Here is a 72,089-nt window from a genome sequence, read left to right as displayed (position 1 = left end):
AGAGGCCACAGAAAAAGGGACTGGGACATTTGGAGGCCCAAGAATAAACGTAACTGGTTAATATTTACTTAAAATCAGGTCTGTCTGTTTTTAAGTTCTGCAGCTATCAAAAGAGCCAATGAAGTTTGGGGCTGCATAAATGGAGGTATAGTGTCAGGATCACAGAAACAGATGGTATAATGGACTCTATGTTGATCACCTTAACACAAAAACACCACTGAAGTATTGGAAGGAGTATAGAGAAGAGTGACAATAGCAACAGAATAGCACTTATATACTGCTTAAGTCATTTACTGAGTCAGCATATTTAAGAAAAAAGCTGTGGAAACCACTTGGAATTGTGAAAAGAATTAGATTCATATTAACAGAGCTGGAAGGTGCCTTGTAGTTCATCTAGTCCAACCCCCTGCCCAAGCAGGAGACCCTGCCCCATTTCTGATAGATGGCAGTCCAGTCTCTTCTTGAAAGTTTCCAGTGATGACGCTCTCACAACTTCCGAAGGCAACTTCTGTTCCATTGGTTGATTTCTCTCACTGTCGGAAAATTTCTCCTTATTTCCAAGTTGAATCTCTCCTTGTTCAGTTTCCATTCATTATTCTTTGCCTGGCCTTCAGGTGCTTTGGAAAATAGCTTGACCCCCTCCTCTCTGTGGCAGTTCCTCAAATATTGGAACACTGCTATCATGCCTCCCTGGTCCTTCTCTTCACTAGACTAGCCATGCCCATTTCCTGAAACCATTTATCGTATGTTTTAGCCTCCAGTCCCCTAATCATCTTGGTTGCTCTTCTCTGCACTCTTTCTAGAGTTTCAACATCTTTTTTGTAGTCTGGTGACCAAAACTGGATGTAGTATTCTAGATGTGGTCTTACTAAGGCTTTATAGAGTGGTATTAGTACCTCACCTGATGATTACATTATAAAGTGCCAAAAAGGCATAGAGAAACACTAATGGGGGATATTTATAAGAATGCTTCATATTTATAAGATGAAGTAAAAAAAAAGACTGAAAGTGAGAAAAAAAATTGTGTATAAGAAAGACAGCAAAGAGAGGGGAGGTTTAGCATTACCAAATTGGGATTTATACGCATCGGCAGTATCAATAACATGGGTGAAGGATTGGATAGAGCTAAAGAATAAAAGAATTTTGACTCTGGAAGCCCATGATTTGCAAGCAGGCTGCCACACATTCCTATGGGATGATAAAAATAAAACGCACAAATACTTTCAAAATCATTTAATTAGAAGAGCGTTATTGCAAAAATGGCTCAAAATAAAAAAAAAAACCACTATGTGAAAATTCCGAATTGGCTATCACCGACAGAAAGGACGACTCATCCAAATTTTATAGATTGGAACAAAATGCTAAGATATAGAGACTTAATTGATAGACAGGGAAACTTAAAAACAATTGAAGAATTGGCAGAACAGAACATGAAAGTTGACTGGTTAACTTACCTTCAAATCAAAACTAAATACAATAAAGATACCAAATTATATGACATTGAAACAGAACCACACGAATTGGATAAAATCATTCAAAGCCCAGATAGAAAAATGATAGGGAGAATATATAAATTTCTCCTGAAGTATAAAATGGAAGAGGAAATTGTGAAAGAACAAATGATAAAATGGGCACAGAACTTTGGATATAATATTGAATTAGACAAATGGGAAAAATTTTGGGGAACAAACTTAAAAATGACACTCTCAGTTGCATACATTACCCCCCCATCTAAGTCTAATGACTGGACTATTCTGTTTGCTGCAATTGTGTTCTTCAAATTTTTTATTGGATCATGACATCTTCAGCACAGACCCTAAGCCCCGACGACGAACTTTTTAACTTTTTATGTATTTAAGGTCAGACCTTATCCTACTGCGAGAGTCCCCCCTCTCGCAGGTGTGGCCCTCCGCCCTTTCGAGGGCCCACCTTGATGACGGATTTATTAATCCCGAGAGGTGGAGGAAGCGGAGACTTAGGGGGTTTTTAGTTAGTTGTTTTTTAAATATTTGTAGGGGTGGGGTTTCAGGGGTTGTGGGGCGGGTGGGTCAGATCAGGAGCGATGTGAGAGCCGGGCCCCCAGGTGTGGTCGCGAGCAGAAGGGGCGGAAGGGAGGAGGAGGGGGAGGACACCATTCCTATACAGGGCTCCTTAATTCCAACAGTCGCAGGGAGGGGCAGATACGAGGACAGTTTAAGAACTTACAGTCGGTTGGGAGACCGTGGTTGCTGGTTACACCCGGTCGCTTGTACCAACCCCCGCGTTCTAGGTGGTCAAGAGTTACAGACCCAAGGCCTGAGGCTGTTGTTATGCAATGCGAGGTCCGTTGTTAACAAGGCCCCCCTCATTCACGATCTAATTTTAGAGGGGGAGCCGGACCTCGCGGGAATAACGGAGACCTGGTTGGGCCACAAGGGAGGTCTTCCCCTCGTGGAAATGTGCCCACCAGGATACCGAGCATTTCACCAGCCCCGGGCCCAGGGAAGGGGCGGTGGGGTGGCAGCAATTATTCGGGAGGACTTAGAGCCGAGGGAGTCTACTGTGCCACAGACGTCCGGATGTGAAGCCCTTGTTGTGAAATGGGGGCCTGGGAGACAGTTGGGCCTGCTGATAGTATACCTGGCTCCTCGCTATACATCAGCGGCCCTGCCTGAACTCCTCGAGCTGATCGCATCGGTGGCGATTGAGACCCCCAAACTTTTAGTGATGGGGGATTTTAACCTGCCGTCGGTGGGAGAAGCATCAGAGGGGGTTCGGGAGTTCATGGCTTCCATGACAGCCATGGACCTGACTCAAATGATTCAGGGCCCTACACACGAGGGAGGACACACCCTGGACCTTGTTTTTGTCTCTGGCCAGTGGCTGAGTGATCTGGGAGGAGGGGACTTAACCATCACTCCCCTGTCATGGTCAGATCACTCACTCCTTCGTCTTGACTTCCCTGGTGCTACCCCCCGCTGCGGGGAGGCAGAACCGGAAAGTTCCAGATGGTTCCGCCCCAGGCGCCTGATGGAACCTGATAGGTTCCAGACGGAGCTTGGGCCACCTCCTGTAACCTTGACCCGCCCCCGGGTAGAGGACCTGGTGGTTGCGTGGAATAATGCAACTACCGGGGCCTTGAACCGGGTGGCGCCTTTGCGGCCTCTCCGGCGGCAACGATCCACCCTAGCCCCTTGGTTTACCGAGGAGCTGAGGGTGATGAAATGCCGCAAGAGACGTCTAGAGAGTCGTTGGAGATCCTCTCGCTCCGAATTTGATCGAACACAGGCACGAGCCCATTTAAGGACGTACCTTGTGGCATTGAGAGCGGCCAAACACCAATATTGTGCCACTCTCATTGCATCCGCGGAGAACCGCCCTGCCGCCCTGTTTCGGGTGTCCCGCTCTCTCTTGTTTCAGAGGCCGCAGGAGGCCCCTCTACAGGGCAGGGCAGAGGAATTTGGTAAATATCTGCAGGATAAAATCGCTCAAATCCGGAGAGACTGGGTTCCTGTCAGTGATCCAATGGAGACGCCCATGGCGAGTCTTGAGGTATCGATCTGGGAGGAGTTTGACTTGGTTGCCATCGAGGATTTGGACAGATTGCGTGGACGACTGCGACCCACCACATGTTTATTGGACCCGTGTCCCTCCTGGCTTGTACTGGCATCCTGGGAGGTTACACGAGACTGGCTCCTGGGCCTAGTGAATGCTTCGTTGGGCGAGGGGTCTCTCCCGGCCGCCTTGAAAGAGGCGGTGGTGAGACCCTTGCTCAAGAAGCCTTCCCTGGACCCTTTGGAGCTGGCCAATTATCGTCCTGTCTCCAACCTTCCCTTTTTGGCGAAGGTTGTAGAGAGTGTGGTGGCCTACCAGTTCCCACGACATCTGGAGGAAAATGATTATCTAGACCCGCGCCAGTCCGGCTTCCGCCCCGGTCACAGCACGGAGACGGCCTTGGTCGCGTTGGTGGATGATCTCTGGAGGGCCAGAGATAGAGGTTGTTCCTCTATCCTGGTCCTATTAGACCTCTCGGCGGCTTTTGATACCATCGACCATGGTATCCTGCTGCGCCGGCTGGAGGGGTTGGGGGTCCGGGGCACCGTCTTGCGGTGGTTCGGCTCCTACCTTTCTGACCGGACGCAGCGTGTGTTGGCAGGGGAGGAGAGGTCGACCCTACGCCCCCTTACTTGCGGGGTGCCACAGGGGTCGGTCCTCTCGCCACTCCTGTTCAACACATATATGAAGCCGCTGGGTGAGATCATCCGTGGTTTCGGGGTGGGAAACCATCTGTACGCTGATGATACTCAGCTGTACTTTTCCACCCCGAACCACCCCAACGAGACCATCGAAGTGATGTCCCGGTGTGTGGAAGCCGTACGGATCTGGATGGATGACAACCGACTCAAGCCCAACCCTTCCAAGACGGAGTGGCTGTGGGTACCAGCCCCCCGGTTCAGCCAATTAATTCCATCATTGGCCATTGGGGGCATTCATCTTGCCCCCGTGGAGCGGGCACGCAATTTGGGCGTCCTCCTGGATGCCCGGCTGTCCATGGATGACCATGTGACAGCCGTGGCAAGGGGGGCGTTCCACCAGGTTCGCCTGGTGCGCCAATTGCGCCCCCTACTGGACCGGGATGCCTTACGCACAGTCACTCATGCGCTGGTGACGTCTCGCTTGGACTACTGTAACGCTCTCTACATGGGGCTTCCCTTGAAATGCACCCGGAGGCTACAGTTGGTCCAGAACGCAGCCGCGTGGGTAATTATGGGGAGTACTAGGTACTCCCATGTGACACCGTTCCTGTGCGAGCTGCACTGGCTTCCTGTGGTTTATCGGGTGCGTTTCAAGGTTTTGATAACTATCTTTAAAGCGCTCCATGGCTTAGGACCTAGTTACTTGCGGGACCGTATTCTGCCCCATACATCCCTGCGACCAATTCGCTCGCACAGAGAGGGCCTCCTCCAGGTGCCGTCCACTAGACAATGTCGTGGGGCGGCGCCTAGGAGTAGAGCCTTCTCTGTGGCGGGCCCAGCCCTGTGGAATGACCTCCCTCCGGATATTAGGATTACCTCTGACCTCCGCTCCTTCCGTATTAAGCTTAAGACCCACCTATTCCAAGCAGCTGGCCTGGCTCAACTTTGATCTAACCATATCGCTCCTGACAGGTTTTTAACTGGGTATTTTAATTATATTTCTAGGGGTTTTAATACTGTATTTTAATTGTTTTTATTTTTAGCCGACCTCCTCCTTGTGTATGTCTCAGTATATGTCTTTGTTATATGTTTGTTTTGTCCACATATTTATTTCGTATGTTTCGTTGTACGCTGCCCCGAGTCCTTCGGGAGAGGGTGCGGCTAAGAAATAAATATATTATATTTATTATTATTATTACAAGGAAAACCAGTATAAAATGTTTTATAGATGGCACCAACAAGGCTAGCTAAAATATCATCAAATACCTCCCCAAAATGTTGGAAATGCGAATCGATACACGGAACGTATTACCATTTATGGTGGACCTGTGAGGAGGCTAAAAAGTTTTGGAAAAAGATCAAAAATTGGCTGGAGGCAATAACGGGAGCTAAAATAGAATGGAAACCAGAAATCTTCTTATTAGGAATAATGTCTGAAATACAAAAAAGAAATCCAGTATTTAATACTACATATAATAACGGCGGCAAGGATTGCCTATGCCCAGAAATGGAAAAACAAACTAACGCCAAGTGAAGACGATATAATAAGAAAGGTTATGGACTGTGCTGAAATGGACAAACTAACTAAAGAAATTCAGGGAAAAGAAGAATCAGAATTCTACCAGATATGGGATAAATGGTATAGGTGGATGGAGGAAAGAAATAAGAATCAATGAAGGAATGTAACAAAACTTAAAAATAATAGTTATGGGTAAAATTAGAAAGTTAAGAATGGTGAAACCCAAATAAACCATAATCGAATGGGAAAAATAAAAAATAAAAATAAAAAATTAGTTACCGTAATTCTAGGTGATAAATAAGTAGAACGTTGTAGCTGCTTATAGAATGTTTTCGTTTTTAAAATGTTTATTTGTTAACAGATAACCCATCATGACATTTATTATAATATAAATATAAATGATTCTAGACAAAAGTACTTTCAAACAAATATAGTTAAATGAGAATGTTGGTATATTGATGGTATAAAGATTTTTGATTTTAAATGTACAATTCAATTTGAATGAAATATAAAGAATGATTGTAGTAACGCACGAAATGTAATTGTAACCAATCGACATGCTTTCTGGAAGATGTAATGAAGAGTGTTTTTGTGTGTGTTTTCTGTTTAATTAAAACAATTAAAAAAAAGAAAGTGCTGCAAAAACAATGAGCACAAGAGAACAATATTGTATAATATTTACCTAGAGAAAAAATAGTGCAGTGTAGTCAAAGACATCAGGTAATCTTCATTCTTTTTCAAAGGAGTCGGAAAACTCTGGGAACAAGAACAAGAGTGGAATAAAGTAAGATGCCAATTTAACAAATTTAAACCCCCTTTTTAATTAGCTGATTAATTTGACCAGGAGTACCTCTAGCCAACTAGCACATTTTTGCATTAGGAAATCAATATATTTTATTTGTGGACAATTCAAGAGGGCAGACATACCTAATGTTCCAACTTCTATTTTCCCCTCCACAACAAGTTCAGCTGAGAGAAAGTGATTGGCCCAAAGTCACCCAGCTGCCTTTATGCCTAAGGGGGGGATTAAAACTCATGGTTTCCTGGTTTCTAGCCTGGTGTCTTTAACTGCAACACCAAACTGGCATTATCACCAATTGGTGATCCTTACTGTGGCATGTATAACTCTGTTCAAGTTGCCACCATTTTTATAACATCTCAATTAAAAATACAGTCCAATACTTGCTTTTTTAAAAAAATGTAATTGGGAAACTGTAAAGAAATCATACTGCAAGTTTTCCTTTCCCAACCTGGCAACCTAAAACAATATTGCTAACTGGCAGGAGTTCCACTAATGGCAAGCATCCCGGCCATTGCTTTCTCCGAAATGCTACATCTGAGACCAAGGGCAAATTTTAAAAATTAAGCCAGAGGTTCCAGGAAGGCAACTAGAAAAGCAATCAAAACGTTGGTCAAAAAGAGAGAAAATTAAAACAAGAACCAAATGGCAAATAGAAGGTGAGGAAATGGAAGCAGTGGCAGATGTTATTTTCTTGAGCTGAAGATGATGGTGATTGTCAGGGAGCTGACGGAGACTACAAAGGTAAAGGAGTCCCTGCAGATTTCCCTCCACTAATTGTAGTTGATTATAGGGGGAGGAGCTTATAATTATATTTTTTTTATGATTACAGTCTTAGTCCAGAGATCAGAAGAAATAAAAACACTCAGCATATATACAATTAAAAATTCTAGTATAAAATAATAAATGACAACTAAAATCTAGAACAAAATCCAGTCTGTCAATTATACATGGTCTGACTCAGTGGTGGGTACTGGATCCTGTTCCAACCGGTGCGGTTGGAACAAGCCCGGCGGCATCCACATCATGCACATGTGTCTTAGTGCTTTCGCGAGCCTCCGCAACGCTCCAGTTGCTGTATGCGCCATGCACGTGCGCGGAAGCGCCAAAGACTTGAAAGACCAGTAAGAACTTCGGGCGGGAGGGTAGGCCCTCCGGAGCACCATACCAAAACAGTATCCGGTGCTCCTGGCAGGCTCTGGTCCCACCACTGGTCTGACTATACTGCAGTTGCAATCCATAGACTGTGTGGCCCGTTGTAGATTCAACGCTAAAAGGGAAAGGACTAAGCAGTGCAAAAGGTTTGCCACAATTGTTATATCACATCGCTATGGTAGAGAAGACGAATCCCCAGTGCTGCTGCGCAGAATCTGGCCGCCTGCACTGTAGTTATAGACAGTTCATCCATAAGCCACTGAAGATAGGTAGTGTCGGAAGGGCCAGGATACCTAGCAGTTATTGGCAGAATATGTTTTTTTCCTAATCTCCATATAAAAGGAACATCTAAGGAGCATGTGACCCACAGTCTCCACCTGAGAGTCTTTTCATGAATGGTATCCTTTTATACTTGCCATACAGGACGGCCGCTGGAAGCGCATGGCACCGTGCGAGCAAAAATGCTTCCCGGTGGTTTGCCGTCTCCAGCTGACTAAGATAGCTGGCAGGAGCAACAACGCGTCTAATGGCATCTGGAGCCAGAAACAGTGGAGCTTTCCCTAAGTCCGCCTGCCTCTCAATGTCTCGGGGAGAAGCTCATCTCCGTTTCAAGGCCATTGAACCAGCACTGTCCGAAGACATTTCCACATCTGCAGCCACAAAATTAAAAGATGCTTGCTTCTTGGGAAGAAAGCTATGGCAAACCTAGATGACATATTACAAAGCAGAGACATCACCTTGCCAACAAAAGTCCGTAGAGTCAAAGCTGTGGTTTTCCCAGTAAGAATGTGTGTAGGGCTGTGAGAACTGGACCGTACGGAAGGCTGAGCACACCAAAGTATTGATGCTTTCGAATGGTGCTGTCGGGGGAGACTTTTGAGAGTCCCCTGGACTGCAAGGAGATCAAATCAGGCAATCCTAAAGGAAATCAACCTTGATTGGGTGTTTTTGAAGGACAGCTATTAAAGCGGAAGCTCAAAGACTTTGGCCATCAAATGAGAAGAGAAGGACTCATTGGAAAAAGACCCTGGTGCAGGAAAGATTGAAGGCAATAGGACAAGAGGAGGAGATGGTGAGATAGGGTCATTGACCTGATGAACATGAATTTGGGCAGGAGTCGCACTGGCTTGCTATGGTCCATGGGGTTGTGAAGAAGTGGACACAATTTAGTGACTGAACAACAATAACAACAAATAGCAAAACCAACAAAATAAAGAAAAAATTAATGAGATGAGAGAAAAGAGAAGTCTGAGAACATTTTGGTTGGATGGAGTTAATCAGAGGCTTAAGGAGCCTTCTCTGGATCTCCAAACTATTGGGTTCCAGAACAGAACAGAATTTAGAGACCAAACTCCCAGGCGCTAGAGACATGGATGGAAGGAGACGCTAAACAGACAATTTTTATCTTTTCTTCTTCCTCCTCCTTCTGCTGCTGCTACGTGAAATTAGGAGAAGAGCAAATTATAGTCATTAACATGAACTGGGGAAGCCATCAGGCTCCCTAATGCACACAAGTAACTGTGGAGAAAATAATGGTGCACAACCTGGAATTTTTTTTAAAAGGGGAGAAAGCACTTTTCCTAATTTATTCCTAACCACATCCTTATTTTATGTTGTGAGTGAGCATGTGATTGCTTAAGAAAATAAAATTTAAAGAGAGGGCAAACACTGCAAACTAATATTCTCTCTTTAGAGCTTTCTAGGGTTGGCAACACCTCTCGGCTGAGAAGCAAGGTGAGGCGAGAGCTACTTTCAAGAGGGAAACAAGACTGATATCATTTCTACGGTGTTGCAACATTTCAAGGCGTTACAAAAGAGAATCGAAGCTCTGATGCTATTTCAACTGCAGCTGAACAAAAACAAATTGGCTTTAATCTCCAAAGTGCCAGTGTTGTAACATCAGAACAATTTGGAATTCCTTTCACAGGGCTGTAGAATTCTCTTGTGGGCTTATTGATGGTTTGTGGAATAAACCACAGTAATTTGAATTAACATAAATTAAGAAGCATGGTTTACCAAGCACAGTGGATGGGTTCACTTTAACACAGGCTCATAATGTGGTTTATTTGCTCATCATGTAGTGTAACAGGTAAAACTAGATAATACAGGACGTAATACGACGTGACCCACATTTGGGTAACATACAGAAATGCTACCTATTAGAGGTTTATCTGCAGAGTGGCTAACTTTGCTGATTTGATCCTTCTGACTGGAAGGAAACAAGACCTGGAGTTAAACTGCTGCACTTTGCATTTGGCAAGGTTCAATGATCCAATCACAAATACCGTTGTGGGTCCCGTAAAATGAACAGAATCACCGTTAGCTTCAGTGGGAGTTGAAGCACCAGAAAACCAGAGTGTTGCATCATTCAAAATTGTTGAAAAGTTGGAAGTCCTTAACACAGAGCTGCACATGTCCTTAACATGTGAGTAATAATAATAATAATAATAATAATAATAATAATAATAATAATAATAATAATAATAATAATAATAATAATATATTTCTTAGCCGCACCCTCTCCCGAAGGACTCGGGGCGGCGTACAACGAAACATACGAAATAAATATGTAAACAAAACAAACATATAGCAAAGACATACACTGAAACATACACTGTGAGTGAGTTAAGGAATGCTTCAATCAATATTGCAACAATAGATAACTACTTCTGTGTCAAAGGTTCCACCAACCCCCCCCAGCAGCTCCATTTAATATGGCCATGGATGATGTAGACTGGGAGTTCAGATATCTGGAGGCCACAGATGTTAGCTACTGCTTTACATTTTTAAGGCAGAGTAATATGTAAAGCCAATTAGGTGTGGTGCTTATAGACTGGAATGCTATGAGTTCAGGTCCAAGATGGGAGAACTGGATATGAATGCTATCTTGAATTGACCAACTAACAAGGTGGATAAATAATAATAAATCTTCTCTTCCAGAACCAAACTGAGAATGTAAGTTTTGATTCAAGTTCTTAGGCTTAGCTCTCTTCTTATTTGTGAGGGGTCTTCTATAAGTCTCCCTTCTCTTTTACAAAGGATTCATGGCACCTTGGTATTCAGAAGAATTGCAAACAGGGTCTAATTGAGCTGAATAAACCTTTTGAAGAAAGTAGTTTGGTATGTGCAGGAGCAGATGTGAAACGCCTCCCCCCCTCCAAGGATTAAAACAGACATGTCTTTTTTCAGGCTCATATGTTCCCAGCTAGCTCCGCATGCCTATTCCCACAGACTCATAAAGAGGCTGTTTGGACCATCAGACAGACAGTCAGACAGACAGGTGGGAAGAGTTTCCAAAATAGAAACGTGAACTTTAAAAAACAAACAAACATGGCTGCTTTAATGATTCCAAAAGAAATCAGTGGGGGATTCAAAATTTTTTACTACTGGTTCTGTGGGTGCGGTTTGGTGGGTGTGGCTTGGAGGGCATGGCTTGATTTGTGGGCATGGCATGGTTTGGCGGGCGTGGCAGGGGAAGGATACTGTAAAATCTCCATTCCCTGCCCACTCCAGGGGAAGGTTATTGAAAATCCCCATTTCCTCCCAATCAGCTGGGACTCAGGAGGCAGAGAATAGATGGGGGCGGGGCCAGTCAGAAGTGGTATTTACCAGTTCTCCAAACTACTCAAAATTTCCACTACTGGTTCTCCAGAACTGGTCAGAACCTGCTGAATATGACCACTGGTGCTCTGCATTTCTCCCACATGTTCTAAAGCATTTATGTCAAAGAACTGCATAGCCCTTGTAAGTGGAGTGCAATATTATGGAGAAGTCATCGTGAAAACAACCAAACATATGCTGGAGCATCTGGTTATGGCAATTGCATAGTAATCCAGGCAATGGAAAAGCTTGTTTTGTTTCCTTCCACTGAATCTTCAAGCATCTATCCCAAAAAAATTATATGTTTCGATACATGCTAACATCTGCCCAATATGGTTGCCGAAGCTTAGAATACTCTGTTATGACAAGTTTGCTGACTATTTTGAGGGTAAAATTGCTTGCCTTCATATTGACGAAGACAACCTTATGGTTTAGTGGTTCAGATATGAAGTTTTGCATTCAAAATTTCTGTTCAGCTATGAAATACATGGAGAATCTTTGCCACAATCTCTGCTGCTGGTTTGTAATTTTAAAAATATGATATTAATGTTAGAGTTGCTATAAAGGAGATTTGCTGTTTCACAAATAGGCTACCCTAGTGTCAGGGCCACTCACAAAACCAAAAGGTTTGTGTGAGTAGAGAGATGCTGTTGTTTCAAAACTTTATTATTATTTTTCAAAGTATGAAATATTGCACACAAAAAAACAAAGAAAAAAGAATTTTAAAAAGAGGAAGGAGTAGGGAAAAAGCAAAATTGGGAAATGCAAACAAAAAGGGGGAGAAAGCTATCACAAGAAGTAACTTCTTATTTTCCTTGATACAAATAAAAGCCTAAAAATCAATGACCCTTTGAATTAGAATAACTTGTAACCAACAATACTTTTTTTTCATTATAAACAAGTCTAATCATCAAAACTCAAGCTTAACTTTCATTTCTTTCCATTTCAGAGAAACGACAACAATCAAGAGTGGTTTCCAAGGAGAAACTAAACTAAAGTTTTTCCTTTAATCAAAGCAGAGAATTTCTTCATCTCTGCCAACTCACCATCCATTCTTTCATTGGATGCATGTGAGTCCTTCCATCTCTGCGCATAGATAAGAACAAGGTTCCATGCTGTTGTTTTTCAATCTATTTGTCCATCAAACCTAAAAAAAAAAAGTCTGTGGCTTAAATTGTTACATTCAGTTATTAGAAACTAATCAAGGAGAGAAGCAACCTGGAAACTTCCTAACAGTGAGAACAATTAACCAGTGGAATGGCTTGCCTTCAGAGGCTTCATCCCTGGAGGATTACAAGAAGAGATTGAACAGTCACTTGTCTGAAATAGTATAGATTCTCCCGCTTTAGCAGGAGGCTGGACTAGAAGACCTCCAAGGTCCCTTCCAGCTCTGTTATTCAGCTCAAGAATTCTCTGAATTAAATAATACATATAATAAGACTGAGCTTTCTTACATCTACACCAGAGGAAAGGAGTGGAGAATTGCTTGGGGTGATTGAGATATGGAGATCTCATATGTGCACTGGTACCTTCAGGCAAGCATATTGTGGGTCAGGACTCCAACTTAACCTATTGGATAGCCAAGTAATACCTGCCTGAGCATTACAATATAGGTAGTCCTCAACTTACAACCACAATTGAGCCCAAAATGTATGTTGCTAAATGAGACATTTGTTAAGTGAGTTTTGCCTCATTTTACAACCTTTCTTGCCACAGTTGTTAAGTGAATCACTGCAATTGTTACCATAGTAACATGGTTGTTAAGTGAATCTGGCTTCTCCTTTGACTTTGCTTATCAAAAGAGGATCAGATGATCCTGGGACATCGCAACCATCATAAATATGAGTCAGTTGCCAAGCATCTGAATTTTGATTACATGGTCATAAGCATGAACATTTGTCATAAGTCAGCTTTCCCTGTGCTGTTGTAACTTTTAACAGTCACTAAATGAACTGTTGTAAATTAAGAACTACCTGTAATAATATGGGAAGAGAAATGACAGCTAAAAGGTAGGATATAAGCTTTCTCAAAGCCAAAGGCTTTGAGGGAGGCTGGAGCGGGAGGTTCCCCGGAGGTGAAATGGCAGGCGCCCCGCCGGCAGAGCCTCCCGGTGGAAGGCGAGTGAAGGGCGCCGTGACAGGAGAGGCTGGCCGTCCCTGAAGCCAGCTCTCGAGGAAGGAGGCAGAGATGAGGCCCAGGGCTCGCTTCCCTGCCTCCTTCCTCTGAGAGCTCCAGGCAGCAGGGGAAACGAGGCTTCTTCGCCAGCTTCCCAGCTGGCAAAACAGAAATTTTCGCCAACTGGAAGGTATGTGTGTGAGAGAGAGAGGGGGGGAGAGAGAGAGAGAAAAAAAAGAGTAAGAGAGAATAAAAGGAAAGGAAGAGGGAGAGAGAGAGAGAAAGAGAGAGACAAAGAGAGAAAGAGAGAGAGAGAGAGAGAGAAAGAAAGAAAGAAAGAAAGAAAGAAAGAAAGAAAGAAAGAAAGAAAGAAAGAGAAAGTAAGTGGGGGAGAGAGAGACAAGAAAAAAAGAAAGAACCAAGGAAGGAAGGAAGAGAAAGGAAGGAAAGAAAGAAAGAAAGAGGGAGAGAGAGATATAAGAAAGAAAGAAGGAACGAAGAAAGAAAGAAAAAGAAAGAGAACTTATGATCACAATTGAGCCCAAAAGTTTGGTTGCTAAGCAAGAATGTTGTTAAATGTGTTCCACCACATTTTACAAGTTGGTCGCCCCACCCGGTCACATGACCACCAAGCCACGCCCACAAAATAGGCCACACCTACAGAATAGGTTCTAAAAAAAATTGAAACCCACCACTGTCACTGATACTACATATGTTCAGAGTAATCTGAGCTTCAGCTACAGAAGCAAGTAGATCTTTAGGGGAAGAAGAACAGCAAGCCTAGAGGAGTTAATGGGTGGAAAGGGTGTAGCACCGGCGCCCCCTGATGGTCGCTGTACAAATAACAGTGACAGAGATAGGGTTCATTTTATACTTGGGTACACCCCATTAATTGGATTTAAATTACTGATTATTACTGTTTAGTGCAATCAAGGTACAGCTGTTGCCAGTTTGTTGCACACAACCAAGATGATTCCCTCAAGGCTGTACTTCTGTTGTTAGGTTGCGGCATTTCACTGCATCGGACAAGCTGCAGTTTGCACCTGGCAAAATTAGTTTTTAGTTCCATCTGGTAGCATTCTTCCATTGTTGTTAGGGTTGCTACTTTTGTTTTGCTTTTTTAATTAAGAAGTGACTTTTAAATTGGATGGGTAAAAAAAATATCAGTGTAGATCGAGAAGAGAAGTAACTTAGAACTAAGAGGAAATTTCCGATTTGTTCTGATAGAACAATTAATCAGGGGAACAACTTGTTTCCAGAAATTCAGAGAAGAGCAACTAAGATGGTCAAAGGCCTGGTGACTAAAACATATGAAGAATGGCTGCAGGATTTGGGTTTGGCTAGTCCAGGACTATCAAAATGCCAGGCCAGATGTGTCACACGCTGGCCACACCCACACCTGGTTTAGGGAAGGGGGGAAAGTTGCACTACATCATGTGATGATGCCATGACAACGTGAGTTTGACAACCTTGGGCTAGTCTAAAGAAAAGAAGAATTAGGGGCAATATGACAGCAGCATTCCAGGATTTGAGGGGCTACCACAAACAAGAGGGGATCAAATTATTGTACAAAGCACCAGAAGGCGGGACAAGAAACAATGGTAGGAAACTAACCAAAGAGGGAAGCAACCTGGAATTAAGGAAAAACTTCCTAACAGTGAGGACAATTACCGTATTTTTCGCCCTATAAGACGCTCCGGAATATAAGACGCACCCAATTTTAAAGGAGGAAAATCTAGAAAAAAAAGATTCTGAACCAAATACTATAGTAAAATATTTTATATCAACTGTATAAAGTTAACAGCAGTTTAAGAACAATTTTATGTCAACCATGTAACACAGGGGTGTCCAAACTTTTTTCAAAGAGGGCCAGATTGGATGAAGTGAACATGCTGGAGGGCCGAACATTTTTCCGAACATTCTTTGAACAATAACAATTAAATGCAAATGAATTATTTTATGCCAAGTTAATTGCAAATGGCATACTTTTCATTTCATAACATTAAGATCAACTGACAGCTGAGTTTTCACAATGTATCCATCTTTTCCCGGAAGACTTGTGTTTAGTACATTCAGATGCTTTCTTTCCTCTTTCCCTCTTACTTGTCTATCCTTCCTTCCACCCTCCCTTCCTCCTTCCCTTCCTTCCTGCCTCCCTTCCAGTTCCCTCCTTCCTCTTTCCTCCTGCCTGCCTGCCTTCTTTCCCTCCTGCTTATATATGCTTCCTTCCTTCCTTGCACCTCCCTCCCTTCTGCCTGCCTGCCTTCTTTCCTCTTTCCCTATCCTCCTATCCTTCCTTTCTCCCTCCCTCCTTCCCTGCCTCCCTTCCAGTTCCATCCTTCCCTCCTTCCTTCTGCCTCCTGCCTGCCTGCCTGCCTGCTTGCCTTCTAGAACGCTAGATGGGACACAATCAAACTTGATTCAAAGGCTTTCGCTCCTGAGATCGGTGCACTGCCATCCAAAATGCTATTACTACGATCTCTGCCACCTGGAACTGCCCGAGCATCCTGGGAGGTGACACGAGGCTGGCTTCTGGGCCTGGTGAACGCTTCATTGGGTGAGGGATCCTTACCAACTGCCTTGAAAGAGGCGGTGGTGAGGCCCTTACTCAAGAGGCCTTCACTGGACCCAATGGAGCTGGCTAATTATCGTCCAGTCTCCAACCTTCCTTTTTTAGCGAAGGTTGTTGAGAATGTGGTGGCGCAGCAATTTCCGCGACACCTTGACGAATCCGAATATCTAGACCCACGCCAGTCTGGCTTCCGACCCGGACACAGCACAGAGACAGCCTTGGTCGCGCTGGTCGATGATCTCTGGAGGGCCAGAGATAAAGGTTGCTCCTCTATCCTGGTCCTATTAGATCTCTCAGCGGCTTTTGATACCATCGACCATGGTATCCTATTGCGCCGGCTGGAGGGGATGGGAGTCGGAGGCACCGTTTTACGGTGGTTCGGCTCCTACCTCTCCGACCGGTCGCAATGTGTGTTGACGGGGGGGCAGAGGTCGACCCTGAGGTCACTCACCTGTGGGGTGCCACAGGGGTCGGTCCTCTCGCCTCTCCTGTTCAACACATATGTGAAGCCGCTGGGTGAGATCATCCGTGGTTTTGGGGTTGAGTACCACCTCTACGCTGATGATACTCAGCTGTACGTTTCAACCCCAAACCACCCCAGTGAGGCTGTCGAAGTGATGTCCCGGTGTTTGGAAGCCGTCGGGGTCTGGATGGGGGACAACAGACTCAAACTCAACCCCTCCAAGACTGAGTGGCTGTGGCTACCGGCACCTCGGTTCAGTCAGCTAATTCCAACGCTGGCCATAGGGGGCGAGCAGCTGCCCCCTGTGGAACGGGCGCGCAATTTGGGCGTCCTCCTAGATGCCCGGCTGTCAATGGATGATCATGTGGCAGCCGTGGCAAGGGGGGCGTTCCACCAGGTTCGCCTGGTGCGCCAATTGCGCCCCCTCCTGGACCGGGATGCCCTACGCACGGTCACTCATGCACTGGTGACGTCTCGCCTGGACTACTGTAACGCTCTCTACATGGGGCTTCCCTTGGGACGCGCCCGAAGACTGCAGCTAGTCCAGAACGCAGCCGCGCGGGCGGTCATGGGGAGTACCAGGTACTCCCATGTGACACCGCTCCTGCGTGAGCTGCACTGGCTGCCTGTGGTCTTTCAGGTGCGTTTCAAGGTTTTGACCACCATCTTTAAAGCGCTCCATGGCATAGGGCCCAGTTACCTGCGGGATCGCGTCCTCCCACATACATCCCTGCGGCCAATTCGCTCTCACAGAGAGGGGCTTCTCCTGGTGCCGTCCGCTAGGCAATGCCAGCGGGCGACGCCAAGGGGTAGGGCCTTCTCTGTGATGGGCCCAACCCTCTGGAATGACCTCCCACCCGACATTAGAACCACCACCGACTTCCACTCCTTCCGGCAGAAACTAAAGACTCACCTGTTTCGACTGGCTGGCCTGGCATAATTTCAATGCCTATCTCCTGGCATTTATATTTTACTGGTTTTTAAGGGTATTATTCTATAGTCTTAATTTTATTGGGTATTGGGATCTTAATGTCTGTTTATTTTAATTATTTATTAGCAATACAGTCCTGCACATCTTTTATCCTCCTCTTATCCATCCATCCATTTTATATTTGTATATTTATATCCCCCATGTAGTAATTTTAACTGTTTTTAATTTTGTTCTTTGACATGGACTGTACACCGCCCCGAGTCCCTTTCGGGAGAGGGGGCGGTCTATAAGCGCTAATAAATTCTTTCCTCTTTCCCTCCAGCGTGTCTGCTTTTCTTTCCTTCCTTCCACCTCCCTTCTGCCCTCCTGCTTTGTTTCCTCTTTCCCTCTTACTTGTCTATCCTTCCTTCCACCCTCCCTTCCTCCTTCCCTTCCTTCCTGCCTCCCTTCCAGTTCCCTCCTTCCTCTTTCCTCCTGCCTGCCTGCCTTCTTTCCCTCCTGCTTATATATGCTTCCTTCCTTCCTTGCACCTCCCTCCCTTCTGCCTGCCTGCCTTCTTTCCTCTTTCCCTATCCTCCTATCCTTCCTTTTTCCCTCCCTCCTTCCCTGCCTCCCTTCCAGTTCCATCCTTCCCTCCTTCCTTCTGCCTCCTTCCTGCCTGCTTGCCTTCTTTCCTCTTTCCCTCCAGCATGTCTGCTTTTCTTTCCTTCCTTCCACCTCCCTTCTGCCCTCCTGCTTTCTTTCCTCTTTCCCTCTTACTTGTCTTTCCTCACTCCCTCCTCCCCTCCTTCCCTCCTTCCCTGCCTGAGCGGGCTTCTTGCATGGCCCCAGCCCACCAGCCGGTGGCTCATCTAAAACTTTTAACTTCCCAATCTAGCGTTCTCCACCCACCCACCCCCAATCCGCCCAGATCTGTCATGCAGCAAAGAGATACAGTAGCTGGGCGCAATAGCAGCAATAGCAATAAGCAGATCCGGAGAGATTTGGGGTTGGGGGTGGAGAACGCTAGATGGGACACAATCAAACTTGATTCAAAGGCTTTCGCTCCTGAGATCGAAGCCTTTGAATCAAGTTTGATTGTGTCCCATCTAGCGTTCTCCACCCCCAACCCCAAATCTCTCCGGATCCGGAGAGATTTGGGGTTGGGGTGGAGAACGCTAGATGGGACACAATCAAACTTGATTCAAAGGCTTTCGCTCCTGAGATCGGTGCGCTGCCATCCAAAATGCTATTACTACGATCTCTGCTGCCTGGAACTGCCCGAGAAGTGGCAGGTAAAGCGGGCGCTGCAGCGATCGTGGTACCAGCATTTTGGATGGCAGCGCACCGGTCTCAGGAGCCTAAGCCTTGAGGCACCTTTCGTTTGCAGGAGGAGGGCAGCTTAAAGCAGCGCCCCAGCAATGTGAGGAGCCGCTGCCACTGCCACCACCGCCTAAGCCCTCTCGGGAGCCCAGCCGAGCGGGAGCTCTGAAAGCGAAACCTTTCTCCTTTCCAGCCATCACGATCTCTGCAGCCCCCTCTTTGCCTGCCCCATTTTCAGATGACCCAGTGGCTACATTCGGCTTACAAGATGCACTCAGATTTTTACCCTCTTTTTTGGAGTAAAAAAGTGCGTCTTATAAGGCGAAAAATACGGTAACCAGTGGAATAGCTTGCCTTCAAAAGTTGTAGGGACTTCATCACTGGAGGTTTTTAAGAAGAGACTAGACAACCACTTATCTGAAATAGAATATTTTCTCCTGCTTGAGCAGGGAGCTGGACTAGAAGACCTCCAAGGTCCCTTCCAGCTCTATTCTAAGTTGTGAATATTCCAATGCTGGAAGTTCTTAAGAAGAGATTGGACAACCGTCTTAAATGAAATAGAGTTTCCTACCTGAGCAGGGGGTTGGATTAGAAGACCTCCAAGATCCCTTCCAACTCTGTTATTCTGTTCTGTTTAGATGTTTTTTAAAAATTAACTGTAGCATCAAGTTCTTCAAACATGCACTAGAGAGAGTACGGAAGCATCAGGAGGAAAAGCATAATAAGCACTGATATATCCAAATGGAAAGTCATAAAATACAGTATGACTAAAATGTAACAGTTCATCTAACATGCCACAATAGAATTTGCCTTAAGTGTTTAAGATACAGCACAGATCAGGAAGAAATATCCATATACTGAAATATAATATCAGTATTATGTTTGCTATTATGTTAAACACAGTGGCATGCCAAACAAATCTTGAAGTAGTGTGTCTTAGCTTAAAAATATTTATATCACTTGGCCTGGTCAAAATTACTTCATCCCTAAAAAGTCTACAAATATAACACTCCTTAAAGTAAAAAAGCATATTTGTTTACATTATTTCACTTTATTACTTGATCAGCGTTAACTCTCTATGCCACAGAACTTCCCCCTTCACCAAGCCAGGAAGGATTCTTCTTTTCCAAGGGGACAACTTTCTTACTGATTGAGGTCAGTCCTGATTTTGTGGCACATCTGAAACTTAGAAGATCCTGTTGTGACCGGGGTGTCAAACTCACGACAACATGTTGTCTTCACTTGACGTATCGCTCTGCCTGCTCTTCTCCTACATAATTACTGTTAAAGAAAGCGCTCCCAATCCCTAAGGGCTCCAGACGCGGAAGACACCAAAAGTGGAGGCCAGACTTGTTAAACCACTCCCAAATATTCTGTCTGGCAAACCCAACCTGAATCAAACTTCAGGCTCCAATGGACTCTGCGAGGCTGGCCCTTTCTAAGAGACTTCCATTGCGTACAAAATTCACTATTCCACACCCCTGTCTTGGAAATAAACAGTGGTCAGCTCCTGCCTTCACTTCCTGTCACCTAGCATACAAAACCTTTGCAATTCACCATAGCAATTACAGAGAATCCGTCTCTATTGAGTTTCCCCCTTTGTTTTTCCTGGAAAGAATGAACTCGGGTCAGGCTCACAAATCTGATTATTTACAGGGACTATGATGGATGCAACACTCATAGCTTGCAAGGGTCAGCTCTTTGTCAATCAATGCTTCACAGAAGGATGGATCTCAACCTTGCCCCTCCAAATATTATGGTGTTTATGAGGGGAAAACAGGCTTTGCTTCTGGAAGATATATTGGGAAGTGGAGCTTGATTCATTCCCTTGTACTCATTTCTCTTGTACTATTTCTTGCTGTATATATACCGTACTCTGTTGCCTTCACAAACACACACACACACACACACACACACACACACACACACCAGCCTCTTTGAACTAGTTTCAAAATGGCTTTTTTATTACTACAATGTCTCTGTATAACTAAGTCCCAATCTAACTGTTGAATACATCATCTCTGTCCACCAAATTGTTTCTTTCATGGTCCAAAACAGAGTACTAGATCACTTGGTGTCCTCCTTTTCATGTCCATCCTGTTACTATTATATGCGTAAAAGGGTTAAAACTAGAATAGCCCAAGGCCACTCCTTCTGGGACTCTTCATGCTAATTTCCCACAGAATCTTTTCCAGTGGCTCTGGAAAGTTTCATGCAAGATATAGACATATACAGGAGTTAATGCAGTTAGTTATTCAATCAATTAAAAACAAATTATGGTAGAAGACAAACACGATTTAAAAAAAACATATGATACCATCTCTCTCTGTGTGTGTGTGTGTGTGTGTGTGTGTGTGTGTGTGTGTGTGTCTTTTATCTGATTTTGACAGTTAACTGTATTTTTTTTTGACATTTGCTGATGTCTAATAACTCAACAAGCAATTCATTTTGCTAGTTATATTGAGAGATCTGTGCTCAATTGCTTTGAACTGGATACAGGGACTGACGGGGAGCTGCATGAAGATTACCCACAATAATTTCCAAACATCAACTGAATTTACGCATGATAAGTAACTCTTCACTAGGAGAAGTTTTTAAACTCCAGAACCTGTTTTGCAACCTTTCTCTCTCTTTTTTTTTTTAAAAGATTGCTGGCGGGTGGGGACTGGGGAGACATTTCAAAAGAGAAAAACCCTGGTTTTTTTTTCCCCTTTCTTTCCCCAGACATTTTTCACCCTACATCTACACCTCTGCGTATCTATGAAGAACCCTACAATTATTTTTAAATAGAGATGTGCAATGTTCTGTGCCAAAGTAAGTGAGGCTGATTCTGATCGAGTGAGGGCATTTGCTCTCGCTCTCTCCCTCCCTCTACTTTAGAAGAGCCCCATTTCCTAGGTTGGGTGGTGGCCACATAGGCTCAACCCAGTTGTTGCCTCCTGAACTCATGTTTGAGTTCAAAAGGCAACAACTGGGTGCAGTCAGGCTCCCACCCACTTTTTAATGTCTCCTATATTTAAACACATATTTTCTTTGGCTGACTATCACTTGGGCCCAAGAAGAAGTCCTGCTTCTTTAAGAAGCAACCTATTGCATGCTTTGCTCCCCACCACCCACTCCTCTAAATTGGGCTCAAGGGTTTATGCAAACCTAATCCTGTGGTCAACCAAAAACAATGATTTGCAAGGGAACAATTCCCTTTTACAGCCATCCCTTATGCACTAAAGGAATTTGGCAAGTATAAGTACTCGGAAGGAAGATACCAGTTTAAAGCAAATCTAAGATTGCACAAGGGATTTCCCCCTGCCCTAGATTTCCCTATCTGCTTTACTGATAATGGGGTCTTGCTCAAACAATAACAGATGTTGCAGAAGGATGTCTCCCTAGCATGATGCTGTCAGAGCCCTGAACACATCTGGGGCCTTTTCTTAATCTGAGCAATAAGCATAAGCTTGTTAGTGACTAAATCAGCTGCTCTTTCTTGGACCCATATACTGAAGGAATTTGGGAACGTTGTTTATGACTTTGAACCCTTGCCAACTCTTCTGTTCAAACCAGGAGCAACCCAGTCACATGGTTCTACTTTTTCCCCTCTTGGTCTTGATGAAGGAGATGTCCTTCTGAGTTCTGCTCCAAGTGGGGGAAAAGACACTGGAGATATGGAGGCTGCTTGGAAAGATGGTTTTAATGGTGGACAGGACCACATGGCTTGAGTCCTGAACAGAAAAGGTGATCACATGCTTCAATGTTGGGTGGAGAAGAAGAGAGGGCCAAGGAAGGGGCTTGCTGATCTTTTTATAATCTGTTCCGCCCCACCTCCCTGTTTCCTGTTCCTGTGTAAAAAATGTATTCTGATTGGTAGTCAGACTCCCATGGGGCCATGCAGGGGTAACTCTCTAGTCTAGGCTGTGTTTTGAATCCAGGTATGGTTGAGTTCTCAGATGCCATGTGGTGAGTGGGTGAAGGCTAATCATGCATTAATCCCATCACTCTGGAGCTGAAGGGGAGGACTCTTTATTATGTAAAGGGACTGGCTTGGCCTTCTTAATGGCCCATTGATAAAGGGGGATGGGCAGGAATCTACAGGGAGCTATTCTCTCTTTAAAACATGGTTCTTCCTTTTCACATCCAGGGAAATATTCTGCTTTTTCCATATTTCCTAGGATATTTCATTTTTCAGGGAGAAGGCTAGGTGATAACTTCCTACAGTCTCTTTTGGAATGTCCTTTGTTAGTCTTCCAGACCTTCTAACTCCCGTTTTTCTACCTGGATTACTGATACTTTTGCTTCAAAGTAGAATCTCTTATCAAACAAGAAGGAAAGTTCCACTATCTTCTTTCTCTGGCTCCGATGAGATACAATCGGATGAGCTCTGAGCATTTTTGCTCATCCCAGATTGAAGTTCTTGGAGGCTTCAGATTCAGAAGCCAGACTCCCATACCCAAGCTGGACTTGAGGCAAGCCAGTGCGATTATCATGCAAGCAAGATCCTTCACTAAGTTATACAGACTCCCTGGATCTCTGAAGCAACTCATCTGACTTGAATTCCATAGCTTGGAAGGGTCAGCTGGTTTCAGCTCGTCAGTTGATATCAATCCCCATTCCTTGATCTGGATTGAGTCCCCATCCTCAGGGGAACAGTGGTTTGCAGAAGGACCATACTAAGCCCACTTAGTCAAAGAGGGACCTTCCTTCCCTTCCAACGGTTTGTGGATGCATCTAACATTGGTCTTCAAGGACAAAGTGCACAAGCTACAAAGAAAATCTGCTCCTTTCCTGCCCCATCCTTATTCAATACAGAAACATTTATTCTACTTTATTCCCATTTCTATCTGTGCAAAAAGCGCTTCTCCTTAGCCAGGTGTATGAATGCCGCATCTTATAAATTTCCCTCCCTCCTCGCTGTGGCTGGATGCCTCCAAAATTCTGGATTTTAGTTAGTTTATTTTTTTATGGCCATAAGAATCTCTGTTTTTTGCTTGCTCCTATCACTGCATGTTGTGTAAAGTGGATCACTTAACAAGTTCTCCCAGTTCCTCCCATTCTTTGATTATCTGCCATTCCTTTATCTTCTGTGGAATCTAATGCTGAATCCAGTATAATTGAATTCACTCTCTGGAATTTGGTTTTTCCTTATTGAATAGAATTTGCAACTCTCCAAAAACCTAGCCTTTCTCTTATTGTAACAAAAATGCTATTTATGAACTCCTGTCTTTCTCTCATTTAACCATGTGCTTCATTCATATATTTTTAAAATTATGTTGGTGCTTTATGTTTAGTCTGGATTCCTGGCAAATAGCAGAACTAGCCTACAGTTTTCTTGGCAAGATTGTGAGAAGGGACTGATGTCCCCTGGGTCAAGGTCAACCAGTTGGCTTTGTGATGAAGGAGTATATGAATCAATATGAATTAAAATTGGCTATTTGCTTTTATTATGAATTGCTTATGTTACTATAACTGATTAAACCAATATTTGCTGTTTGTTTCTGATATGATATACTGCTAGAAATCATTTATTAAGAATTAAGCTTTGTTATTGGCTTCTGCTTATATGATTGTATACTGTCAGAAATTAGTTGTTTTCTAGCCTAGCAAATTGTAACCTTAATACTGGATGGCATTACTGCAAATGTTATCTCACTGTTGCGTCTAGCTTCTATTCTTGGCATCAAAGCTAGGCACATTCTTGAAAGCTAGTAGAATAAATTGTTACACGGGAATATCAGTCCCCCTAGATAAAGGAACCAAACTAGGGAGTTTTCCTGGCTCATAAATCCTTAAAGCATTCTGCTGAAAAACAACTTGGCAAAGGGGGGCTGCCACCCCCTACCCAAGGCTATAGGAATACTCCATAGATAAGGGAGACAGAGACAGGAGCTTGAACAAAAGACCGCTTTAAAGATCACGTTGGTAACTATTCTTGGTCTCTGATTGGATAAACTTTGTTTCTATCTGCCAAAAATGTATATAATACTCTGAGCCATTCTTGCAGGGGTGTGGCTGTTCCTTACATGCATTTGTTTGTGTGTTTTGGATATAGTTTTGCAACCCAGCTTTTGCTATGGCCATACATAAAAGCTGACACTTTTGCAAGCCTCGTCTCGAGTCTCACTCTCTTTGGCATTTCAGTGGCTTGGGAAAGCTACTGGAAACTTACTTGTGCCTAAGGCAGGATTAGAACCACAGTCTCAAAGTTTTTATCTGGTGCCTTAACCACTATCAAACTAGCACACTCAAACATATTTTTGTGCCTATTACATATTTGATTGCCTGAAGGAATATTCAGAACTAATGAAGTAAATAAATTGTTTGGTTAATAAGTATAATTTCATTTTTGGACTTCTGGAATGCATAAGCCTGATTTGTGAGCAACAGTGTAAAAAGATCCTCACAGAATTGGCCCTGTGGGAAGCCACAGTAATAAGCTGACAAAAAAAAAGTGGGGAAATACCCACGTTGGCTGCAAAGCACACAGAAACACTTCAGATCCAAATACTGAACACTAATTTTTAAACCTGCATTCTAGTCAGAGGTGGTATTCAGCAGTTTCTGACCAGTTCTGGAGAACCGGTAATGGAAATTTTGAGTAGTTCAGAGAACCGGTAAATATTACCTCTGTTAGCCTTTTGTAAGCCCCTCCCTAAAATCTAGCTGTGTTCCCAAGCCTGAATGCATCCAGCACCCTGTTTTCTGGCTTGATTGCTAACTGGTCAAGTAAGCTGATCAGGAGGGAATGGAGATTTTACAGTATCCTTCCCCTGGAGTGGGGAGGGAATGAGGATTTTGCAGTATCCTTCCCCTTCTACGCCCACCAAGCCACGCACACAGAACCGCTAGTAAAAAAAATTGAATCCCATTCTAATGCTAGATATCTTTTTTTTTTAAAGTCACCTGTTTAATACAATCTGAGTCTTGAAACAACAGCACAGCTGGGGAAGAAACTACACTAAAATAAAATTTTAAAAGTGGGCCCCTTTAGGTTAATTAATGTCCTTATACCATAAACTTTCAAACCTCAAGCCCAGTTCTTCAGAGGGATTAATCCGTCATTCTCCACTGCAGGCAGAAATGACAGAAAAGTCATTTACATTCTGCACTGTTGTAAGGGCGTGTGGGCAACTGCCAGTGTGTCTTAAGTACCAATGTGCTCTCCTGTTTTCCTCAAATTACAGCACTGAGTTGTCTTGCGCCATGTGTTTAGGATGTAATTGCAAAGTAAAGAGTTTTCCAGAATAGATTCTGCCTAGAATAGGGCTTAAAATCTTCTGAGTTTAATTGGATCATCATGAAGTATCTTGTCACATGAGGCCTTTTCCCAATGAGGATTTGGTGATCTCCACTCATTCTCCTCTAGGCAAAAAAACCATATTCTCATTCAATCAGGTGTCCTGTTGTCAAACTCTGTTCTGCCTCTCTTTCCTCTGGTCCCAGTCTTTGCCAGCCATCTTGTTTCCTTTCAACATAGAAGATGAAATGGTATGCGAGGAAGACCTTGGGGCAGAGGTGGGTTGCTCCCGGTTCAGCCCAGTTCAGCCGAACTGATAATGGAATTCAGGCCTGGGTTGCAGAACCGGCAGCAACCCAGGCCTGCCACGCCCCCGAACTGGTTCCCTCGCCGCCGCCTTTTTGGTTTTTTGTGACTGCGCATGCGCAAAGTTCTAAGTTGTTCTGCGCATGTGCAAAGAACAATTTACATTGAACAGCGCACGTATGGGTTGTGAACCGGTAGTAAAACCGGCAGCAACCCACTCCTGCCTTGTGTTATTCGGTGAAGAGGTGTTGCCAAGCTGAACAATCAGATAAGGGACAGCATAGCCCACAGCTGAACATTGGGAAAGGCAAGAGACTCAAAAGTACTTTGTACTTTGCAAAATTCTGTGAACGTAGCTTTACACTAAAGTGGATTTAGCTCATCTGGTTGTTATTCTAGTTTCCCTGGCAAGACCAACAGCAAGTGATGAAGAGTAACAGGTTTCGTACACCTTGAAGCTATCTGTCAGTGTTCCAATGAACCTCTCTCTCAGCTGTGCAACTGATGGGCTGCAGCAGGTTGCTAGGTACGTCCACTCCTCCGGAGGTTCTTCCCACTCTGCTGCTCTCTTTTCTCTCCATCTTGGGCCCTGGGTGAACATTGCTCCAGGGGAAGTAGAGGGAACTTGTCTTCGGATGTCTTCTGCACCACACCCTGCCACAGTTCCTCGGTCGGCTGATGGAATCCCCTGGCTGCCACAACCTCTTCCTGCACAGCTATCTGCTCAGCTTTCTCTGGCTGTCCCTTTGAACAGGTCACCACCATTTGGGTGCCAAAATCCACCTGCACAGCAGCCAGGGCGTCTTTTGATGTGGCTGTCCTGGGCTTGGCCACCTGCTCCTCTTTCCGTTTCATTCAGGACCTCTTCTCCTGGGAGTTCACAGCTCTTCTGTAGAGAGACAGACAGGCTGCAGAAACCCAGGGCTCCTTGTAGATTTTAATTTTTGTAGATCTGGTTTAATGTCAACGTCCCGACTGATGAACCCAACCAAAGTAAGCATGGCTGAGACGATCCAATCTCTTAATGCAAAACTTTAATTAGTGCCCTCATCTTTGCCGAGATGATGTACTCATTAAAGTTTTGCAATAAGAGATTGGATCATCTCAGCTGTGCTTACTTTGGTTGGGATCATCAGTTGGGATGTTGACACTGTCCTTGGATGATATCAGAATAAGAGGAGAAACACTACTTTACTTCCAATACAAGTAACAGCTGCCTAAGCTTGTCACACTAATGGTCAGGAGATGGGATGGAAACCATACAGAGGACATAGCAGAAGTCAGATGTTTCCAGGACGTGTTTCTCCTTGGTAAAGTAGAAGTGAGGAAAACAGATTAAGGGTAAGCAGATCAGAAGATGTATTCAGTGCTGGGATTCAAATAATTTAACAACCAGTTCTTTGCCCTAATGACCAGCTGAGTAGGCAGGGCTTGGTGGTCATGTGACTGGGTGGGTGTGGCCAACTCAACGTCACTCACGTCGATGGGCGCTTTGCCTTAGCTGTTACAATGTAATAAGGGTTAACTGGAGAGGCAGTTTCTGTAATCAGGACAATAAAGTTTAGGCTGGAAGCAACACCAGAATGTTTCCTTCATGCCTTCCTTACAGGATTAGCCCTGTAAAGTGGGAAAAAAAACAAAAGGAGATTTCTTCCAACAACCGGTTCTCTGAACAGCTTAGAAAGTTAACAACCGGTTCTCCCGAATAGGTGCGAACTGGTTGAATCCTACCACTGGATGTATTATATACTTCTAAGACAACTTAGATCTTACTTCAGGATAAACATTTTGAAAAATTAGATATATGACTGTTGTGGACAGAAGGAAGTTCACAAAATGTTTTTTCCAGGTCTTAAGAAGTTACTATGTGAAATATCCTCTGCTCAATTTGCTAAGTGTGATGAAGACTTTCAGATTTGTCAAGCAGTAACAGAAATTGTTTAGGGGCAAGGTCATTTTAAAATACATTTAATGTCTTAGCACTTAGTTTAAGACAATGTAAAGGCCCCAAAGGAGGCTGAATCCCATGAACATTGATACTCTTTTCTCTTAATGTCCTCAGGAAATAAAATAGATTAGAGATAAATAGCAGGAAATAAGAAATGGCTGCATAGAAGGTTTATTCAATTTGTTCTGTTTGAATTAGTTTGGCTTTTTGGCTAACGGGTGGATCAAAACAAATCAGTATTTTTCAGGTTTTCTGTTGGGTCATTCTGTCCTTCAGAGTAATCAATTTGAAACAAAAAGCCCTGCATCAGGTCTGTTTGATGTTGGTGCAATGGGAAGAGGACTTTTGAGCTTATGTTATAATGATGATAGAAGGTTTTGCCTGAATTAGGGATTAGAGCTCCTTCATTACAAATGCTTTTTTATTCTAAGACACTTTGGAGTACATTAATGCTGTTGTAGGAATGTTTAAGGCTCAGGAATTTGCGGTATTTTATAGTTAAGCAGATTACCCAGTTTTGATCTGTAGGTAGTCTGCATTGCCCTTGCATTGCCATTTTAAACAAGGCAAAAAGAAGGAGAAGGAAAATTAAAACTATGGCAACCAGACGTAAGTGGCAGAAATCTCACCCCTAGATGGCAGCAAAGAAAAGTAAATATTTCTGCCAACTAGTGGTCATCCAGGTTATTGCAACTCAGAACTAACAGTGGTATGAAAATGGAAGTTTTCAAGGCATGATCTAGATCAGGGGTGTCAAACTCGATTTCATTGAGGGCCGCATAGGGTTGTGTTTGACCTTGGGGGGGGGGGCGGAATGGGCATGACCAGGGTGGGCGTGGCCAGCTTGACGTCACTTGTGTCAGGGGCGCCTATGGTGGGCTGGGCACTCTGCCAGAGACAACGGGCCTCTGAGCTCCATTTTCGCTGGCAGAGGCACCGCGGGCCAATCCTTCGCAGTTTCCAGGGTGGCCCCATGGGCCAGATCTAAGCACTCCATGGGCTGAATCCGGCCCCTAGGCCTTGGGTTTGACACCCCTGGTATAGAATATAATTGTATATTAATTGCTTTATGGCTGGGACCTGTTGATCTTAATTATTATCATACACCCATCTCATTTCCTGTGCAATAATACAATACAATAGCAGAGTTGGAAGGGACCTTGGAGGTCTTCTAATCCAACCCCCTGCCTAGGCAGGAAACCCTATACCGTTTCAGACAAATGGCTATCCAACATCTTCTTAAAGTCTTCCAGTGTTGGGGCATTCACAACTTCTGGAGGCAAGCTGTTTCCTTTATTAATTGTTATAACTGTCAGGAAGTTTCTCCTCAGTTCTAAGTTGCTTCTCTCCTTGGTTAGTTTCCATCCATTGCTTCCTGTTCTACCCTCAGGTGCCTTTCAAAATAGTTTGACTCCCTCTTCTTTGTGGCAACCCCTGAGATATTGGAACAATGCTATCATGTCTCCCCTAGTCCTTCTTTCTCTTAAGCTAAACATACCCAGTTCCTGCAACCGTTCTTCATATGTTTTAGTCTCCAGTCCCCTAATCATCTTTGTTGCTCTTCTCTGCACTCTTTCTAGAGTCTCCACATCTTTTTTACATCGTGGCGACCAGAACTGAATACAGGATTCCAAGTGTGGCCTTACCAAGGCATTATAAAGTGGTATTAACACTTCAGTGATCTTGATTCTATCCCTCTGTTGATGCAGCCTAGAACTGTGTTGGCTTTTTTGGCAGCTGCTGCACACTGCTGGCTCATATTTAAATGGTTGTCCACTAGGACTCCAAGATCCCTTTCACAGTTACTACTGTTGAGCATATTTTTCATACTTATGACCATTGCAGCATACTCATGGTCACGTGATTTATATTCAGATGCTTGATAGCTGACTCACATTTATGACGGTTGCAGTGTCCTGGAGTCATGTGATTCCCTGTTGCAACCTTTTAGCAAGCAAAATCAATGGGGAAATAAGATTCACTTAACAGCCGTGTTACTAATTTAACAACTGCAGCGATTCAGTTAACAAATGTGACAAGAAAGGTCATAAAATGGGAGCAAAACTCACTTAACAAATTTCTCGCTTAGCCACATACATTTTGGGCTCAATTGTGGTTGTACGTCAAGGACTGCCCGTATTAAGATAAGCTATAATAACAGATCTGGAAAACTTCGTAATATTTCTCATTCTCTCCCTCTTATACCAAAGAGAATCAAGTTCTTTCTCACCCTTTTCTGTTTCCCAAACTAAGCCCATCTTTTATATATTTTTATAATTTCTAAAACATTTATAGATTGTTATGTATACAGGTAGTCCTCGACTTACAACCACAATTTCTGTGGCTAAGCAAAACATTTGTTAAGTGAATTTTGCCTCCTTTTTATGACCTTCCTTGTCTCCGTTGTTAAGTGAATCCATGCAGGTGTTAAATTAGTAATGCGGCTGTTAAGCCTGGCTTCCCCGTTGACTTCGCTCAGAAGGACCCAAAACACGATCACATAATCCCAGGACACTGCAACCGTCATAAATATGAACCAGTTGCCAACCATCTGGATTTTGGTCACATGATCCTAGGGATGCTGCAATAGTTGTAAGTGTGAAAAACAGTCCTAAGTTATTTTTAAAGGAGAATCCTTGTAGCTCAAGGTTGAAATGAGGGGTCCTTGGTGCTCTCTGAGCTTGCTTGTTTTCTTGCAGAAGTTTCATTACCCTAACTCAGTGTTTCTGAATGCTGGCTGGGGAATTCTGGGAGTTGAAGTCCGGACATCTTCAAGTTGCCAAGGTTGAGAAACACTGCCCTAACTTACCCCTCATAATCATTGGTGGGATTCAACCGGTTTGCACCAGTTCGCTAACTTTTTGTGCAGTTTGACGAACCGGCTGAATAGCGTACCTCACTATTTTTTCCTTCTTCTTTTTTTTTTAATAGGACTGTTGACCTACCACCCTAATGATCGCAAGATGTCAACCAAGTCTTTGCCTCTCTAAATTGCAACGTAGCCCCAGATGTCGCCACTGTCTGAGAGAATATTCTTGGAGCTGCAGTTCAAGAAAGGAGTTTGAGTTTGCGCCAGGTAATATCTTGAAAACTATGGACAGATTAAAAAAAAAAAGCAGTGGAAAATTTGTCTCTCTTGGCTGCCATCTAGCGGTCTTGACTTGTGCAGCTTAGCTACAGCCGCTAGGTCAGGATTGAAGAGCTGGAGAAATTACTGTGATGATTTTTCTGCTAATCACAGAATAAATGAGCACTGATCACCAAAAAGCCTAGAAGGGGGAAGGCATGGCTGCAGGCTGACGTCCTACCTATACCAAATTATATTCTACGATGGTGTAAAACATGGGTGTAGGCTGAAACCATGTTTATATCGGGTGATATGGCCCTGCATTTTTCCAAAGGAAAATCTATGAGAAAGAAAAGTGCATCCCTGATAGCAGTAGTCCTATCAATTTAACTTACTATTATCTATATTAGTTCCAGAACAATCTAATCAATTTCAAGGCTTTCCAGGTCAACCAGCTGACCAAAGTTTTTTTTTCCACAACAAGTATCTCTAGAAGCTGCAATTTTGATCTCCATCATAGCCAAAATAGCATTGCAGGTGCACAGCCAAGGGGTTACACTGAAGAGGGCCACAATAGACCAGCTGATCCGAGTAAACTGAGCTGATTGCCCTTCCTGAGCCGTGGTGGAGGTGTAGTGGTTAGAATGCCATGTTGCAAGCTAACTTTGCCGACTGCCAGCAGTTCGATCCTGACCGTCTCAAGGTTGACTCAGCCTTCCATCCTTCCGAGGTGGGTAAACTGAGGACCCAAATTGTTGGGGGCGATAGGCTGACTCTGTAAACAGCTTAGAGAGGGCTGTAAAAGCACTATGAAGCGGTATATAAGTTTAAGAACTATTGGTATTGCTATTTGAGCTTCCTTTTCCACATGCCCTGAGATTGTTTGGACACTGTACAGGCCCAGATACCTTGGACTATCTTCAGCCTGGCTCTGTAGCAGGTAGCTAATGAGACAGAGGCTGCATTATGTGTCTTCAATAAACAATTAAATGGGACATTTTTGTATTTCAGGAACCCAGGTTGGGGGAGAGGGAGAGACCTTGCCCATAACATTGGCTGGAGTACATGGAAATGAGGGGCACCGTGGTGGCAGGGCCCAGACTATGGGAATCTCTCCCTTGGGGTGTTAGAAAGATTCAAACAGGGTTTTCTTTTTCTTTCTTTGAATCGGTGCTCACTCCTGGTGACTACTTTGCAAATCCATGCAATTCCCTTGGCAAGGTTTTTTGGTAGTGGTTTGTCATTGCCTCCTTCCTAGGGCTGAGATAGGGTGACAGGTCCAAGGTCACCTTGCTGGCTTTGTGCCTAAGGTGAGGCTGGAATTCATGGTTTTCCTGTTTCTAGCCTGATGCCTTTTGTTTAAATAAGTTTGTATTAAAACTAACTATTAAAACTAACACAAACTAAGAAAAAGAAAAAGCAGAAATGAGAGAAAGGAAAAAGACAAAGGGGATGAAAGAAAGAAGAAAAAGAAATAGGAAGAAACTCTCGATTTTCTCTGCGGCAAGTATAGCAATAGCATTTAGTGCTTTACAGCCCTCTCCGAGTGGTTAACAGAGTCAGCCTATTGCCCCCAACAATCTGGGTCCTCATTTTACTGACCTCCGAAGGATGGAAGACTGAGTCAACTTTGAGCCTGGTGAGATTCAAACTGCCAAATTGCAGTACTGCATTCTAACCACTGTGTCACCGGGGCTCTAAATATAAATATAATAACAAAATTATCTCTGTGACTAGAAAAGAAAGCTCACTCTTTTCTATTATCCTTTCCCACCCCCTAATCATCAGAACCACAAATCATAAATTCGTCCCCGCCCCTTCCTATGCAAAAAAATCTATAAGGGGTTGCTAGTCAACTATAAATGTAGATATACTGTAATCCACATTCTCTTATATTACAATACAATACAATAGCAGAGTTGGAAGGGACCTGGAGGTCTTCTAGTCCAACCCCCTGCCTAGGCAGGGAACCCTATACCGTTTCAGACAAATGGCCATCCAACATCTTCTTAAAGACTTCCAGTGTTGGGGCATTCACAACCTCTGGAGGCAAGCTGTTCCCCTAATTAATTGTTCTAACTGTCAGGAAGTTTCTCATCAGTTCAAAGTTGCTTCTGTCCTTGATTAGTTTCCACCCATTGCTTCTTGTTCTACCCTTGGGTGCCTTGGAAAATAGTTTGACTCCCTCTTCTTTGTGGCAACCCCTGAGATATTGGAACACTGCTATCATGTCTCCCCTAGTCCTTCTTTCTATTAAACTAGACATACCCAGTTCCTGCAACCGTTCTTAGTCTCCAGTCCCCTAATCATCTTTGTTGCTCTTCTCTGCACTCTTTCTAGAGTCTCCACATCTTTTCTACATCGTGGTGACCAGAACTGAATGCAGTATTCCAAGTGTGGCCTTACCAAGGCATTATAAAGTGGTATTAACACTTCACGTGATCTTGGTTCTATCCCTCTGTTGATGCAGCCTAGGACTGTGTTAGCTTTTTTGGCAGCTGCTCCTGATAGTGTACATATTGTTTACTCTTTAAGCAAAATTAATTTAATCATCTCTCCTAGTACTATCATTTTCATAAACCATTCTTCCATCATAGGTTCACTTTTTAGCCTGACGCCTAAACCAATACATCAAACTGACTCTCTTCAAATAGATGAGCCATTTTAAAATGCCAATTTACATCTTTAGAAATGTTTTCAGTTAAACAATCTTTGGCGCAGAGGCGGGGAATAATGAATGTATATAGTTTCCTGTAATTGTGAACCTTCAAATGCACATGTGACATGGTGCTCTGTAAATATTTATATTAAATAATGTGTTGCTTAGGATCTCCTCAATTAAAAAATGTCATCTCCTGGGATCAGAGGCCTACCTTCCATATGGTACAGAGATGGTATTCTATTTTCTTCACTACCGGTTTGTTAGCGGGAGTGCACCCTCTGGGCATGCGCAGAAGGTCCTTGATGACATCAGGCGGGTGGACAGAGCCTCACGCCACCCCCAACACCAGTTCTCCTAAACCTGTGTGAACCGGCAGCATACCACTTCTGATATGGTGGCACTTGCCCTTTGGTGCAGAATTCCCCCGGAGGTCCATATAGCTTCCATCTTGTTGATATTCAGAAAAGTGCTCCAAGCAGTCTGTTCTCCCAGGCAGGATCTTGGATGAGTCCTGATAACATTTTTGTTGCTGTTTTCTTCCCCTGAATGCACCTTGTCTGTTTCTCTAGTATATTGTTCCGAGCTTTTATTATCTAAAGCTCCAAGAATCAGTTGAAGCCAGGTATTCTTTACATCAGGGCTGCCCAACGTGACAACTTTAAGACTTGTGGACTTCAACTCCCAGAATTCCCTAGCCAGCTGGCTGTGGGCTTGTGGGAGTTGAAGTCCACAAGCCTTAAAGTTGCTAAGGATGGACACTCCAGCTTCACATCTAGTAAACAAATAAAATATAATCTCCATTTCACTCTACAGAGTGTTGAATTTGAGTTATACAATACAATAGCAGAGTTGGAAGGGACCTTGGAGGTCTTCTAGTCCAACCCCCTGCCTAGGCAGGAAACCCTATACCGTTTCAGACAAATAGCTATCCAACATCTTCTTAAAGACTTCCAGTGTTGGGGCATTCACAACTTCTGGAGGCAAACTGTTCTACTGATTAATTGTTCTAACTGTCAGGAAGTTTCTCCTCAGTTCTAAGTTGCTTCTCTCCTTGATTAGTTTCCACCCATTGCTTCTTGTTCTACCCTCAGGTGCCTTGGAGAATAGTTTGACTATTTTAATGAATTAATAAGTTAATGAAAGATGAAGGTGCCCAGAGTTCGATATAAGATGGGGGGCCACATCAATGTTTTAAATAAATAAATAAACCCCACACACAAGGAATATGTGGATTGCCATCCATACGGGGCTGCCATCTGCTTCACAGTAAAGAAATGTGAAGAGCAGAAGCATGGTATATATTTGAAATATGGTGCATTTTGCCCTTCAGTCACAGCCAGCTGGGATAGGGAGACCTATGTAGGCGGTAGCACAGGGGGTGGCTTCAGGGCTAGGGCCTAGTAGCTTCACTCTCTTTCAACTTCTGAAATCATCTCCTCATCTATGTCTTTTAAAGGAAGCACCTAATTGCATTTTCAAACCCCTGTCTGCCGGAGAAATTACTTCACACTGAATAATTTTGCTGACACTGCACAGAATGTGCCTGCTTTCCTCTTGGCATAAAACCTGGCGGGGGGGTGGGGGGAGGAGAGAGGAGAAACTACAACTCCACAGAAGGAATGGTTCCATCTGTGGTATTTTTTTTTAGCGGCACTTCGTATTTGCATGTGGTGGTGGCGAGAAGGAGTCATCTATCCTCCTGGGGCAAAGCTGGGAAGCTTCGACAGCAGCAGGTTGTCCTGCTGCTTTCCAGCTTCTCTAGATCTGAGAGGGGCCAGAAGAGGTTGTGGAAGAGCAGTGGGGATTTCCCAGATCCAAACTTCTTCAGTGGACACCTTGGCTTCGCACTCTTTTTTTTGAGGCAAGGCAGAGAATAGAGCATTTTTTCACATCCTCTCTCCATTCCTATTGGGCATCAACCATGAGGCCTCTTCCTTTCTACTTCATTAAGAATAGGCATTAACATTTTTCTTTCTTTTGTGTGTATTTCTCTAGGACTCTTTTAAACAATAGAAGAACCAAGAGCTCTGCACCCCCTGATCTACCCTGATCCATCTAGTGTTGGGAGAAATGTCCATCTGGGCTCAGTTCCAAGTGGAGAGAAAGACACTGGAAAAATGGTGGCTGTTTGGAAAGATGGTTTAATGGTGGACAGTACCACATGGTCTGAGGTCCTGGGGGGGGGAAAAAGGGATGCTGAGCATGCCTGGGTTTTATGCCCTCTCTGGGCTTTTGAATTTGAGCTTGTATTCTGACTGGTTGTCAGACTCCCATGGGGCCATGCAGGGGTAACTTTGTAGGTTGGCTGGGTCCCAGGCTTGGTTGAGCCTTGGTGGGTGATGATGTAATGAAAGGGCTTTGAGATTCCTATTATGGCTTTGCCTGAAGGTGGTAGATCTTTGTTATGTAGAATAGACTGGCCCTGGCCTTAATGGCCCATTGACAAAGGGTGTGTGTGAGAGTTTCTGCCTCCCTTTTAGGGGAAATATTCTGCCCTTTCAATATTTCCTAAAATATTTCATTTTTCTAGGAGAGGGGTGGATGCTAACTTCCTACACTAGTAAACAGGGTTGGGAAGCCTACAGTGAAAGGAGGAGAAGTGAATATTCCTTTTCACTATGTCCTCCCTCATTCATTTTTAAACAGTTTCACAGCAAATCTTTCCCAAAGCAGAAGAAGGAGGGGAACCAGAGCACGAGTTCCCCTCTCTTCCAACCAATTAAAATTATGAACAGCTAACACCATGCTAGAAGGTGAAGGCTAACCTTTAAAGCCCGAGGGATTAATTCGACTCACATACCACATGGCTGGCCAAAGTTCTCAAAGAAGCTTATATTAAGGGCATTTCACCACTGCGCTAACACAATGACTTCTGAAATACAAATCTCAACAACAGCACATGTTTAAGCCCCAACAGCAATAATACACTTTAATTCTAGAAGAAGGTCACTGCTGGAACCCCCTGGGTAAGGTACTTGGCAGGTTGAGCATCACAACTCAGGTGCCCCCTACTGCACTTCAGAATAAGGATGTGGATAATCTCAAAGCACAGGGATGGAGATATAAGAAGATTTATTTTTCCAAATAATCACATCAAAGCTAACATTTTGAAATGGGCCAAACCCAAGCTGGCAAGCAAATACCACCCATTAAAGAGAGGAATAAGCAGAGGACTGACTGCTCCATTCCATACTTCTCCAAAGTTCTGATTAAGAACATGTTCTGTTCTTTAAAAGACCCTTAATCTGGCCTCAAGAATTTGCAGCTTCAAGTACAGCATTTATATTGATGGGAGACAGACAGACAGACATAGAAGATAGATAGATAGATAGATAGATAGATAGATAGATAGATAGATAGATAGATGATAGATAGATAGATGATAGATAGATAGATAGATAGATAGATAGATAGATAGATAGATAGATAGATAGATAGATAGATGTTGTTAGTTGTGAAGTCATGTCCAACCCATTGCAACCCCATGGACAATGTTCCTCCAGGCCTTCCTGTCCTCTACCATCCTCTGGAGTCCATTTAAGCTCACGCCTACTGCTTCAGTGACTCCATCCAGCCACCTCATTCTTTGTCGTCCCTTTCTTCTTTTGCCCTCAATCTTTCCCAGCATTAGGCTCTTCTCCAGTGAGTCCTTCCTTCTCATTAGGTGGCCAAAGTATTTGAGTTTCATCTTCAGGATCTGGCCTTCTAAAGGTAGATAGATAGGATTTATTTTAAGACACCAAGAAATTTCCTGTTTCAATCTTGCTTGTGCTGCCTTCAAGATATAGTTTAGATAGACTCACATATCACACTGTTGGCCATTATTAGCCATAGAAGTGAGGCATTTTTGTTTTCAGGTATTTCTTAATAAACGTAGCTATTGAATTCAAATGTCTAATAGCATTAAATAACTGGGCTAAGATCATACTCTATGTACTCTGTGTTCAAGCAGCTATATTATAAAGATCATTTATATGTTTTATTTTGCAGTTGGATGTTCTATACTTTAAAAAGTACTCCGTTTATGTTCAAGAGCTCATTTTCTAACAACTGGCATACTTCATGTTGGTGTAAATCCTTGGTACCTGCTTCTTTAAGGCACACATCTCCCAGTATTAATCCATCTAATCCTTTTCATTGACAGGAGAGGCCTATTTGAACCTACCTCCTATAGACAGAAACTTTTCTTTCTGGCATCTGGAAGACAGCTTGACTTCGATGAAAAATTCCCTAAGACAAACCAATAAAACAGCCAGATAGCATAGTAAAATTCAAGGCAGACCTTTAAATGAAGACACAAGAGTGTGAAGCATTACATTCTTGAAGCTATAGGACTGCCTAGGTCAGGGTTGTCAAACTTATGTCGTCACGGTGGTGTCACGTGACTCATCAGTACTTCCCCCCTTTGCTAAACTGGGCGTGGGTGTGGCCAGCATGTGACGCATCCTCCCCATGGGCTGGGAGTTTGGCAGCCTTGGCCTAGGTCATTATTAGAGTATATTATGTTATTCCCTGGATTCTTTGATTGCTTCTTACACAGAAAATAGCCTGTTGTCAACCTTGGCTGTTTTCCAGAAAACCTAAGCCAGTGTTGGACATGATTTGTACTTATATGGGAGACCACTAGTTAATGTTATGATTCTACCCTAGAGTTAAAAGCTAAAAAAATACCCTTAAGGAAAATTGCATCCCTAGATAAACAACTACAGGGCCAACTGGTCTGTAGAAGCTGACCTTAATTTAAGGTATTACCATAGTTATGCTTCCATTGGAAAATATTCATTGCATCACCACTAGATGGCAACGTAGCACTGCCACCATCCCTAGCTTATCTTGGCCTTCTAGATTCTAGATAGAACATATAAAATCACATTTACACTCTGCGGAGGCTTGCTGATTGAAACCACACTATTAGGAATCTCACCTAAAGCTGGAATATTTGTGCTGAGAGATATTCTATGCACATCATGGGATTAATGTACATGAATGCAGAACAAAGACTCAGCTTCAAATCAACCAGGATTCCCAGTTCAAATAGTAGCAACATAAACATATAGTTTTATTAGTAACATAAGCTCAGTGGCTAAGACGCTGAGCTTATCAATCAGAAAGGTCGGCAGTTTGGCAGTTCGAATCTCTAGCACCACGTAACGGAGTGAGTTCCCGTTACTTGTCCAGTTTCTGCCAACCTAGCAGGTTGAAATCATGTAAAAATGCAAGTAGAAAAATAGGAACCACCTTTGGTGGGAAGGTAACAGCATTCTGTGCACCTTCAGCATTTAGTCATGCTGGCCACATAACCACAGAGACGTATTCAGACAGTGCTGGCTCTTCAGCTTTGAAACAGAGATGAGCACCGTCCCCTAGAGTCGGGAATGACTAGCACATATGTGCAAGGGGAACCTTTACCTTTAAGCATATAGTATTAGGTTTCAGTGGTATTTACTTTTGTAGTGCTTGTGTAATGAGGAAAATTTAAGGTGTTTTGCTTTCCAACAAATACTGGCTTTGCTCTCGCTAAATATCAGACTAGAAAGAGGATCTGTGAATGGCTGAATCAAAGAGTCCTGTTTGCACACCTTGTTCTGTAAGTAAATGGCAAATTCCTTTAAAATAAATAAAGTTTGTATGTGCCAATTTAATGAGAGTGGAAAGATATGTTGATTAACAAGATGGCAGAACAGTTGCCACTTAGTCTTAAAGTTATCCTTCTCAGGGAAGGCAAGTACAGCTTTTAAAAAGGTATCTTTATTTTATTAAGAATGACAACGTTTTGACAAAGCATATCCAAGAAAAAGACAGAACTCCAAGATGCTCAAAAATGATTTACAAGAAATAAATAAAGAATCTGATTACTTTATTTTATAAAGGCTTTGTTGAGGGAGAGAGGCCTTTTCTCCTTCTTCAAAATCTTGCACTATTATCTGGTTTATTTATATCCAAGCATTTCTCAAGAAGCCCCAGGCAGCATCTTTCAATTAGTCTCAATTTTTATCATCGTAACAATCCTGTGAGCAGGATGAGCTGGTAGGAAATGACTGCAAGAGCATTATCTTCATAAGATAGAATAGAAAATATTTATTTTTGTCAGTGACCCGATAAAACAGAACATATATAAACTAAATGCAAGAAGGGGAGGGAATCCATCTACATACTGTAACCATCGCAAATGGAACAGGTAAATATTTGAATGAATGTACAATATTATGATTCTAATATCTGTAATCCAAAATATTGAAGTAATTATTAAATAGGGGATCCAAATAATGGGATTTCTCTATTTATTTCTATATAACAGAAGATAAGACAATATGTGGAAGTCAGTCATGTGTGAGTTGACTACCGGTATTTGTCCTGAGCCAGTCACTCCCACTCAGCCCTAGGAAGCAGGCAATAGCAAACCACTCTGAAAATCTTCATCATCATCATCATCATGATCAAGCAAGTCTTTGATTCTGGACCACCCCAGTCCATACTTTTTATCATTTCACTCATAAAACCATGGATTAATATAAATGTATCGGAGTTGTTAATAAACTTGAGAATGACCAGTCATAACATACTATTCATTGACCTCTGGAATACTAAATTCCACTTGGAACCTTCTTTGTTATTTTATATTGAATGAGTATATGAATTAATATTGGCTTCTGCTTATATTATTGTATACTGTCAGAAATTAGTTGTTTTGTAGCCTAGTAAATTGTAACCTTAATACTGGATGGCATTACTGCAAATATTATCTCACTGTTGCGTCTAGCTTCTATTCTTAGCTTCAAAGATAGGCACATTCTTGAAAGCTAGTAGAAGAAATTCTTACATGGGAATAGCAGGTCACATAGATAAAGGAACCAAACTAGGGAGTTTTTCTGGCTCATAAATCATTAAAGCATCCTGCCGAAAAACAACTTGGCAAAGGGGGGCTGCCATCTCCTACCCAAGGCTATAGGTAAGGTAGACAGAGACAGGAGCTTGAACAAAAGACCGCTTTAAAGATCACGTTGGTAACGAATCTTTGTCTCTGATTGGATAATGTTACATACTGACAATCAGTATAGGAGTTCCCACCAGATAAACTTTGTTTCTATCTGCCAAAAATGTATATAAAATGTTGAGCCACTCTTGCAGGGGTGTGCCTATTCCTTACATGCATTTGTCTGTATGGTTTGGATATAGTTTTGTCACCCAGTTTTTGCTTTGGCCATAAATAAAAGCTGATACTTTTTCCAGCCTTGTCTGGAGTCTTACTCTCTTTGGCATTCCAGTGGCTCGGGAAAATTGCTGGAACCTTTACAGTATTAAGAATTTGAATTCTTTGTCCTTCTCTTCCTTCCTCCTCCTCAGTATTACTTATTCAATGTATATGCTGCCCAACTACCAAGTGGTTCTGGGAGGTTTACAGATAATTTAAACATTAAAAAGTGCATTAAAAACAACAAGAAACAATAAGAAGGGTAAAGATGTCAGGATGATAAATTGAGTGAAAACAAACAGAAAACAGCCTGTGTTAAAAAGGGGCCTTCAATCACCCTTGCCAAAGAGGCACTTGCAAAATCTCTCCCTCTCATAGGAGAGAGAGAGAGAGTTAAAAAAACTTACTTTCACTTCCCTTAAACAATGAGAAGAATTTTTTTCTGACCACAATTGTGAGAGAAAGGATGGTTGAACTGACTCTTCTTTAAACTATCTATGGGAACTTTGGACTTGTTGTTTCCTGACCACCTGTAAAGGCTGAGCCAAGATGGCCACTTCCTCCTTCTTCTTTGTCTTTATGAATGAAATTCCTCCCTTGGAAGATTTTATGGCTCTGAACTAGTCTCCACCCCAGAGATCTCCAGGAGCCTCTCTAAATACGCTTTTCCCTTGGATTTGGAATATTTTGATTCACCTATTTGATCTAGTGCTGTATTAGAAGGTTTATTCTCTCTTGGATTTGCCTGCCTTGTGATCTCTACCAGCTGTGCTTCTCCACAGACACCATTTCTTTGTACAGATTAATAACTATCTCTGAGCTTCATGATGGGTCCAAAAAAATTACCGCCTGGCAAGGCTTCATCGGCCCCGACATCTTCTACGTCTAGTCCAATCACTCAGCAGTCACAACTGGGGCCATTTCTACAACCTAAAGCCCCTGAAGAGAGTACAAAGGACTTATCTATTCACCAGATGCTTCAATCTATTTTAAAGGGACAGGACGAAATGAAAAAACAACTGAAAGACTTAAATGATCAGCTCAGAGAAACAAAACAACAAGCCACATGGAATGAACAGAGAATAGGTGTACTGTAGGAGGGTGCGGTTGGGATGAAGGGCGAGGTTAAGACAATCCAAAGGTGGAATGTAGAATTTGAAAATCACATGATAAAAATGGAATTTGAAAGGATGTCTTTTTTCCTTAGGTTCCAAAATTTGCCAGAAGTTGAGAACAAAGATCGTAAGGAGATTATGACCACAATACTAGCAGAATACATTAATAGAGATAAACAACACTTTTGGTGGGATATTGACTTGATTTATAGGATCAATTCAGCATATGCAAGAACACACAATGTTCCAAGGGAAGTTCATGTTAAATTTCTTAGAAAGACTACAAGAGATGAGGTTCTAGGAGCTCAAAGGGGAGGACCACTAAAATATAAAGATAAAGAAATAACCATTCTTAAACAGATTCCAAAGAAAGTAAGAGATAAGAGGAAGAAATATTCCTCTTTAGCTATATATATATAATAATAATGGGGTCTGGTTTAGGTGGCTGTTACCAGAAGGCATGTTGATTTTCTGGGAGGGCAGCAGAATTAGAATTAACACAGTTGTGGAGGCGGAGGCTTTCACTAAAAAACATAATGCTCTCCTGGATGAAATGGGAGATGGTACACAAGAGATGAAGGAGGGAGGGGCTGAGGCTCTGCCAATAGACGGGGGGTGAGGATGCAACAACTAGAAGACTCAGGTTACAAAAGTGATTTGAAACATTATTGCAATTGTTGTTATAATGTACCTTCATGGAAGTGATACAAAAAAAATGATTGAAATATATTGATGACTTAGTGTTAAACTTAAAACTGCTAATATCTATTCAAATGTTGATGTTTTTCTATTCTTGTCTGTAAAAGTTGCGAGACTTGGGGGGACTGCTCTCCCCCGCACGATGTAGCTGTCAAAAAATTTTATACCCTTTTTAACCCCTTTTCCCTGAAAAAATTTGTAAAAAAACAATAAAACTTGTTTTTTAAAAAATCACGCTTGCCAAAGGCTGGGTAAAAGCCAGATCTTTAGGCTCTTTGGAGATACCAGCAGGATGGGGGCCATTCAAATCTGGGGGGGGGGGGGAGGTGGGAAGCTTATTCCAGACAGCAGGCATCACAACAGAAAAAGCAGTTTCTAGAATCCCGAGAGATAGCATTGCTTAATTAAAGGAACTCAGAACATGCCCAACTCTGCCAGACTGAATCCCTGGGCAAATATTATGAAGAATAGGCATTTTCTCAAATAACCAGGCCTTGTGCCATGTAGATATCAACTAGCACCTTGAATTGTACCCGGAAGCAAACTGGCAATCAGTGCAGCTTGCAAAGCAAAGATGTATTTTAGAGGTAACCCTTGATTTATGTCCAGTTGCTTAGCAACTATTCTTGGTTATTGTAGGAAGTTATCACCCACCCCTCTCCCAGAAAAATGAAATATCCTAGGAAATATCGAAAAGCAGAATACTTCCCTGGATGTGAAAAGGAAGAAACATGTTTTAAAGAGAGAATAGCTCCCTGTAGCTTCCTACCTATCCCCCTTTTCAATGGCCCATTAAGATGCCCAAGCCAGTCCCTTTACATAATAAAGAAGTTCTCCCCTTCAGCTCCAGGGGGGTGGGATTAAGGCATGATAATATTGGCCCTTTGCCCAACTCACCACATGGCATCTGAGAACTCAACCAAACCTGGATTCAAAACATAGCCTAGAGAGTTCCCCTGCATGGCCTCATGGGAGTCTGACAACCAATCAGAATACAAGATCAAGATCAAAGGCCAGAGAGGGCATAAAACCAGGGACTCAGCATCTCAGGCCACTCTTCTCTTTTTCTCCACCAACATTGAAGCATGCAATCACCTTTTCTGTTCAGGACTCAACCAATGTGGTCCTGTCCACCATTAAAACCATCTTTCCAAGCAGCCTCCATGTATCCAGTGTCTTTTCCCCCACTTGGAGCCGAACCCAGAGGGACATTTCTTTCATCAGTTACAATGAACCAACCCACCCAAGGGGTGGGCTTCAAAAATTGCAGCAATGGGTTTGCTGTCCCGTTGCTGGGTGGGCGTAGCCATGGTAGGTGTGGCCTAGTTGGCCTCCTGCACCATGGGGAGGATGTTTTTTTGCCCTCCCCAGGTTATGGAGGCTTTCCTATGGGAGGGCGAAAACTGCTTCCCCCGGGCTCCAGAGGCCCTCCAGAGGCTGGAAACAGGCCCGTTTCAGGAACTTCTGGTAGGCCCGTTTCTGTCACTCCCCGAGCTTCTATGTGGGCCCTGATCTTACCTGGCATGATGAACGGGCATTGTGGAGACTCCTGGGAGGGGAGGGGCAGAGCGGAAGGGGCAGGGCAGGATGGGCAAGGCCAGCCAGGGGTGGCATTTGGGGGTTTGCCGAACTGGGAAAATCTTAGCTAGAGGATCGCCCAAATCTGTGCAAACCCTGAGCAGCTCACCCCCGCCCCATCCCCCACAAAAGTTACTTATCACCTGATTCTGAAGTTTGGACGACTAGGCCCCTTCCAGTCACATGACTGCATTCTGAGCACTTAAACAGCATCCTACGATCACATAATCATAATTTATGAAATTTTTATCCGACCACTTAACAACCACCAGTTTGCTTAATAATTGCCACCAAAAAGGATCATATAATCAGATTGATCAGCAGTGACCCACTTTATGACTGTAACCACTGCTGACATTAATTGCCGGACCCAATTACAGTCAATACTGTCACCATTGTATTTTTCTAATGTACTTTAATAGAGGTAGTGCTCAACATATGACCACAATTGAGCCCCACATTTCTGTTGCTAAGTGAGACAGTGGTTAAGTGAATTTGGCCCCATTTTACCACTTTTATTGCCGCAGTTGTTGAGGGAATCTCTGCAGTTGTTAAATTAGTAGCCTGATTGTTAAGTGATTCGGGCTTCCCCCCTTGACTTTGCTTGTCAGAAGGTTGCAAGAGGTAATCACATGATCCCAGGACACTTCAACCATCATAAATATAAGTCAGTTGTCAAGCTCCTGAATCTTGATCATGGGGATGTTACAATGGTTGTAAATATGATAAAAATGGTCATAAGTCACTTTTTTCAGGGCCGTTGTTTGTTTTATTGGATTTATATGCCGCCCTTCTCCCAAAGGACTCAGGGCGGCCTACAACATTAAAAAACACACATCCCGAAAGTTAAAAAGAAATTAAATACATATCCAAAAAAACCAAACCCAATTTACAGGACAATACATTTAAAAAATGAGATAAAATTAACAGGCCAAGCCGGCTTGCTGGAAAAGCCAACTTTTTAGGGCGCGTCAGAAGGACCAGAGGTCAGGGATTATGCGAAGCTCCGGGGGCAGCTCATTCCAGAGGGAAGGTGCTCCCACAGAGAAGGCTCTCCCCCCGGGGGTCACCAGCCGACACTGTCTGGCCGACGGCACCCTGAGGAGGCCAACTCTGTGGGATCGTACTGGACGATGGGAGGCTACAGGTGGCAGTAGGTGGTCTCGCAGGTACTCTGGGCCTCAGCCATGGAGCGCTTTAAAGTTGTAACTTTGTCACTAAATGAACTGTTGTAAGTCAAAGACTACCTGTATTTTCAAACATAAATTAAATGAAAACTGAATGTTTAGACAAGATCCCGGGATTAAACTGAGGACAGAATTTTACTTTGGGTGGGTTATAATCAGTGGTGGGTTCCTGCTGGATCGCACCGGATCGCGCGCGCTCCCTTTCAGCGCTCCACCTGGCTTGCGCGCTCCCTTTCAGCGCTCCACCTGGCTTGCGCGCTCCCTTTCAGCGCTCCACCTGGCTCTCGCGCTCCCTTCCGGCGCTGAAACCAGAAGTACAGTCTTGCCCCGCCCCTGGCGAAGCAACGACGCCTGCCTGTGCTCCACCAGCTCGGCTGGGAACGGAGATGTTTCCTCAGCGGAGCGGAGCGCCTGAAAAGACTTTTCAGGTGCTCCACTCCGCTGAGGAAACATCTCCGTTCCCAGCCGAGCTGGTGGAGCGCAGACAGGCGTCGTTGCTTCGCCAGGGCCGGGCAAAACTGTACTTCCGGTCTCAGCGCCGGAAGGGAGCGCGCAAGCCAGGTGGAGCGCTGAAAGGGAGCGCGCGCGATCCGGTGCGATCCGGGAGGAACCCACCACTGGTTATAATATTTCCTAAAGTTGTGAGATAGAAAAACTGCCCAGGCTCAACTTCTTTCGGAGATAGGCAGCATAAAAGTTTAATTTTTTTTAAGTCAAAGAAGGCAGTGTTATTGGTATAAGTGTATGGTTTAGCACTTCAAAAGAAAACACAAAGTGATAACACTCAAGAGGAATTGCTGTCTCATACCTGAAATCATTTTGTGTTTTCAGAATAGCTGCATTGTTTTTACTCAAGAGCAAGTAGCTACCAAAGGACTTTTCAATGGTGGCCCCCACCCCACTTTTCCCCATCTCTAGAATCTCCTTTCAATTAAGGTATGTCTTCTGATCTAGGCTTCCCAAAAGCACGAAGGCGACTGCTCATCCCGATAAAACCCCCTTTATTTAGTTTAACGTGAATTCCTCTCCAGCAAAGTCTTGGCCAACAGTCTTTCGAGAGATTTCACAACTACAGACCTTTATCAGGCTTGGAGAGCTGGGAGGCTGATGTCTTCCAAATGCCACTCTGTGGCAGACAATACTTGGCAAGAAGTCAGGAACAGATCTTCACTCTATTGGATTGAACTCCGGCAAACTCCCCTGCCCTTTGGGCCATCTTTATTCCCTATGGGAGGGGCCATTCAGCGTCCACCTCTGGCTTTACTCCTGAATCGAGAGCTATTCCCTTCTCTTTTTCCTTAGCTATTCCCTTCTCTTGGCAGCTCTGTGCATGCGAACACTGGGAATAGGCTCCAGCGGTTCTTCTGCCCCACTGATGTCCGACTCCGAAGGCAGCTGATAACTGTCAGATGGCCCTGGCCCCATCTCTGACTCCAGCGCAGAGCACTCATCAGAGCTTTCCCCAGACTCCAGGACTAGCCCATGTTCCTCCCCAACCTCTTCCCTGTCCAAATCTGCTACCAGATCCACTGGCGGGCCACAACAGCATGTCTAATATCTGTTGGGACACCAAGTAAAGGCATTTGTTTATTCTGAAGCAGTGTGTCAATTTTTAACATGCTGCTAGTTTAACAACACTGGTTTTGCTCCAATGTTATATATTCTAACTGACTTAAAATTAAAATGGGGCCTAGAGACCAGGAGGCTGTGGCTTCTGGTCCCCTCCTTAAGCATCAAAGCCATCTGCGTGAGCTCTGTTCCAGCCCAACCTCCTTCACAGGGTTGTGTTTGTGGGAAAAATAAGAGGAAGAAGTATTGTGTATGTTGGCTATCTTGAGTTGCTTATCCTGTAATAAAGATGGGTTAAAAATCTAAAAAGGAAAAAGAAATTTATTTTTTAAGGATAGTCTTATCTCTTATCTCTTAAAATAGAAACATTGACAGAGATTTCTTTCAGAATTAATTTGAGAACTGTAGATTGACGTACTTTTTTGATAATTTGTAGGAAGGTGTACTTGATGACTCAGCAACAAACACAAGATAGTTATCAAACGTTGCCCAAGCCTGACTTTGCATTTATTATATGTGTGTTTATGTTTAGGGCAGGAGCAAGGGCATACTGACAAAAATACTTCAGTCTTAAAAACCTTTGGTGTTGGAGCACCTCCAACTTCTGGAGGGAAGTCGTTCATTTTGATTTGCGTTCATCTTTTGTGTGTGTGTGGAAACAACACATCACCCAGACTTTATTTAACTAGTTTTGTAAGTAATATATCATGGAGGTTTTTTTTCTTATATAATACGTAATTTCTATTAAGCTTTTTACAAAGCAAAACATAAAAATCAAATTCAACATCCATTCTTCCCATTCCTAAGACATTGGTACTTTTGTTTAGCATCATACATATTTTCCATTCGTTTTTCATTTGCAATTTCCTCTTTACATTTATAATTCCTATAACCTAATATTTGCATATATCAATATTCTACTTTCATTCGTTATTCCTATTCTCTAATCACTGATACCACTAGTCCCATACTGTATAGTATTCTTTTTCTTCTTTATCTTGCAGTTTGAGAGTTAACTTAACCATTTCATCTTTTCTACTCTCTTGAAGTTATGCAGCCCTGTACTCTTATCATTTTATTGTAGTAGCAGCTGCAACACAAGAAGAAATAATAGTGTTATGAATCGGCAAGAGACTAGCATCCACTAAGTATGCTTCCTGATCACTTTTGTATATTTGAGAGTTGCTAGGCAACTGTAATACATATTCAAAAGCAATTTGGTCAAGCCCAGCATACTAGTGAGATTTCCGGTCCTACACAAAACAACAGAACAGAAGAAACTTTATTTTGATCAGCTATCAGTTTTTTTAAAAAGGGTGTGGGGCTGAGAAAATATCCATGTACAATAAATAAATGAATAAATGGATCTAACATATAATAAATGGAATAAATTAAGGCAACATAAAAAATTATAGATGTGAAAGCCTATAAAACGTGTTGAGCTGAAATGGTTAACTAAACCAATAAGGCTTATTACTTTTAAAATCTGTTGCATCGCAGACATGATTTGTACCTTTCAATTTGTTATGAAAACTTAATAGCTGTGGAATAAATTTCTCTCTCTGTTTTCTAAAAATTCTGAAAATAGGAGTGGAATGGGACAATCTGACCTTTAATATCATAATTGTTTGGAAAATTACTCTTAAGACACATGCACTGTTCCATTGTATGCAAATATCTTCCCTGCCATGAGATGCTTGTCTCGTGACAATTTGCATTTGTGAAAGTATTACCACATCATCTACGTATAACAGAACTGGCATTCTTCTAATTTGGGGCATGAATGTCCCCGGAATAGTGAAGATTTACTAAGGAGTTAATGCAAATGTTAAAATGCAGTGGAGCTAATACACAGCTTTGATTCAACCCCTCCCCACTTCAAATCTTAATAATAAGGTCCTCTGGTTACAGCACTTTGCTATCAGGCCCAAACCAAGAATGACATGTGGCAAGTTTTCCAAGATGAGTTCTTCAACATTTCATAACTACAGACAGAATCTTGCCAGGCTAAGAGTTCTACTATCTGTATCTACAATAAGATACAGTCATTTGAGACAACATGATATGCTGTCATTCGAGACAGCAACAAATCTGCATACAGACAGGAGGTGGAACAACTAGCCTTGTGGTGCGATCAGAACAATCTTGAACTAAACGCACTCAAAACTGTAGAAATGGTAGTAGACTTTAGGAGAAACCCTCCCATACTACCACCTCTTACAATACTAGACAACACAGTATCAAGAGGAGAACTTTCAACTTTCTAGTTTCCATCATATCTCAAAACTTAAAATGGACACCTAACATCAAAAATGTCATCAAAAAGGCACAACAAAGAATGTTCTCAAAGAAAGCTCAAACTGCTCAAAGAACTGCTGATTCAGTTCTACAGAAGAATTATTGAATCTGTCATTTGCACCTCCATAACTGTCTGGTTTGGCTCTGCAACAAAACAATACAATACAATGCAATAGTAGAGTTGGAAGGGACCTTGGAGGTCTTCTAGTCCAACCCCCTGCCTAGGCAGAAAACCCTATACCGTTTCAGACAAATAGCTATCCAACATCTTCTTAAAGACTTCCAGTGTTGGGGCATTCACAACCTCTGGAGGCAAGCTATTCCACTGATTAATTGTTCTAACTGTCAGGAAGTTTCTCCTTAGTTCAAAGTTGCTTCTCTCCTTGATTAGTTTCCACCCATTGCTTCTTGTTCTACCCTCAGGTGCCTTGGAGAACAGTTTGACTCCCTCTTCTTTGTGGCAACCCCTGAAATATTGGAACAATGCTATCATGTCTCCCCTAGTCCTTCTTTCTCTTAAGCTAAACCAGTGCTTCTCAATTATTTTCTGTCATGCCCCCCCTAGGAAGAAGAAAACATTTCGCGCCCCCCGCACGACTGTAAATAGTATCATTTGTCTATAAAATTGTTATAAGTACATCTCTGCATAACACTGTATCCTTATTAAACACCTCTTATTTTATACAATAAACATTTATCCATAAGTAATTCATCGCAATTCTGTGAGAAAATGATGAGAAATGCAGTAAATATCTTATTTTTAAATTGGTAACAAGGGCCCTACAGAATGAAATTCAAGGTTTATCTAGAGCGGTGATTCTCAAAGTATGGTTTACCGTACTCTTTCAGGGGGATGGCGGAGTATTTTATAAATAAATATTTTTAACATTTCTCGGTTTTAATTTCTAACATACTACACATCAGTGATATAACCCACACACATCAAAGCTTTTTGGTGTCCTCAATCACTTTCTAAAAATCAAAGAGACCCCCAGGCTAAAACCTTTGAGAACCGATCCAGTCCTATAATATGTAGAGACCCCAGTGGAAAAGCTGCCTCGTATTTCTGTTTCCCAGAAGCAAAGCCTTCCTCTGAGCGAGAGGCAACCACCCAGGCATGGCCCTCCTGGAAGAGAGGATGTGCCTTCGGCCAGAGGAAAAGTGAGGGTCGGGCCAGGCAGAAGCCAAACTGGGCACAGAGGCTGAGCAGGCAGGAGCTACGCTGCCTCTACCTCTTCTTGCAGGCTATCGAGATCTGTCTGGGTCTGGCTCAATTCGGCGGGGCTCGTCCCCGAAGCACCAGGGTTGCTCCAGCGGCGTGGTCGTTTTAAGCGCTCTGAAGGCATCAGGGAAGCCTCGGACGGTCCCTGAAGCCTTCGGAACGCAGCTCCTCCCTCAGCCAGGAGCCAGCGGGGGCTGGTCGGACAGGCAACCTTGGCGGGAAACTCCAGTCCGCCGCCTTCGTCGCTGCCGTTGCACCCAGATGGAAAGGGAGCCTTCACGCCCCCACTATATGAGAACCACTGAGCTAAACATACCCAGTTCCTGCAACCGTTCTTCATATGTTTTAGTCTCCAGTCCCCTAATCATCTTTGTTGCTCTTCTCTGCACTCTTTCTAGAGTCTCCACATCTTTTTTACATCGTGGCAACCAGAACTGAATGCAGTATTCCAAGTGTGGCCTTACCAAGGCATTATAAAGTGGTATTAACACTTCACATGATCTTGATTCTATCCCTCTGTTGATGCAGCCTAGAACTGTGTTGGCTTTTTTGGCAGCTGCTGCACACTGCTGGCTCATATTTAAATGGTTGTCCACTAGGACTCCAAGATCCCTTTCACAGTTACTACTACTGAGCAAGGTATCATCTATACTGTACCTGACAAGACAGACACAGACTTCAATGGATAATTAGATCGGCAGAAAAAAGAATTGCTACCAACCTGCCTTCCATTGAGGACCTGTATATTGCATGAGTCAAAAAGAGAGCTGTGAAAATAACTACAGACCCCTCACCTTCTGGACATAAATTGTTTCAGCTTCTAACCTCAAAATGATGCTATAGGGCATTGCGCAATAGAGCAAAAGAGGAGGTGGAATTGCACTATATATAAGAAATAACTACATCTCTACAGAAATAGAGAACAACAATGATGAGAACTATATCGAATGCATTTGGGTCAATATTAAAGGGGGGGGGATGACATTGCCACAGTTTTATACTACAGGCCACCCAACCAAGCAGAGGAAGTAGTAGACAAACTTTTTGCTAGTCAGCTAACTAAGGTATGTAGGAAGCACACCACAATAGTAATGGGGGATTTTAACTACCCCGAGATCAACTGGGAAACAAACTCTGCACCAAGTGGAAGATCCAACAGGTTCCTAACAAACCTAGCAGACAACTTTGTTTCCCAAAAAGTAGAGAAGGGAACAAGGGGATCAGCCATATTGGACTTAATTCTCACTAACAGAGAGGAAATGATAGAAGGTGTTGAAGCTACAGGAACCTTGGAGGCAAGCGATCATGCAATATTGGAATTCAACATTATGCAGACAAAAGTAGTAGAACAAAGTCAAACTAGAGTCTTGGACTTTAAGAGAGTTAATTTCAATAAACTTAGAGAGAGCTTGGGAAGGATTTGATGGATGAGAATCCTCAAGGGAAAAACAACTCAAGAAGCTTGGGAAATTTTGAAAAGTGAGATTATAAAAGGCCAGTCTAATACCAATGAAAAAGAAGAAAAATAACAGTTCCTAAAAGAAACCAGTGAGGTGAGGAAAGCTAAGGCTCACAATGAAGAAAGGCTTGCCACAAAAGTAAAAAAATAACAAAAAAAGCTTCTTCCAATATGTTAAAAACAAGAAAAAAGTTAAGGAAACAATTGGTCCATTGCTGGGAGAAAGTGGCAAGAAGGTGACAAGCAACAGGGAGAAAGCAGAACTATTTAACTCATTTTTTGCATCTGTCTTTACACAAGGGGATAAAACAGTCCAACCTATCAAAAACACCACCACAAAAATCAGATTAGGAACACAAGTTGAAATAGGGAACAAAATGGTAAATGAGCACCTGTCTACCCTAGACGAGTTCAAAGCACCAGGACCGGATGGATTACACCCCAGGGTTCTGAAGGAACTGGCAGACGAGGTCTCAGAACCACTGAACTATATCTTTCAGAGATCCTGGAGCACTGGGGAACTGCCAGAGAACTGGAAAATAGCTGATGTTGTTCCCATCTTTAAAAAGAAAAAAAAAATAGATCCAGGAAACTATAGACCTATCAGCCTGACCTCAATACCAGGAAAGATTCTGGAAAAGATAATCAAGCAATGAATTAGCGAACACCTAGAAGTAAACAAAGTAATAGCCAAAAGCCAACATGGCTTTGTCAAAAACAGATCATGCCAGACTAATCTTATTGCATTCTTTGACAAAGTGACAAAATTAGTGGACCAGAGGAATGCCGTCGATATAGTTTACTTGGATTTCAGTAAGGCATTTGATAAGGTAGACCATAACCTACTACTAGATAAAGTAGAAGAATGTGAGTTGGACAGCATCACCACCAGATGGATTCATAACTGGCTGACCCACCGCACTCAGAGTGTAGTCCTCAATGGAACTGCATCGACATGGAGGGAAGTATGTAGTGGAGTACCCCAAGGCTCTGTTTTAGGCCCAGTACTCTTCAACATCTTCATCAATGATTTGGATGAGGGAATAAATGGGGAACCCGTCAAATTTGCAGATGACACCAAGCTGGCAGGAATAGCCAACACTCCAGAAGATAGGCCTAAGATACAGAAGGATCTTGACAAACTTGAACATTGGGCACTATCTAATAAAATGAGATGCGGTTCTGCGACCAGTGGATCTGGGGATCGTGCGCCCGCAGCCAAGCCAAGCCCAACACCATGGGGAAATGCAGACCCGAAGCCACGTAAAATTGAATGGCCTCCTCATGCTCCCCGAGGATCAGGCACAAAGGCTGCGTGGCGTTCTTGATGGGCCCAGACAGAAGCACCCGGCCGTCAATGGTCTCCACTCGCATCGGAGGGTCTACCGGGCACAGAGGGACGTGATATTTCGTGACAAACGCTGCATCCATAAAATTCGTGGTAGCCCCGGAATCGACCAAGGCATGGGCTGGAATTCCCTGCGGACTACCCGACAAGAGAATGTGCGCTGCAAGAATCAGATGTCGTGGAGGCCCCTCCGCCTCTGTTCCGGCCTGTGCCCGACCTGAAGTCTCCCTCAGATTGGGCCCCGCCCGTTTCCTGACACGTTGCTGAGGGGAGGCCGCAGTCCGCACAGCCCCCCTACCCTTTTTGGGGCAAACCAAAGCCAAGTGTCCAAAATCCCCACAGTAGAAACACAACCCCCCTGCACGCCGTCTGTCCATCTCCGTGCGCAACAAGCGGGGTTTGGCGGCACCCAACTCCATGGGCTCCTCCCGTGCAACTGCAGTCTCGTGAGGGACCGGCACCCTACTGGTCTCCTGGGACACGCGGCGAGGCCTCCGCCTCTGCAGCCAGGCGTCTATCCGGAGGCACAAATGAACCAACGCGTTGAACGTTGGAGGCCTGTCCACACTCACAAGCTCGTCCTGCAGGCCATCTGATAGGCCGTCCTGGAAAGTGTCCATAAGGGCTGGCTCATTCCAAGCAGAGTCCTGACTAAGCAGCCGGAATTCGCTGACATAATCCTGCAAAGAACCATGCCCTTGGTGCAACTCTTTCAGGAGTCTGGTGGCTGTTTCCCCCTTAATGGGATCTTCAAACATCAGCCGGAGATGGTTACAAAAACCCTGAAAATTGTCCAGCAGGGGGCTCGGTTGGGAGAGCAATGGAGTGGCCCACCTCGCTGCTGTGCCTGAGAGCAAGCTGATGATAAATCCCACCTTCGTCCGGTCAGTGGGAAAGTCCTCCGCTCTCAAGCTGATAAACAGCTGGCATTGGCCCAGGAACGCTGCAAACATTGCTTGTTTGCCATCAAACTTGTCTGGTGTAGCCACTGGACATTTCCTCCTTGGCTGGAGGGGGTTTGCAAGCCCCTGGAGCTGAGAGACCTGACCAGCCAGCAAAGCAATCAGTTGAGCCAACTGGGCCGTCTCAGCTTGTAGGTGCTCCATTGCAACTTAATGGAGTTTTGTTTGGGGCAGGAATCAATCTGTTCTGACCCCCTCCTCTTGTATACCAAGACACTCCGACACAAAGTCTCTTCAAAGATGTTTATTGACATACAGGTTCCACCTTGGCAGCAATCCAGCCTGCCAAGGTCAAGATAGCACTCTGGGCAGCAATCCAGCTACAGCGACACCCCTTGGCAGCAATCCAGCTACCAAGCTCCAGATAATCACCTTAGCAGCCAAGGTCCAGGGAACAGATTGACAGTAATCCAGGTAAAACCTTTAGCAGCAATCCAGCCTGCCAAAGTACGACACAGATCTGAGCTTCTCCAACTCCAATGATCAGTTGATTCCTGCAAAGGGTGTGTCCACAAGCAGTCCCTTTATAGTCTGGAGAGGAGTCTAATGATCAGCAGCTGAGAGCCATTACCTCCGGTAATTGCTCAATTGCTCCTTACGCCGGGTAGGACGTCGGTAACGAGCATCTAATAGCTCACTGCTGTCTGACTCACTGTCCTGTGACTCCTCCCCACTGCTCCAAGGCATGACATCAGGAGCCCCCTTCCTTTGGCTTTCACCACTGCTCCATGCCTCAGGTGCCCCCTGGTGGCCAACCAGCCTCTCTGCGCCCTGCTCAGCGTCAGAACCCTGTCCAGGGTCCCCCACCTCCTCTTGAGCCGACTCAGAGGACACCTCGCTGTCGGAGTCTGGTGGCAGCGGCACCGGCACCGGCTGGGCCACAACACAAGGGGTTCTCTGCCCATTTGCTGGGTGGGTGTGGCCATGGTGGGTGTGACCTAGTCAGCCTCCTGCACCATGGTATGGGGGTCGTTTTCGCTCTCCCTGGGCTCCGCCTGGGAGCCCATGGAGCAATAGCTCCATGAGGCTCTGGGAGATCCCCGGGGCAACGGAGATGCCAAATTGTAACCGGTGGCAGTGGAAAGCCCCACGGTGAGTGACGATGGTCTGGGCAGCGGTGGCCTCGTCATCCATCGGGAGCTGCTGATAGGTCTGCACCATATCCAGTTTGGCAAATATGCAGCCCTGCCCTAAAGAGTGGAGCAGGTGTTGCACAACCAGAACTGGATATGGATTTGCCTGGAGACCGAGGTTGATGGTCAACTTATAGTCGGCGCAGATTCTGATAGACCCATCGGCCTTAACAGGGATCACTATGGGGGTCTCCCATTTGGAATGGTCGACAGGCTCCAGGACTCCCTGCGGCAACAACTTATCCAGTTCGGCATCAACCTTCGGCCTCAAGGCAAATGGCACCCTGCAAGCCTTGCGCCTAATAGGGGCAACCTGGGGATCTAAGTTGAAAGAAATAGGGGAACCCTTATATTCACCTAAAGTGCCGTCAAAGACATCGGCGAACTCAGAGATGACGTCTTCGAAGGTAGATGGTATGTCAGAGGTTTGATGGACTCCCACATGTGGCCCACGGGCTTTGGGTTGGACCCGACTGTTGTAAACTATGCAGGCAGTCCCGAAAAAAATTCTGGGAAGAAACTATTGCAATCAGCTGGATATTTTCATTCCAAAGTTCAAAAGACAAGATTTACTGGGCAGGCTTCCAAGGTAATCATGTACAGGAATGCAACTTTAAATACATTTTCATGACTCAAGCTTAAATTATTTGAAGGTCTCTCATGTTACTTCTTCTAATATTATTGAGCTGAAAGCAGTATTTTTTTTGTAAGTCTTCCACAGAATCCTCAGGTACATGTTTACCAATTATAAAGACATTCCGTTCTGTTTAAGGCAACAGGCTAGAAAGGAGGGAACTGTGAATTCATGAAAGTCTGCTGGGTGACTTTGGGCCAATCACTCCTCTCTCAGCCCAACTCATCTCACAAGGTTGTGGTTTTGGGGAAAACAGGAGGAGGAAGGTGTGTTTGCCACCATGAGTTATTTGTAAAAATAATAAAGGCAGAAGAGAAATAAATAAATAAAATAAAATAAATGTCAACCTTGTCAGCAATTTCCCCTTGAGGGATCAACCTATTGTCCTTAATCACCAGCCTTTCCTATGTGAAACTTGTCGGTTGCTATCCCAATTTCTCCATTTTTATGCTTGATCAAACAAGCCCGTTCTTCCCACTTTGCCATCTTTACATATTGTTTTTGGGCCAGGTGACACACACAGAGTACTCAGATCAACATAGTCATCATCCTAAATAATTTGCACCCAGTGATGAGTTTCGGTTGGATAGATTCTTTCCTCAGTCAAAGATTCAATCCTGGTGCATTGCTTAAAGCACCTGGGTGAGACTTCCTTTCAAATTGGCAATATATGATCTTTCATCATGGCAACTTCTTGCCAAAAAGTGAAAGAACAGATGCCAGAATAGAGAACTGAGTACATCAATCGTGCCGTGCATTACCAACTTATAACATTGGAGCCATTATGTTTCATTCAGCTCTCCTATAGTGTATTTAAATACTCCTTTCAAGAACTTAGCAGCGATCGCAGCGAATGTACAGATTTCTATATACGGTATGTTTTGCATGAATTAATTTTGTGCTCAGAATCCCCAAAGAGAGAGATATGACTCAATCGTCAAGGACAAATCGCTAAAAAGCAGCAGCTCCCAGGAGAAGCAATATTATCCCTCAGATTATTTGCTTATACAAAAGCAGGAAACATTTGCAATCTCAGTGGCGGCACACAGAAGGAGACAAATGAAAGAAAGTCAAATGAAGGTTTTACAGAGGATATGGCTGTTTTAATGCTTTAAGGAAGAGTATTTCCCTTGTGCCAAAGCAATTTTTCACTCCCCTCCCCCTTTAAATACGTTGAATAACCCTGTGATGGCGAATCTATGGCACATGTGCCAGAAGTGGCACCCAGAGCCATCTTTCTGGGCATACTAGCTGTCGACTGTTGCTCTTCTGGGTTCCGCATGGAAGTGCCGAAAACCAGAAGAGCAGCTTCCGGGCGTGCATGTGCGCACTGGGAAGCTGAGATTCTGGTTTTTGATGTGAGCATCCGTGCTGGCCAGCTGGTCTTTGTGCATGCACACACGCATGCCAGAAACTGGAAGCTCAGCTTCCCAGCGTGCACATGCGGACTAAGGAACTGCCCTTCTGATTTCTGGCAGTCCCAAGTGTGTGTGCCAGGGAGCTGCTCTTCTAGTTTTCAGCATTCCCCCACACTCACGCACTCCCGTTTCGGCACTTGGTGCAGAAAAGGTTCACCAACTCTGGAATAACTTGTTACTGATATTAACAGATAATACTAAACATCCTGGCAGATCAAACACTTTTACGTAACCATTTAGAATTTTCCAGCCTCACATCTCACCAAAACTAGGATTACACTCCCATAATTTCTGCCTAGTGAAACACAAGGCTCTGGCTTCACCTTTATTTAATAGAATTTCTCTGAGTTTCATTAGGCAACATAAGCACAATGCAGTATTTTTATTTATTCATTCCATTTCTATAGCCGCCTATCTCAGACAGTGACTACGGGAGGCTTACAATTCAAAAAATACATTTCAATTAAAACACTAAAACATTTTAAAACAACGAAAAACAATAAAAACATCCAAAGTAAATATACATAGCAGCCGAGTTACTTGATCAGTTAGCAATAAAGTCAGGAAATGAGGTGCTGGACACATTCAGGACTCCAGGCTTGGGAACACAGCTAGATTTTTAGGAGCTTACAAAAGGCTAACAGGGTTTGGGCCAGTCTAATTTGTGAAGGAAGGAGGTTCTATAGAGCAGGGGCCACTGCAGGAAAACTGCTCTAGTTTAGTCAGGCAACAGTCTGTGGCTAATAGGATCTGCAGCATGCCCATTCTGCTAGGTTGAGTTGGATGGGTAGAGACTCTTGGAAAAAGACAATCCAGTGGTGGGATGGATTCAAATTTTTTACTACTGGTTCTGTGGGCTTGGCTTGGTGGGCATGGTGTGGCTTGGTGGGCGTGGCTTGGTGGGCGTGGCAGGGAAGGATACTGCAAAATCCCCATTCCCTCCCGACCAGCTGGGACTTCGGAGGCAGAGAATAGATGGGGGCAGGGCCAGTCAGAGGTGGCATTTACCGGTTCTCCAAACTACTCAAAATTTCCGCTACCGGTTCTCTAGAACTGGTCAGAACCTGCTGAATACCACCTGGATCATGCAAACATTCAGAGGAGAAGCGACCCTAAATTTTGAAAATTTGGAACTCATCTGCAATTGGATGCCATTCAGAGGCCAACTTTCTCCACCCATATTCTTCTAACAGGATGCATAACTCTGCAGAGCAGCTTATTTCATCACCCTATTTCTGTTAGCAAAATACTTGCTGAGAAATGCTCAAAATTTCTGCTACCAGAAATACCACCTCTGAGAGTCCCCAGCCATGTAGGGCTTTAAAGGAGACATCCAGCACCTTGAATTGCACCAAGAAACATGCCAGTAACCCATACAGCTCGCGCACGTATATCTAGCAGCATTTACAATTTTGAACTCTATTCTTAGACTTTCACTCTACTCTTAGGGACAAATGGTGATCAGCTACCCAAAGTTGAGCAATAACAACTCTTAGATGTCCAGAGCTGCACATGCCCGACACTGACTGTGGAACACATTTGCGGCTGTGTTCTGCACCAGTTAAGGTTTCCAAGTCCTCTTCAGGGGAAGCCCCACATATAGCATCTTGCAGTAATCTAAACAAGAGGTTACAAGGGCATGAGGTACTGTGAGCAGGGTCTCCTGATGTAACTGGCATACCACCCAAAGGTATGCAAAGTTTCTCCTAGCCAGGGCAGCAACCTGTTCTTTGACCAGGAGCTGCGAGTCTAGGAGGACCTCCAGATTGCACACCGGGTCTGTCTGGGGTAGTGTAACCCCATCCAGAACTAAAGATGGAAGAACCTTGGATCCAAAGATTCCAAATATTCACAGCCACTTTGCCTTGCTAGGATTGAATTGGACCCCAACAGCCTTCAGAAACTGGGATAGGATGTCATCTGTGTGTCATCTGTATATTGATGATATCTCACCCCAAACCAATAGATCGCTTCACTTAAATAGAAGGGAAGAGTGACCCAAACTCCAAGGTACCCCCCAAAGTAGGGGCCATGGGTTGAATCTCTATCAACACCAACTGGAACTGGCCCCAGAGAAAGGAGGAGAACCAGCACAATACAGGGCTGCCCACTCCCAATTCCCGAAACCAGCCCAGAAGGATCCTATGGTTGATGATATCGAACACCTCTAAAAGATCAAGAAGAGCCAAGATGGATGCCCTACCTCCATCGCCCTCCTGCCAAAGGTTATCCATGAGTGTGATCAATGATGTCTCAGTCCCAAACTGAGGGTTTCACCAAGGTTCAGGGTGATCTGAACCCTGACTGAAAGGTAGATAATCTGGTTTATCCAGGGTTCTTTGAAGGTGCCATGGGACCTCTCTCTCTCTCCACCACTTCCCTAGAAAGGGAATATTGGAGACTGAGCAAAAGCTGTTGAGACTATCTGGGTTGAACGATGGTCCTTTGAGCAACGGATGCACCAATGCCTCTTAAAGAGCTGGCAGGATCACCCCCTTTCTCAAGGAGGAGTTAACTACCATCCAGACACACTTATACATCCTGTCCTACGCAACTTTACTTAGCCAGAAGAGGTGTGGATGTAATATACAAGTGGCTGAATTAGTAGATGAGAGGCCCCTATCCACTTTATCAGGTGTCAAACAGTGGTGGGATTCAAAAAATTTTACTACTGGTTTGGTGGGTGTGGCATGGTGGGCATGGCAGGAGAAGGAAGTGTAAAATCTCCATTCCCTCCCCATTCCAGAGGAAGGTTACTGCAAAATCCCCATTTCCCTCCCGATCAGCTAGGACTCGGGAGGCAGAGAATAGATGGGGGCAGGGCCAGAGGTGGCATTTACCGGTTCTCTGAACTACTCAAAATTTCTGCTACTGGTTCTCCAGAACTGGTCAGAACCTGATGAATACCACTTCTATTGTCAAAGTCTTCCCAGATCACCTTGCAAGATATAGTCGCTGCCACCTCCATAGTCTGCTGGAATCTAACACAATGAATACACCAACACAAACTGGCCCCAGCGGAAGGAAGAATTGTCTGCCAGATGCACACCATATTCCTCAAAGATACCCTTTAGGTAAACTTTGATATTACTCTCTCAGATGAGGGATCAGGTAATCCAAAACAGACCTGATGGACGACTATTCACAGATGCAATAAGGGACAGAGAAATTGTTAGATCAGGTAATGGACAGGCACACACAGGCTAACGGTAACAACAGCTCTTTATTGCAACTGAACAAGTATGAACAATCCAGTGACGGTTGAGTCTGACAGCAGCCCTTTTATAGGGAGCCGTCAGACCCTTTGACCAATGAGATTAAACCTCTGTTCCCGCCGGAAGAGAGGACCTTGGTGGAAACCATAACTGAAGCTAGTATCTAACAGAAATAGTTACATTTCACTACACTTACAGCCACTAGATAGGCCCCATTAGTGACTCATTATTCAGTCATCCATCTTGCCTTTATCAGTGACACTCTAGGCATCTCTTAGCCCTTTTAAGTTCCCTCAGTTCCATCATATACCACAGGGAGCATAGAGAACCCTGGGCATGGAGAGGCCACTCGGGCACAATCCTATGTAAAGTACCTGCCCGTCTTTCCAGAAAAGATTGCAATGCTAGGTGGGGCTGCAAAGGGAATGGCAATGGGGAAGTTTGTCAGTTTGCCCTCTGGTGGAAGGGTGCTTTGTGACTGAGTATGGCACTCATTTTGTGAAAGTGCCCAGGACTTGCTCCCCAAATGTCAAATCAGCCCATAGTCCCCAAACATGGCTTATATCTGGCAGGGCTAGGGTGCACAGGGAAAGGAGGACACAGACAATTAGAAAGGAGGGGAAATGATGTGAAAGAAGGATATGCTGTTTAATTTTCTTGGCATCCATGACACAAACGTACCTGAAAACCTGCTAAAAATGTACTTTGGCTTGGTTCCCCTCGCACATATGTGCTAGTCATTCCCGACTCTAGGGGGTGGCACTCATCTCCATTTCAAAGGCAAAGAGCCAGCGCTGTCTGAAGACGTCTCCATGGTCATGTGGCCGGCATGACTAGACGCTAAAGGTGCACGGAATGCTGTTACCTTCCCACCAAAGGTGGTTCCTATTTTTCTACTTGCATTTTTACATGCTTTCGGACTGCTAGGTTGGCAGAAGCTGGGACAAGTAATGGGAGCTCACTCCGTTACGCGCAGAGGTGGGTTCCTGCCAGTTCTAACCTCTTCTGTAGAAGAGGTTCCACAAATCTATTGTGCCTTTTAGAACCGGTTCCAACTCCCTCCGCCCGCCCGTCCACACCACGCTTGCCCCACCTGCCGCTCACTGATTGGCTGGCTCACTAATTGTCCACCTCTAAGAGTCCTATCTAAACCATAAAGTCTTAAAGCTGTCAAGTTTGAACATCCCTGGGTTTTTTTTTCTAAAGGGTTAGGGACGCAAGGGACTTGTAACTTGACAGCTTTAAGACTTGCACACTTCAATGCCAGAGTTCTTGAGCCAACATGACTGAAGGAGGAATTCTGGGAGTTGAAGTCCACAAGTCTTAAAGCTGTCAAGTTTGAACACCCCTGGGGTTTTTTTTCCTAAAAGGTTTGGGGTGCAAGGGTCTTGTAACTTGACAGCTTTAAGATTTGCGTGGTTCAAATGCCAGTTTCTGAGCCAACATTTTGGTTGCTAAACAACAGCGTTGTTAAGTGAGTTTCACCACATGTTGCAAGTTGACCATGCCCACCTAGTCACATGACTGCCAAGCCACTCCCACTCGGTCACATGGCCAGCAAGCCACTCCCACAAAGCAGGCCACATCTACAGAAGAGGTTCTAACAAATTTTGAAACCCACCACTGGTTACGTGGTACTAGGGATTTGAACCACCAAACTGCCGACCTTTCTGATCAACAAGCTCAGCATCTTAGCCACTGAGCCACCACATCCCTTGGCTTGCATACTCACCAAAAATGAGTTTTTCAATTGTAGGAATGTGTCTGGTAAAAGGCAAAAAGCCTTCAGAGATTGTCATAGAACTGAGCTTGCTAACTTGCTATTAGTATTTATTAGAGTGATATAGAAACTGCTCAGGAAAAGATACTCGAAAACATAGACAATTTTTGATTTAAAGAAGATGAGGAAGATGTTTGGCAAAATGAACATGTCCTCCTTTTGCCAAACATCTGTAAGTTTAGGCAGGATAGCATGCTGGGTCTTCTTAGTGTAACAGTGTAACTATCTGGATCTAGTTTAAAGTAATGATTATATTCATTATAATGTGTGTGTGACCCTGGAGAGTCAGATGGCCTTCCAGAAAGCCTTGAAGTTTTTCCTCCAAGAATCGGGCATGAGAAGTTAATAGAGCCTGCCATGTGCATGTTTGTTTATGTTGTTTTTAGATATTTAAGAGATCTCATCCCGTCTTTTTAAAATGGGTTTTGTTTATTGGTGTGTTTTTTTTTAAGTTTCTCTTCATTCCCCAGAGTTCCATTGGTTGCATGGATAGCCTATTAATATGGGGAAGGAATGCTTTGTATCTTCTAGTCCTAATACAGAGATGGGCAAGAGTTTGTAGCCAGCAGCTGAAGGCCATAGAGAGAGTGCTGGGAATCAGTTCTCAAAGCTTCACTTATCCTTCCTGTAAGATAGCCGAAGGACAAGGCAGGACTCGGTCTGAGACAACTTTAACAGCGTTTATTAGAACAGGTTAACTGTAACTACAAAACAGGCTAGGTTCAGCACCTTCTCTGCTTGACAGCTATTTATACGGAGCTGTCAAGCAGGGCAGCCAATGGAAATAGCCTGAACAGCCCGCACTCAGCCAAGCCGCGACTTGGCTGTTGCTAGCTGTCAGGCAAGAATAGAACACTCCTTCCCCCCCCCCCAGCGAGGCGCCTGCGCAAGAGTTGCGCAAGCGTAATCGCGAAGATAGGCAGGGCGACGCCGGATCCGCCCGGAACACCTCAGTTGAGGGTAAGTCGCCGGCGGAGGAGGCTGTGCCCGTGGAAGCTCCTCCCTGAAGGGAGTGGAGCTCCGGGTGTCGTCATCGGGGCCTGGTCTGGAAGGCGGAGCCTGCAACCCAGGTAGGATTGGTGAGGGGGCGTGGCCGTTGGAGGCGGGCTTGAGTGCGACTGCTGGAGGGTGGCGTCGGAGCAGGAGAGGCCTGATTGTGGGAAGGCCTGCGGAGAGGGGAACCAGGAGGGGCGTGTCTGGGAAAGCATGGCCCCTGAAGCAGCGGCCGGCAGGCGGCGGCCAGCGATGCAAAGCCCTGGTGGAAATGGGGCTCGCTTGGAGTTGAGGCCGCTGGTGGTGGACTGCCGGAGGTCGGCTGCAGAACGGCAGTGGACGGCCTCGATGGATCAGTTTGAGGGGACGTCTCCGGCGGTAGGCGGCGCCTTAATTGATCCACATGGCACCGCCATTCAGTGCCATCGGGTAGGTGGACCCTGTAAGAACAGGGACAAGTTATGGAGGTGACGGTGGCAGGCACCCACCTGGGATCCCCTGAGTAAGACCTGGCCCAGACAAGGTCCCCAACCCAGAAGCTACAGGGAGGGGGTCCCAGGTTGCCAAGCTGTTCCCCAGAATAGAGCGGGTGCAATCTATCCAGGGTGGTCCGCAGGCACCGGCCCATCAGCAGCTCCGCTGGGGATTTTCCAGAGATGGGGCAAGGGGTGGAATGCTGACCCAAAAGGTAAGCAGCCACCCTTGCAGGCCAGTCGCCCCAGTCCATCCTGTCCAAGGCCTCCTTGGCAGAGCAGACAGTGTGTTCCTGTTTCCTTTTATGTCATACGACAGTAATAGCTAACCTTTTTGTTGCCGCATGCTGAAAGCACCTGCACGTGCCAGCATCCATAATGCAATGCGTGTGCAACCCCCCCTGTGCCCTGCGCTCCACACATGCGCCCTGCCCCCCCTCTTTTGCCCATTTTCGGCTTCCATGTTGGTGCGGGAGGCTTTCCAAGTCCAAAACAGGGCGGGTGGGGGACTCGTGTGGTGCCACGGTGTCCCATTTTGGGCCTGGAAGGCCTTTTGCACCAACCTGGAAGCCAAAATGGGGCACGGGGCGCTCGTTTTGCATTTTGCATGCGCTGCACAAGGCCCCAAAATGCAAAACAAGTGCCCTCAATGCATGTGCCCCAGACTCTGTGCATGTGCACACATGTGCCCCATATGCACCCTACATGCGCCCTGCATGCACCCCACTCCCTTTGCTTGCATGGCAGAGACCCAAAGACCAGCTGGCTAGTGGGAGGTGCACGCACATGCACGGTGGAGCTGGGCTGGGGCAACAGCTGGCGTGCCCGCAGAGAGGGCCATAGGTTTGCCATCATGATGATAAAGTAGGGTAAGTTCTTCCATGATAATGGGAAGCTTCTTGAATTATACTACTGAAGTCATTATGTTTGCTGTGCTGGTGCAGTGTGGAGGTAACTCATCAGTGAGCTTAAATATGCTCTTCAATTGTTTTTTCTTCTGCTAAATGTGCAATGCAGAAAACAAAGAGCAACAATCTGAATCGGGCTTAGTACTAACTGGGCTCCAGATATTCAGATGGCCACAAGATAGCAGTAAAGAGAAGCAGAAAACTATAATCTCCTTCTTAAATTGTGTATATGTCATCTGCATATAGTACAGAAATAGAGTTCAAGGTTATCTGCTAGTCTTGGAGAATAAGAGATTGAATTGAATCAGGTTCACAATTATTTAAATGCTGATCTATTGATTATATGCTATTTGGTCTGTGTTGATTTGTAGCAACCGCCTTCTGCGGGATAATTATCCCAGTTCTCTTGGTATTCCATTGATGCAGCTATCGCTGTTGTAATTGAGTCTGATCATTGCGCTGTTCGTTGTCCCCTTCACCCACTTTTTAAAAATACAACTTTATTAAATCTCAACAAAAAATAAAATGCAAAATAACAAAAATAGGTGGGTGGGATTCAAAAGGGGAAAAGGCTAAAAAGTGAAACAAAGGGGGGGAGGAAAGGGAGGATAGACAATATATGTGTGTTTCTGCATATGTTTATACATGCACATGTGCACACATGTGCGCATGCACGCAAATACACACACGCACGCACACATATAAAATGGAAAGGACAGGCTTCTAACTTTCCTTAGTACAGATACAAATATATAACCAGACAATCTTTTACTCTAAGTTAAACATTTCTCTTTCATTTTTTCCCAGCATTAAAGGACTTTTCAAGGCAGATGGGACGTCACATCGTGTCTGCAAAATATGATATCTTGAGTCTGATCATTTATGTCTCGAGTGAGAACTCTGAATTAATTTGTTCTATGATCCATTTGTTAGTGAGTTTGACTATCCATGAGTTTTCTCTCATACCAAAGTGTCAATACTCTTCCTATTTTGCTTTTTTGAAAATATCTGTGGACTGTCCAAGAGAAAATAGTTGCCTGCACATTTCTGATCTTTGTAAGTATAATCATGTTATGACATAATGAATTAGGATCATGCATCAATCACAGGGGACATGAAGCCATCATTTGTCAACAACACTCAATTAGCTGTGGCTTGTACTGACTGAACTGGTACACTGTCTTCACAGATTTCTGCATTTCCTTCCTTCTTAGGGAGGTGGAGAAAGTCTTAAATATTTGCTGCTTAATGATCTGAAACTTCATCCAGATCAGATAGCCTGAAGAAGTCAACCTAAGAATAAAATTAAGGGGAAAGGTATCTAGAAAAGTAGATTGCATTGTTGAGAAATTGCTGTCTCACAGTATTGTGCCAGTTTCTGGTCCAGCATTTTGGCATTGATAGCCTGGGGTGATTATTGTTATTATCTAAATAAATAATTTTGTGATGAACGGTTAATATTATCTCACCAAACTATTCCTTGGAAAGAAATTATTCATCTATTAATTAATGCCTTAAGTCAGGGGTGTCCAAACTTGGGAACTTTAAGACTTGTGGACTTCAACTCCCAGAATTCCCCAGCCTGGCTGGGGAATTCTGGGAGTTGAAGTCCACAAGTCTTAAAGTTCCCAAGTTTGGACACCCCTGACTTAAGTCAAGTTGATGCCTAGATAGAATAGACTACTGTATTGTGTTTTTTATGGGCAGCTTTGAAAATAGCCCAGAAATGTCATTTTTGTTTATTTAGATACATGAAGATTAGAGTATCAATCAGTGTTCCAAGCAGAATTATGATTCAGTTTAAACACTAATGCAAAAGACTCAAAATTACTGAAAAGGAATGCACAAAAACGTTCAGAAAATTTTGAAAATAAAACAAATTAAAACCACAAAAAATATTTTAATCAGGTATGATCCCAGAGAATATAAATGAAAAGCACCACAATTTACTAAGATGTGTACTGACAGTGGTGGTGAAAATCAACTTAGCGCAATACTGGAAAATGGAAACCTACAGAATTAGGAGAGTAAAATTGAAGAATATGCAGCAATGGAAAAGTTGGCTGTGTATATTCACAGTAAAAATCTAGCTAAACTCAAGCAGGATTTTTTCATTACATATAACATACCATGCAGCAAAGCAAGCTAAGTGTCATGTAGAATATGGTTTTGGAAGAAAAAGAGAAACTGTTTAAAGATATTTATCGCCTAGTCCAGTCATTAGCTCACAGCTGAAACAGTGGACAGCAGAACTAAATGACCAGCATAAGATCAGAAAAATAATGACAATGAATCATGCCCTTCATCAATGCAGCAATATTGATAGACTCTCCTTATCAAGGAGCCTATATGGCCATGGAATACTGCAAATATACCAAGCAATTGAAGAAGAAACAAGGACATTGAAAAAATATTTGAAGGATAGTGAGAGAGATGAAGCTACACTGAAAACTATATTCAAGCTATTACATCATGAAGACTTATTTAATATAGCACTGGAGAGACAAAAAAAGACATTGCAAAGTATTATAAGGCCGGAAGAAAGAAAGAAAGAAAGAAAGAAAGAAAGAAAGAAAGAAAGAAAGAAAGAAAGAAAGAAAGGAAGGAAGGAAGGAAGGAAGGAAGGAAGGAAGGAAGGAAGGGAAAGAAAGAAAGAAAGAAAGAAAGAGAGGGTGGAAGAAAGAAAAAAAAACATAGCAGTCAAAGCAGTTAACAAAGCCTGGCAATCACTAAGAGCAGAAAAGTTGAAGAAAGAATCAGAGGGGCTAATTCTGACTGCGGACCAAGCCTTAAAAACAAATGCATACAATCAGTATTTAGAAAACAGCAACAAACATCAAATGTCATCTCTGCAAAGAAGCATAAGAAACAATGCATCATCTAGTTAGCTATTGCAAGAAGACTGCACAAATTTCAAATAATTGCAAGACAAAGTAGCAACAATGGTGCATTGGGGTACCCGTGTTTTTCAGATTATAAGAACCACTTTTTTCCCTCAAAAAAGAAGCTGAAAAGCTGGGTGTGCCTTATACACTGAATACAGCATTGTTTGCCTCCCGAAACCCTGCCCCCTTCACCAAAATGGCCATGCATAGACTTTAGGAGGCTTATAGAGTGCTCCTGGGGGCTGGGGAGGGCAGAAATGAGCAAAAAATGGGCTGTTTTTTGCTCACTTTTGCCATTCCCACAGCCCCCAGGAGCACTCTACAAGCCTAATAAAGGCTATTCATGCCCTTTTAAAACAAAAAACAGGCCCATTATCGCAAAAAATGGGCCGTTTTGGGGAGTTCTGCTGAGTGCAAAAACTTTTTTTTAATTTGCCTCTTCAAAATTTTGGTGCATCGTATACTCCAGTGCGTCTTATACTCCGAAAAATACAGTGTATGCAAGAAACACCATTTGCCTGCAACCCAAAATTACAAAATAGACCAAGCAATAGAAAATGACGAAGCTAAATTGCTCTGGAGAAAACCTCCAAATACAAAGACTTGCAAATAGAAGTAGAAAGACTGTGGCAAAGAAAAGCAAAGAGAACAGTTGCTTTGATGGTATTGCAATTCAATTCTATTCAACCTTTATTGTCAGTGCACAACATGTGTACAATGAGATTGGCTGAGCCTCCCTTAGTGCACCCTCCCCAACATAAATACCGACCGCAGTGAAAGAAAGAAAATCCCTAACCCAATAAATCATACCAACAGTACACAATCCTCTATACATACGGTATATGTGCGCAACATTACATTATAATATATTGCACCAATATGATGTTGTGCTGGCCCTGAAAGGCCATCTGATATTCAGCTTTACTATTGATCAAGATTGATCTGGGTGACCTTTTATCTCCCACCTTAAACAGAGCAGGCAGAGAGAGAAAAAGCAAAAGCTGCACGCAAAACTTCTTCTCGAACTTCTTATAATTTACACAGCTTGCACAGCTTGTCATAGGGTTAGAAACATAATTTCATATCCATTAGTTCACGCAAACCTCATGGTTTTCTCAGTGCTCTGAAAAAAAAAGGACCTCAGAAAGGAGGAAAAGAATACATCTTCTGGCATATAGCCCAGAGCTTTGGGGCGGGGAGGGGGGTATGTTACTATCTCACATTAGGTTGCTGAGAATACACATTTTAAGTTACTTCACTAGGCTACTTGGCAATTACCCTGGAGGCTTTACCTTTGCAGTTGGCACGTTAGGTTACAATGGAGCTTCTCTCAGCAGCAATTAACAAAAGCTGAGTTAGCATACTCTGTGTATGCTCTAATCCTTTCAGAACATTGCCAGGGAGCATTTAAAATGTTGATATATTGATTTTCTTTCGATTTAAATTATTTCCAGCCATGTCAGAGACTTTTAATGTAACACTCAGCAGTGAATATCTAAACGAACAAATAAAAAAGAAACAAATAAAAGTTTGCTTGAATACATTGTAAATCTGGAGAATGGACCATGTAAAGCCAGCCCCCTGCAATGTGTGGGTGGCATTTTAGAACATCGGTGGCAGCAGGGTCCACTTCTGTTTTCCCTTAGAGGCCCAGGATTGGCCCAAGATGATTTGCAATTTGCAGTAAAAAAAGCAGCAAGCTTCTGAAGATGCAGTGTTTACTCTCGCCCCCGCGTTCTCTTCATTACAAAGTAAAATCATCCCACATATACTGTGTGATTAGAGAAGACAATAGAATATTGTTTCTCAATCTTGGGAATTTCCAGTTGAATGGATTTCAACTCCCAGAATTCTCCAGCCAGCATGACTTTTTCTTTTCTTTTATGACCCTGTAATCCCTCACATCAGAATGGAGTCGTGATGACTGAATGGAGATGAGCGTTTACTGGTCAGATGCCCTTCCTGACGCCTACATAGAGCTCACAGCAAATATTTTCTCTTTGCACCCAAAGAGACAAATATCTGCTGCCATCTAGAACCGAACTCACAGCCTCCTGATTGTAAGGCAAGACCTCCACTACTAGGCCACCATGCTGCTCTCTCCAACTAGCATGACTATTGCTGAGAATTCTGGAACTGAAATCCACACTTCTAAAGTTAGAACTTTCCTGCCCTTTCTCGATATGCAAAATTCTCTGCAACCTCATTGTTGAATGGAAGGCCTTGCTTTGAGGTTCCTGAACCCTGTCCCCAATACTTGTTCCATTCCCTTAAACGTATATTTAATTAAGGATCCAGCCACTGTAAGGATGCACATGCAAAGGCCAGCTGGATGACTTTGGGCCAATCACTCTCTGCCCAACCCCACCTCTCTCACAGGATTGTTGTTATGGGGAAAATAGAAGGAGGGTGGAGTATTACATATGTTTGCCACTTTGAGTTATTTTCATAAATAGTAGTAAAGTAGTAAAGGTGGGATAAAAATGAAATAAAATAAAATTCTGAGCTTCCGTGGTCCAGTATTGGGAAACTTCATCATGCCTGAACATAATAAAGAACTATGAATTAGTTCAGGGAATGAAACTAGCTACTTAATACGAATGTATCAGGGTATGTTGCAACAGGAGTCCTTTCCCCACTTTCATGGGTTATATCCTGCAAAGTGTAGCATAAAATCAAATAAGAGTAGAATGAAAAACCATGCTCCTCAAAGCTGCAAACTTCCCTTTATGTATTGTAGAGGACAAGAGGAAGAGCTGTCCCCAAGAGAGTGATCAGGTGAGAGGAACTAAAACAGGAGCAAAAAAAAATAAGTTGAGACAGTGTCTCAGACGAGCACATCTCCAGTTCACATAGAGAGAAAGCGAGAGAGAAACACATTCAGATTTGCAAAATTCTTTACAACAAAAATACTCTTGGCTCTATATACTATTGGTCCTAGTTTGATAAACTTTACAGGGCTGACAACCGTAGATGCAATCAGAAAGAAGGGAAAGTTGGTGGCATATAGGTGGCATCTCCCACCCACCCACCCAGCAAGATTGGCTAAAATGTTTAGCAATATGTCCCCAAGCTGTTTGAAATGTAAACAAACACCAGACACATACTACCACATGTGGCAGACCTGTAAAAAAGCAAGGAAATTTTGATTACAAATTCATATATGGTTAGAAAAATGGTTAGACAATGTATAGAGTTCAAGCCAGAATTATTTCTGTTAGGCATTATAACAGATGGCTATGATAAAGGAACAATATACCTAATACTACACATCCTGACCGCAGCAAGAATGGCATATGCGCAGCAATGGAAGAGTGAAAACACCCCTTCAGAGGAGGAGATAATAAGGAAGATACTAGTCTGTGCAGAAATGGATAGATTAACGTTAACAATAAAAGACAAAGGAGAGACAAAATATCATGACACATGGAATAGATTTTATCAATGGTTAGAAGCACGAGGTGGAAATCAGAATACAAAAAAATGAGGGTAGAGAGACCTGGAATGAGATATTATACAGGCATCATGGTATTAGAATGAATTTGATGGTTAAAAATAATTGTACAATACTAGCACTGTTTAAATAGTATATATGTTATTTGTTTTCACTTTGGTTTCTATGGCAAGTGAAATGCCAGGACAATCACACTCTGTTCAATATACTTACATATGTAAATAATAAAAAAATATTTTAAAAAAAAGAAAGAAAGAAGGGAAAGCTGTACTGTCATAATGCAACTGGGAGCAAGGGAATTGAGGGTCATGAGGTTAGAATATTTACACATGTTCTTTGTGCTTCATATATATGGAATAATATTTACACATATTGAGACATTTTCACTAAGGATCTGCCTCCCTCTTGTTTTGGATAAGTTTAGAGGCTTCTTCTAGTTTGGACAGCCCTTTCTTCTGATTTTGATTTTCAGAAGATTTGATTTGATTGCACCCACACAGAGATGAGGTAGTGATTGCATCACAATCAGGGTGGCTTCTTCCAAGAAAGAGTGCTTTAACTTTTAGTCAGAGGCTCTTACAAGGAAAAGGAAGGAAACCCCTTAAATGAAATAATACTGAGGGAGGGATTTGAGTGACAGAGTGAAGGAGTGACTGAATGAAATGTATATAAGGTATTATGCCTCCCTCCCCCCTCCCTCCTCCATGACTGGTTCACCTAACAGCTTG

The 72,089-nt window shown here is 43.6% G+C and overlaps 1 protein-coding gene and 1 long non-coding RNA gene across 2 annotated transcripts in view; both read left to right on the top strand.

Annotated features, from left to right (window-relative positions):
• Positions 1-12,195: 12,195 nt before the first annotated feature.
• On the top strand, positions 12,196-66,427 carry LOC309382666. Its single transcript, XR_014173694.1, has 3 exons — positions 12,196-12,318; positions 31,042-31,186; positions 65,830-66,427. It is a non-coding gene; the product is annotated as an uncharacterized lncRNA (long non-coding RNA).
• A 5,626-nt stretch (positions 66,428-72,053) lies between these two features.
• Positions 72,054-72,089, top strand: part of STAT6 (signal transducer and activator of transcription 6) — a 93,263-nt gene continuing 93,227 nt past the window's right edge. The window contains exon 1 of the mRNA XM_081939127.1: positions 72,054-72,089. This exon is cut by the window's right edge and continues 74 nt beyond it. The gene's annotated coding sequence lies outside the window, so the exon portion shown is untranslated.

The sequence above is a fragment of the Natrix helvetica genome, assembly GCF_964273705.1.
Source record: "Natrix helvetica genome assembly, chromosome: 1".
Lineage (NCBI taxonomy): Eukaryota > Metazoa > Chordata > Lepidosauria > Squamata > Natricidae > Natrix > Natrix helvetica.
Note: the sequence above shows the minus strand (reverse complement) of the source record. Positions and strands in the feature narration are given on the sequence as shown.